The sequence below is a fragment of the Nicotiana attenuata genome, unplaced genomic scaffold (genome assembly GCF_001879085.1).
Source record: "Nicotiana attenuata strain UT unplaced genomic scaffold, NIATTr2, whole genome shotgun sequence".
Classification (NCBI taxonomy): Eukaryota; Viridiplantae; Streptophyta; class Magnoliopsida; order Solanales; family Solanaceae; genus Nicotiana; species Nicotiana attenuata.
This window is the reverse complement of record NW_017670779.1, coordinates 146,314-218,402: the sequence shown is the minus strand read 5'-3', so window position 1 is coordinate 218,402 and position 72,089 is coordinate 146,314. Positions and strand designations below refer to the sequence as shown.

At 39.1% G+C, this 72,089-nt stretch overlaps 3 protein-coding genes across 3 annotated transcripts; 1 reads left to right on the top strand and 2 right to left on the bottom strand.

Annotated features, from left to right (window-relative positions):
• The first annotated feature begins 52,438 nt into the window (after nucleotides 1-52,438).
• Nucleotides 52,439-59,222, top strand: LOC109243253 (primary amine oxidase-like). The gene is made up of 5 exons (XM_019410166.1): nucleotides 52,439-53,150; nucleotides 54,033-54,709; nucleotides 55,954-56,067; nucleotides 57,401-57,948; nucleotides 58,752-59,222. The coding sequence occupies exons 1-5, from the start codon at nucleotides 52,529-52,531 to the stop codon at nucleotides 58,960-58,962; spliced, it is 2,172 nt and encodes a 723-aa protein (XP_019265711.1). The 5' UTR covers nucleotides 52,439-52,528; the 3' UTR covers nucleotides 58,963-59,222.
• A 5,910-nt stretch (nucleotides 59,223-65,132) lies between these two features.
• On the bottom strand, nucleotides 65,133-65,894 carry LOC109243247 (cytochrome P450 76C1-like). Its single transcript, XM_019410158.1, has one exon. The coding sequence runs from the start codon at nucleotides 65,774-65,776 to the stop codon at nucleotides 65,186-65,188; it is 591 nt and encodes a 196-aa protein (XP_019265703.1). The 5' UTR covers nucleotides 65,777-65,894; the 3' UTR covers nucleotides 65,133-65,185.
• Nucleotides 65,895-66,008: 114 nt separating this feature from the next.
• Nucleotides 66,009-66,947, bottom strand: LOC109243246 (premnaspirodiene oxygenase-like). The gene is made up of 2 exons (XM_019410157.1): nucleotides 66,405-66,947; nucleotides 66,009-66,226 (listed from the first exon to the last, which is right to left on the bottom strand). Exons 1-2 carry the CDS (start codon nucleotides 66,934-66,936, stop codon nucleotides 66,207-66,209), a joined length of 552 nt encoding a protein of 183 aa, XP_019265702.1. The 5' UTR covers nucleotides 66,937-66,947; the 3' UTR covers nucleotides 66,009-66,206.
• Nucleotides 66,948-72,089: the final 5,142 nt, after the last annotated feature.

Here is a 72,089-nt window from a genome sequence, read left to right as displayed (position 1 = left end):
AGACTGAGATATGATATGAATGCATGAATGCGACTGAGTACGATATATCAATGACAGCAAGAAACGACCACTATGGGTCCTAACATTATCTGCATAAATCCTAAACATGATATTTAGCATGATGTACAGCTCAATTATTTTATCACATGGTGGAAAACACAAATATCAACAAAGTGGGCCACTAAATAGTGCCCTGGAAATAACAGAGTCACAACTCACAAGGTGCACGCCCACACGCCCGTCACCTAGCATGTGTGTCACCTCAACACCAATCACAAAACACATAATTCGGGGTTTTATTCCCTCAGCACTAAGTTTAGAAGAGTTACTTATCTTAAACCATCCAATTCCGATGTCGAGCAAGTCATTTGATGCTCCACGAATGCCATCACGCGTGTAGCTACCTCCGAACGGCTCAGCACTAGCCAAAAGCAACTCAAATACATCAGATAAAACCCAAGGAAGCAATTACAAAAGATACAGATCGAATCCGAAGTCAAACACCAAATCCGGCTGAAAATCACACCCGGGCCCATGCCTCGAAACTCGACAAAACTTACAAAATCCGACAACCCATTCAATTACGAATCCAACCGTACTAGTTTCACTCAAATCTGACTCCAAATCGGTGTTCAAAACTCAAAAATTCATGTTATGCAACTTTAGGGAAAATCCCCCAGTTTCCTCTTTCAATTCATCAGCCAAAAGCTAAAATCGAAGATAGATTCATAAAATATAACCAAGACCGAGTGTAGAACACTTACCCCAATCCTTGTGATGAAAATTGCTCCAAAATCGCCCCAATCCTCAATTGGAAATATAAAATGAAGCCAAAATCGCGAACCCTTGTATTTAACATTTTGTCCAGCACTTCCGCATCTGCGGACACATAACCGCATCTGCGGTGCCACTTCAGCGACATAACCTCCGTTTCTGCGGAAACCACTTAAATCTACATCTCCGCACCTGCGCTCCTTATCCGCTTCTACGACATCGCAGGTGCAGAAAAGACCTCGCACCTGCGGTCTTCTCCAATCCAACACACGTCCGCACCTACGTCCAACCCACCGCACCTACGGCAATACCCTCGCAGGTGCGATTACACCATAACAGGCCAACTTCAGCAAATTCTCCAAACTTCAAACTTGATTCGTTAACCACTAGAAACACACCCCGAAACACACCCGAGGCCCCCGGGACCTGAACCAAACATGCCAACAAGTCATATAACTCCATACGAACTTAGTCGAACCTTCGAATCACTCAAAACAACATCAAAACGATGAATCACACCTCAATTCGGAATCATTGAACTTTGAAACTTCAACTTCCACAACCGAGGCCGAAACCCATCATATCATGTCCGATTGACCTCAAATTTTACACACAGGTCATATTTAACATTACGGACCTGCTCCAACTACCGAAATCGGAATCCAACGTCGATATCAAAAAGTCAACTCCCGGTCAAACCTTCCAAAATTCCAACTTTCGCCATTTCAAGCCAAATTCCACTACGGACTTCCAAATCACGATCCGGACGCGCTCCTAAGTCCAAAATGACCCAACAGAGCTAACGGAACCATCAGAAATCCAATCCGAGGTCAAATACTAAAAAGTCACAACTTGGTCAAACCTTTCAAATTTAAAGCTTCTAGCTGAGGATCATTCTTCCAAATCAATTCCGGGTAACCTGAAAACCAAAACCGACAATTCACATAAGTCATAATACATCATACGAAGCTACTTGTGCCCTCAAATAGTCGAGCAAAGTGCAATTGCTCAAAACGACCGGTTGGGTCGTTACATCCTCCACCACTTGAATATACGTTCGTCCTCGAACGTGCCCAGAGTTGTTCCAAAAGCCAACAAATCACTGTATAACCTTACCATGCACATACCCGGGGATAATCCCACGTCACCCTATCCCATATAAGCCTGACACTACGACATAACTGAAGATCATTACTTCAACCTTAGTCCGTAAACCACAAAATCCAATTTCCGACATTCGGAATTTACTACAAGACCCGAACTTCATAACTACCCACTGTATAAGTCCGAACAAGCTGTATCAAGCCATAACCACAACCCAAGATGCAATCACATGATATACCACATAATTCAAACACACATAGCGACAATTTCTAATCACAGTAGCTGTTCAAAAACAACCCAATACCGATAATAAACCTCTTATCTCACAAAGCCTCATTCTAGCACCTTCATATACTGCCAATGATGAAAGAAACACGCCGAAACTCATAACCACTCATCCGATCAACAAGTTGTGGAACTCCCTCTCCTTCAATAGGAACGTTAGCAACTTTCTAAGCCGACTTTTGATATTATTCTTCCAACCACGTTGTAATCAATTCCGATAGTATTCATTCTAGGTCCAATGACCCCATCTCATCCAACACGACCACTCTAGCGACATGACACATCAATACAATATGAAGCCATAACCCGTGCAATCCATGCGCTAATAAGAAACAGTCCAAATGTACTCAAACATGGAAAATGACATCCAATAAGAGAACCATCTCACAAGCTCAATGGGTATCACCACAATGCAATACTAAGAACCTATCACACACCACAGAACCAAAACACACGAATCTCACGAATGGATCATACCTCAATGCAACTCCGCTATAATGCATGACCCCATCAAAACGTTGCTCCATATTATACACCTCGAGCCGCCTTGCTCAGAATCATTAACCCCGCAAAATTCGACATCAAGCACCCAAAGTGCATTACCATAACCACGGAGAGCAAATAACATAATGCCACCATCCGAAAAGAACATAGCCAACGCACAATCAATCACGCAATACCTAAACACTCATTTGGCTCGAATTTCCGCTATGAAATCCCAATAGAACCGCACCATGTGTGCATATAACCAACGATTCACAACTCCTTGTCATAGAAGGGTAACTCATATATTATTTCAGAACATGAATAAGCTCAACAACAACTGAATGGCACATCCCACAACAATAGCAGTTCGGAGTCGACAAATCCGACTCGGTGAAGAATACACATCCATTTTGTCCTACCAATGAACCCCAAATCAACTCTAGTCACCCACAATAGATAAATAACCCTCCGAAAGTCCACAATGACTGAATCACAACACATACTATCTTCTGCCCAACCTTGGCTACATTTTCACAGTTCACAACCACGAAATAATCCACTCATGAGAACTCACAGTCTCCAAATCTGTGAAACACACAAATAACCATATCTGATCTGAACTCTATCACCTGAATTCTTAACACTTCTCAAATTACACGGTCATCCCACGAGGAATACTTCTATAATTTTTCTGTGCCACAAAGCGAAATTCGAACACCAACAATTGATCAAACAAGAGAATGTCGCAATACTAATGACATATCCATAAATCAAACACATTGCCCCTTCTGAAATGTATACTCTCCTCACACCATACCAAATAGTAATGCCATTTACCTATTTATCTGAAACCGTCCATGCAGCCTAAGAATGACCTTTCTTTCAAAACTGAACCGTGACCTTGCACATGCCAAATCTCGATCCTACACAACACACCGCATATACCATGCCATCCTATAATAGATACGAGAACTTCATAATCAACTCCGAGTCACAAGCAACTCCATACTTAATTAGCTAAGAACTTTCCATTTGATCCCATCCAGGAGGAAATGACTATACATCACATGCTCCTCGCGCCAGTAGGAGATATACATCTCTAACTGTGGTAGAAACCATCAAGAGCTCTCCGAATCCCATCTGCACAAAACCAAACCGTCGGGACTGACTCCTTCTAACTCAACCAAGCTACGCAAGCCATCAAAACCCAAGAGCATTGCCACAAAATACATGTAGAAACCCACCACATCATAAGCACCCAAAGAACAGATTATATCCATTATCATGCCGATCCAACCTACTACCAAATTGTCTTAATTCTCTGAGTTCCTTCCGAATTACCTTCAAATTGATACTTTTCCTTGCTAGTACACTACTATCCTTAACTAAAACTTGACCCGCAAACTTTAGCATAAAACCACACCGCCCTAAGGCTCATAAACCGTTGTATTCCTTCTTAAGCACCCCCAAAAGTACCACAATCGAGATACCCGCTCTGAAGAGACCTTCTGCGAATCTAAAGCCATTACCTTCGCCTTCCTGATGCTGATAGGTAGAATCCATAATGATACAGAAATGCCACAAGTCATGACATCCTCCAATATAAATCTCAGTTTCTAGCCGAATACATATCCCGGAGATTCCCAATTGCCACGTATAAATCTTGAATTCAATAGAACCATTCTCGAGAGTCATCCTATGCTCAAATCTCAATTAGACTGACCAAACGGACAGGACGACCTGTGTCCCATTAGCACTCCAACACCTAAGGAAGTGACCCCACCTTAATGCAACAAAATAAATTCCTACTACATGCACATCACATCCTTCACCAATAACAACTCAAATCGTTTCGTGATTCTCATATACTCATAAAGCCTAATACAACTCGTACCCAGAAATTCCTTTACTCAAGTCATCCTCGATCTTACCCTCTGCAGAACATAACTCATTTAGAAATATACCTCAACCAAAACCAATACAACACATAACCGTGAAATCAACTTATCAATAGCGAACTCCCCCACTTGGCTCAAAGCCATATATTAAAACACACCATAACTCCCATGGCACACTTTATTACAGCCATAATACTGCAGTGATATTCAACTAAATCCTGCCTAAGCTCGTATAACACAAACCATCTAGCATCTCAAATCATCTACAAATCACGCATTCGCCCTTGTAATAGTCAACCCAACTCTCATAAGCGATCCAAACTCAAAATTGCAGCACATATAATTCACTGGTAAAAGAGAACTCGCTACAAAACAACATAGGGATCACGCAACCTCAGGATACCCCGCAGGAGATAGCCCACTTGCTTTGCCTCAAACTGACCTCTCTCTATACCTTTCCACAGTCATAAACAGTACGCAATCGCTTAATCTCCCTGAGTCTGAACTCATATCATGACATGAAATCTACTTTACTCCTCAACTATTCAACATGAAAAGACCCTTCAACACACCCATAACTCGAGATTATACATCAAATCAAGATGGAAATGCGGCACCAAATAGTTCTTTCTACCCTTCAAGCAGACCCTTCTCGTCACATTCAACCATATGAACACATCTCGCAATCACATCATACTCATCATGTAGCCATCCAGCCACAAATTCTACTAATAGGTGTCACACCTCCTTTTTTTACCACCCCGAGGGGGTATATGAGAGTTTTTCCAATTAAAGTGACATTATTCGAAATGGGATTATTTTATTTAATCTAAGTCGCCACTTGGAATAAATTATTTTGGTGTCCCAAGTCACCAGTTTATTTTAAATCCCAAATCGAGGAAGTTTTGACTTTATTTTTATAAGTCTGCGAACCAGAAATTCTAAGTAAGGAATTCTGTTAACCCGGGAGAAGGTGTTAGGCATTCCCGGGTTCTGTGGTTCTAGCACGGTCGGTTAGCCATTTATACTTGGCTTAAATTGTTCAACTACTCATTTTAGGACCTATGTGCATTTACCTCTTTAACCGCTTTTAATCATTTGATTTATTCGTAATTAAAGAATCGAGTTACTCGTACATATACTCTTTTCTTTTGGTGCGTCAAAAATCTTGTCACGCGAATGTGTCCACAATTAATAACGCTTTATTTATTTTATTAAGAAAAGTTTGGTTGAAGTTGCGCGAACGCATCCCTCGAGTTACTTTTTTAGAATTAAATTCGTAATTATATTACGCGAACGTATACATAATCACAATACTAGTCTAAATCGAGCCTAAAGAAAACTACGAGTGTTGAAGATTACTTTACTACTAGGTTGATATTCTATATGAGGGCCATAGGTTATATAATGAAAGATGGCACGCCTCAAACTATTTAAAGAATCACTTAATTAGAACTAAGGATATTCTCATTTACAACTAACTTGGACTCAAACCATTGATTATGGGTAAAGAAATGTAAATAGGCCTAAGATAATTCGGACAAAGAACTGGGCCAATAGCAGGCCCAGTATGTTATTAAACAGGCGTAAAAGAATAAGTGAAGATGTCACCAATTGGTCTCCAAAATTAGGCCCAGGCGCAGGACCATAGGAGAAACTGCACGGCAGGGGTCCGGTTTTGGCCAAGAGCTATGATTTGGGCCATCAGCAGGCTCAATTGTTCCAATGATCAAGTTTTAAACATTAAAAAAAACTACTGAAGTCACAACAAAACTTTCCTTTAATTTAGAGCAGAATTTAACAGGAAAGCAACAATCAAAGCCCAAATATGATTGGGCTCCGAATGAACCCAAAAGCATGCGAGGCCCAGATCTGGTTACTCTAGGCCCCTTGATGGACACGGCTTGCTGATGAGGCCAAGATCAAACACACATATTTTGCAAAATAGGCTCTTAATGATAAGGCCATGGCTGGAATTCATACTCCTTGATTCACAACTAACAACAAGAAAACTATATGAAGTCCTGGGAAGTTAAACTTACATAAACAATCAGATTATAGGTTTCTTACTCAACTAAAGATTATAACTAATCTATTTGAACATGCTACCAGTATTCATAAACAAGTTAAATCCTGGATTCGTTTATAAATTACATGACATTACCTATATAACAAATAAACATAAATTTATAAAAAAGGTCCAGTTCATTACAAGTTCCAGAATAAGAAAAGGATACAAAGTAGAAGTGACTACATCAACAACTTAAGCTAAATTAGTATAGAAAGAAAAGAGGAAATATTTTGAGCTACTACTGCTCTCAGCTTCAAACGAGCCAAAGTTGTTTGCCATTTTACTATAGGGTCGAATCCCTGTCATACTTCTACTAATTTCTGAAAGAAACAACAAAAAAATAAAGCAAAAAAAACGGAATATACATTGTTATGGGATGAATCTGACCAACTTGTGGTCAGATTCACATCCCTAATATCATTTTTGAACACAAAATTACTACAATCAGCCCTATAGTTTATGAGAATCTGGGCAGATTTAAGAACATCTTTATACTAATGAAGTTCATACGTGACACAAGAAAGCTGCTAAAGAAACTGAACACACACTATAGGCATAAAGAAATTCAGATTTGAGCAAACAAATTCATTTTATAACAAGGGTGTGATTACATACCTAGAAATGATCCAAAACAACAGCATCAAAAGAAAGCCAAATAAAGGTCAATAAACTGGCTGAACTTCAAGAAGAAATGAGCAGCAGCAATAAACCAATACAGCAACAGCAAACCAAATAGACCAGATATTCAAACCAGCTCCAAACCAACTTTAAAACCAGAAATTTCAGCTGAAGAACCCAGGAAAGATCCTCTACTTCAAATCATGTTTTTCAGCTTGTAAAAACCAAGAATGAGAAGTTTTGAATGTTTTTTCTAAAGCTTCTGAAATCTGAACTTTTTCAGAGAAAAGGGAATTTTATGCAGTGAAATGATGCTCCAAATCTGTGTGAATGAATGAGGGAAAGTTCCCTTTTATAGAATGCACAAAAAGGCATATTCTAACCTATTTTTTCTGAAAATCAGAATAGTACAACATCTTTTACAGCTGTCTGTCCTTTTCCTTATCCAATATCAGCATTTTAGGCTAAGGACAGGGAAAGCTGTGAAAAGTGTAGAAGATTCTGATATTTAGCCTATGTGAAAGTCCATTTTTACCCTTTAAATTACTGCCTATTTCAACTTTGCCCTAGGTTCTGATTTTAAATCAATTACAACCACTTTAGGCTTTCAGCCGGGTGATTAAATTGCCTAAGGGTATTGCATTTCAATTTCTGAAATTAAACTAAGATTTGAATGGCTGTTCAGAGGCTCAAGTCTAAGCTTAACATCAATTAAACCTAAGTAATCAAAACATGTAGGCAATAAAACTCAGATTCAAAAAGCTTACACAAAATTAACCTAATTTTAACTAAGTCCAAGCCGAATCAGGCTAAAGCTGAATTAGGCAATCAATTATCGTGAATTCTATCCTAATTAAACCAAGGTATGCTAAAAACAAACTCGCGAGAAGAATAATCATGAGAGGAAAGGAAAAAAAGCAGAAACAAAACAAACAAAATTATCAGAAACTAAACATGCAAATAAATCCCTAACGATGAAATCTAAACAATGAAACTATCAAACAGAAGAAAGGAGAAAATAACTTAAATCATGCGGCTAATCAAAGGTAATTAACAGGAATAAAAAGGAGGAATGACCAAAATCAGAAGAAAACCAAAGAAATGGTTACAAGGAATTACCCATCACTTGATTCTTCCAATAATGAAACTGAAATGCCTTCGAATTCTGAACCAAATTCTCGGGGTACGAATGAACTTCAGACAACCATGAATTAGCTGCTCTTATTAAGGGCAATGAATTCATGGAAGTCTTGGGTTCAAAAGCCCCAAAAACTTCCAGAAATGTGGAAGCGACAGAAAGCTAAGGTTCTTGAGAACTTAGATTTAAAATTCGAGGAATTTCGGGCTGCTTCGAAGAGGGCTAATGGTGGTTTAGGGTTCAGAGGGGTGCAAGGATTATAGGGTATTAATTTGGGGTGATTTGGGTAAACTAGGGTTTTGGGGATTCCGATCTTAGATCTAAGATTCGAGGAATTTGGGAAGGATTTAAGGGAGATGGTTTGGAGATTCGGAAAGAGGAGGTGACGGGGGTTCTGGGGTGTAAATTTGGAGTGGATTGGAGGTGGTCCGCCGCCGTGAGGTGATTTCCGGCCGGCGGACCACGGCGGAGGCGGCGGAGTAAATGGGGGCGGCTAGGGTTTGTTCTAACGAGAGAGAGGATAGACTGAGTGAGGGGCCTTTTGGGGGTTGGGGTTCTCGTTAGGACAGTTATGTATTAAACGACTGCCTAGTTCCGAGCCGTTGGATCAAAAGAATCCAATGGCTGTGATTGAAAGGCACAGAAACGGCGTCGTTTTGGGAGGTAGGGAAGCTAGGCCGGGCATATTGATTAATTGGGCTGGACCTGGGCTAATTTTAGAATGGGTTTGAGCCTAAATCAGTCTAAATTCTGAATTTACACCCTCTTTCAATTAAACCTTTATTCTTTTTTCTTCTCTTTTTCTTCCCTTTTTTAATTAAAAATCCTACATTTAAAATCCTAAATTAGTCTAAAATTGGAAAATTCAACTAATAAAATCACTTAATCCTAAATTAAAAGAGAAAAATGAATAATCTAAAAATTAAAAAGGTAAAAATGTAAAATGGGCCATTTTTTTTATTTTCATTTTTAATAAAACAAATAGTTAACTAATTAATCCTAAAAAAGTAAAAACAAAACTTAAATGCAATGCATGGTATTTTTGGCATTTTTCATGATTTTGATAAAAATAAAAAATGCAAACAATCAATAAAAATCCCACAAAAATTCATATAAAATGGCAAATAATTGAAAAAAAATCTATTTTCTTGGATATTATAGGAGTAATTCGTGTAGGGCAAAAATCACATGCTCGCAGCTGCCCCTCTTTGCTCGAAGACATGAAGGGTTTTCGGGCAAAGATAAAATGAGCAATTACGAGGGATTTTTGCCCATTTGAAACTCCATGAGAAGCATCTTTTGAAAGAGTGTGACCGAATCCTTGACTACAAAGGAATCAGGTCAGTGTAGTTCTGGAAGTTTTGGTAGCTGCGACTACCGGGAAACTGTGATTTCACTGCTGTTGCTGCTTTTTCTGCTTGCTATGCTCCTTATTACACCAAAATGAAAGATGAAAAGCTAAACTAGCTAAGCCTATCAACTACGAGTTACAAGATTCCTATCTATAAACCTTCTAAAGCTTGATCTTGAGTCTTGGATGATTCTTCCTGCAGACTCTGATCTGAATCTCGATGCTAGTTAGTTGCAATTGCTAATTCATTCTTCTTCCACTTTTCGGATCAAGGTGGGACATACAAAAGCTTGTGACTTCAATCACGTCCTGAGCAGTCCGCATCTTTTCTCCGCTTCTGCACTTTGAGTTCAACTTCTTTTCTTGTTTCTTCCTCTCTTTTTTTATTTGGGTTGAGACTTCTTCTTTTGGTCATCTCAAACCTTGTGCCTCACGGTGGAAACCTGTTCAGGCACCAAAATAAACAAACGAACGAAATTTTTTGCCCCAGTTTTCACTAAGAAAATTTCGTGAGTTATTTGTAACAAAATCTAAACTATTTCTTTATTGAAAGCAATAAAATCAAGATTGTGCATCCTTGGGAAAAAGAGATCAGGGAGTGGAGGCCCTTTGTCTAAACTAAAAGCAACTAGGGAGTGGAGACCCTATGTGTAAACTAAAATCAACTAGGGAGTGGAGACCCTATGCTGGAAAAGCAGACTAGGGAGTGGAGACCCTATGTTGGAAAAGTGACTAGGGAGTGGAGACCCTATGTCTAAAGTAAATTCAACTAGGGAGTGGAGACCCTATGTTGGAAAAGTGACTAGGGAGTGGAGACCCTATATCTAAAATAAACTCAACTAGGAGTGGAGACCCTATATATAAATTCAACTAGGGAGTGGAGACCCTATGTTGGAAAAGTGACTAGGGAGTGGAGACCGTATGTCTAAAATAAATTCAACTAGGGAGTGGAGACCCTATGTTGGAAAAGTGACAAGGGAGTGGAGACCCTATGTCTAAAATAAATTCAACTAGGGAGTGGAGACCCTATGTTGGAAAAGTGACTAGGGAGTGGAGACCCTATGTCTAAAATAAATTTAACTAGGGAGTGGAGACCCTATGTTGGAAAAGTTACTAGGGAGTGGAGACCCTATGTCTAACGTAAATTCAACTAGGGAGTGGAGACCCTATGTTGGAAAAGCAGACTAGGGAGTGGAGACCCTATGTCTAAAATAAATTCAACTAGGGAGTGGAGACCCTATGTTGGAAAAGCGACTAGGGAGTGGAGACCCTATGTCTAAAATAAATTCAACTAGGGAGTGGAGACCCTATGTTGGAAAAGCAGACTAGGGAGTGGAGACCCTATGTCTAAAATAAATTCAACTAGGGAGTGGAGACCCTATGTTGGCAAAACGGACTAGGGAGTGGAGACCCTATGTCTGAAACAAACATAGCTAGAGATTGGGGACCCTAGGCTACCATGATTTTGGATTTTTCTTTTTTTTTTTTTATTTATCTATTTCATGGAATGAGTGAATGCAGGAAATAATTTTGGAGGGGACTTCCCTTTTTGGATTGTTGCTGCGAAGCTGTTTTTAGCTCTTGTGTATTTTCTTTTGGTTGCACCTGCTTCTTGCAAGGTTGCTTTGAATTACACCTGTTTCCTGTTTTTAAACAAAGAACAATTGTTAGTTTGAAACGGTGGTTGGTTTTGTGGCCTTGATTGTTTTGATCTCGGCCCAACTCTTTTGATGAAGACCTCTACTGCTTGCTGGCTTTTTGTAGATCGATCTCTCTTCTCAAACCAGGGATTTTGACTTTCCAAAGGGGCTTTAGCCTTTTTATCTTATTTTTCCTTTAAGGGCACTTGGCTTTGGATTTCTTTCCTTCTCAATAATTTTAACTCTGAAGCATCGGCCATCATGGCCAGTCGAGATCGACTTGATGCACCTGCTGAGGCTGGGTGCCTTTCCTTGAATTTGGCTTTTGTTAAGCAGAACCCTGTAAAACCAATCTTGCCATCTTTTCTTTGTATTAGTTTCGGAGAGGGATGAAACCGAAAGGGATTCAAAAAAGTAAACAAAGGACAGGACAATGAATTTAACAAGAAGTATCCCTTTCGGGGGAAGAAACAAGGACTTATCTGGAGTACATGCAGACTTTAATAGACATGACATGCTTCTTGGACTGGATACCCGATCTACGCAGCCATCCAATCTCTCGTAAACCCATCATAACTCGTATCTCAAAACCGAGCAACCTTGCCAGGACTCTATCAGTGCCAATGGTTGTAAGGAATTCCTTCTTTTCGGTCAATGGTGCCCTTTGCAGATTTTCGCCAATTAACCTCTCTCATTTCTCTTACCGTCGCCTAATAGTGCTCTTTGCGAGTTTTCACTAACAAGACTCTCTCATTTTCAATTTCTCTGCTCACTATCGCCTTACGGTGCCCGTGTGGGTTTTCACCAATAAGACTCTCTCATTTTATTTCTCTCATTTTGGTTGTATCGGATCCAAGTAGCCGCATTATTCGATCCTTGAACATTCTCACCGATTGATCGGAAGGACTTGAACGGGATTTTGGGGTAAAAAGAATTTGGATTGAATTACATCTTTGGAACCATTCAGGCGGGATCATTGCCGAACCATTATAACATCTGCCCCAGTTTCACTTTTGGGGAAATTTGTGTTTTTGTTTTGGTGTGACTGAACCCCAGAGAGAGGCTGCCTACGTATCCTTTCGGAATCAAGTCGAACGTAGTTCAGAGAAACTTTGTTTTTGATATTGGTGATTTTTTTACAAACATTTTCGGGTTCCAAACAGGGTAATCAAAGAAAGGTAACCGTCTCAAAGGGTTAGCAAAGGGTTGAAGTGTTTGGGGTAGCGAGAATGAAAGCCTTCGTCATCCCAATCGGATAATATCGGTGCCGCAGAAGGTTAAACGTAATACCTTTTGACCGCGTCTGCATTTACAGCTGTTTCAGGATCATTTCCTTCAATGTCTCCCAAGTACAATGCCCATTTCGGCAACAATTTTCTTATAATGTATTGACCTTTCCAGTTTGGAGCGAACTTTCCCTTTACTTCCTTGTGATGAGGAAGAATACGTCTCAAAACGAGTTGCCCCACTTCAAGATTCCTAGGCCTCACTTTCTTGTTGTAGGCACGGGCCATTCTTTGTTGATACAACTGCCAGTGGCAAACTGCGGTCATCCGTTTTTCATCAATCAAGGTTAACTGTTCTAGACGGGTCTTGACCCACTCACTATCCTCAATCTCAACTTCAACGATGATTCGGAGAGAAGGGATTTCAACTTCTGCGGGTATTACGGCTTCAGTGCCATAAACCAGTAGATAAGGTGTTGCTCCGACTGACGTGCGCACAGTTGTGCGATACCCCAACAATGCAAACGGCAACTTTTCATGCCATTGCTTGGAACTTTGGTTTATCTTTCTAAGAATCTTCTTGATGTTCTTGTTTGCTGCTTCAACAGCACCATTAGCTTTGGGCCGATAAGGGGTAGAATTCCAATGCGTGATCTTAAATTGTTCACATATCTCCCTCATCAAGTGACTATTCAAGTTTGCAGCATTGTCTGTAATGATAGTTGTAGGTATACCAAAACGGCAGATGATGTTGGAGTGCACAAAGTCTACCACTGCTTTCTTGGTGACGGCTTTGAGAGTGACTGCTTCAACCCATTTTGTGAAGTAGTCGATAGCAACCAATATGAATCTATGCCCATTTGAAGCTTTTGGCTCGATTGGCCCAATGACATCCATACCCCAAGCAACGAAAGGCCATGGTGCCGACATAGGATGCAGTTCTGAAGGTGGTGCATGAATCAGGTCACCGTGTACCTGACACTGATGACACTTTCGAACAAAGCTGAAGCAATCCTTTTCCATGGTGATCCAGTAATACCCTGCTCGAAGGATTTTCTTTGCAAGGACGTATCCATTCATATGAGGTCCACACACCCCTGCGTGTACTTCATTCATGATTCTTCCGGCCTCTTGGTCATCCACACATCTCAAAAGGTTCAGATCTGGAGTCCTTTTATACAAGACTTCTCCGCTCAAGAAGAAGCCACTGACAAGCCTTCTAATGGTTCTCTTTTGGTCTCCACTGGCTTGCTCGGGATATTCCTTTGTTTTTAAGAATCTCTTGATATCTTGATACAATGGCTGAACATTTGGTTCCACCTCAACCGTATTGCAATAGCCATGCCTTTCTCGGATTTGGATTTCCAACGGGTCAATGTGGACATCGCCTGGATACGGCAACATCGAGGCCAAGGTAGCGAGTGCATCGGCTAACTCATTGTGAAACTGGGGAATGTACCTGAACTCGATGGATTTGAACCGCTTGCTATGATCTTCCACATGCTGCCTGTATGGAATAAGCTTGACATCCCGAGTTTCCCATTCACCCTGAGCTTGTCAGATAATCAAGTCCGAATCTCCCATGATTAACAATTTTTCCACATCTTGGTCTATTGCCATGTTCATACCCATGATGCAGGCTTCATACTCGGCAGTGTTGTTTGTGCAGAAAAACCGAAGCCGGGTTGTGGCCGGATAATGCTGACCAGTGGGTGAAATCAAAATTGCCCCGATCCCAACACCTTTTGCGTTCACCGCTCCATCGAAGAACATTTTCCAAGCATTGACGTCTTCTGAAATTACCTCGACTGAATTCACTTCCTCGTCCGGAAAGTAAGTACTCAAAGGCTGATATTCATCATGAACAGGGTTTTCAGCTAGGTGATCCGCTAGAGCTTGAGCTTTCATTGTCGTGCGGGTGACATAGACTATGTCGAACTCGATGAGCAGGATTTGCCATTTTGCCAACCTCCATGTGGGCATCGGCTTCTGGAATATGTACTTTAAAGGATCCAATCTGGTGATGAGATAGGTGGTGTAGGCTAACAGGTAATGCCTAAGCTTCTGATCGACCCAAGTTAGGGCGCAGCAAGTCCTTTCCAACAAGGTATATTTGGCTTCATAACTAGTGAACTTTTTGCTCAAATAGTATATTGCCTCTCATTCCTCCCGGTCACATCATGTTGCCCGAGGACACATCCGAAGGAATTCCCCAAGACTGTCAAATACAAAAAACAAAGGCCTCCCAGGTTTGGGTGGGACCAAGACTGGCGGATTCGACAGATATTCTTTGATTTTGTCGAAGGCTTCTTGACACTCATCTGTCCATTTAATTGTTGCATCTTTCTTCAACAGCTTGAATATAGGCTCACATGTGGAAGTCAACTGGGCGATGAACCTGCTGATGTAATTCAACCTTCCCAACAGACTCATCACCTCTTGTTCTCGGAGGAGGCAGATCCCGAATAGACTTTATCTTTGTTGGATCTAGCTCGATGCCCCTCCGACTGACTATGAATCCCAAAAGTTTCCCAGACGGAACTCCAAATGCACATTTGGCTGGATTTAGCTTCAAGTCATACTTACGCAGACGCTCAAAGAACTTTCTCAGGTCCCGAACATGGTCATCTTGCATTCTGGATTTAATGGTCACATCGTCCACATACACCTCGATCTCTTGGTGCATCATGTCATGAAAGATGGTGGTCATAGCTCTCATGTACATTGCCACGTCGTTCTTCAAACCAAAATGCATGACCCTATAACAGTAGGTGCCCCAGGGTGTGGTGAAGGCTGTCTTTTCTGCATCTTCTTCATCCATCAAGACCTGATGATATCCATCATAACAATCCACGAAAGAATGTATCTCATGTTTGGCACAGTTGTCAACGAGGATGTGGATGTTTGGCAAAGGGAAGTTGTCCTTGGGACTTGCTTTGTTCAGATCCCGATAATCAACACACACTCGGGCTTCCCGTCTTTCTTTGGCACTGGGACCACATTAGCCAACCATGTGGTGTATCGGACCACTCGGATCACACCTGCTTTTAACTGTTTGGTGACCTCTATCTTTGATCTTGTCACTGACGTCAGTTTTGAACTTTCTTTATTTTTGCTGGACAGGGGGACAATCGGGGTAAGTTGGCAATTTGTGCACCACTAGATCAACACTTAGTCCTGGCATATCATCGTAGGACCAGGCAAACACATCTTTGAATTCAAACAACAGTTGGATCAGTGCATCCCTAGTTCTTTCATCTGTGTGAATGCTTATCATGGTTTCTTGGACCTTTTCTGAGCTACCCAAATTAACTGGCTCGGTTTCACTTAGATTTGGCTTAGGCTTATTCTCAAATTGTTCTAATTCTCGATTTATTCCCCTAAAAGCCTCATCTTCATCGTATTCGGGTTCTTGATTCATTATTTCACAATTATACACCGTGTTAGGATCTGGGCATGAAGTCTGCAAGCATGTCATGTTATTTAAGTCCGCATTATTAGAACTGAAAGAAGAAATAAGAAAAGTAACAAAAATCAGAAAGAATAAAGAAAGAGATTCATAGACGATGAAATATTGATTTCATTTCATTGAATTTGAAGATAGTAGGGTTTACATTGGAATTTTAAAGACAATAAACTAAAAGAAACATCCGAGTTACACCCTGGAACAACTCGAGATGTAGAAAAGGTGGAAAGACTGGACTACTGAGATTCCCGCCTGACTGGGAATGGAGTAGCCTTCCAGTTTTGCAGCTTGGCATTAAGCCCCATATATTGCACCTCAGCGGTGCTCGAGCCTTCTCCCGGTTTGACCATGTGGGTTTCATACAACATCTGCCTCATGGCTCCACATATGTCTTCAATTTCCTCGGCCGTGAAGGCCTCATCTTCCTCTTCTATGTATTTGGGCTTGGCGAACGTTTTGAAAAGATGTGGGATTGGCTGAGTCAAGACCCAACCATTGCTTTTTCGCTCATTTGCCCATGTCACATCAGCTGGTGTGGCGTGAAAACCCACACCGAAGAACTTCTCGTTAGCAGCCAGAGTGATAGGTTCTGTGATACCTTGCAATGATGTCCCGAGCCCCTTCCTAGGCTTATAACCATGCATGATCATTTCATTAGCGACCATAATTGATGCATTTGAGAGAAAGGGTTGAGGACATGGGCTTCCTTCTTCACATTGATCCGCGACCACAACCTCAAAAGCTTGATAGACTACATGCTCGCTACCTTCCCTAGCTTCGAGACATGGGACTGACGAGTCCCTATAAATTGATTGCTCGTCCTCTCCATGGACCACGATCTCCTGATCTTCGTGTTCAAATTTTACCATTTGGTGGAGAGTAGAAGGTACGGCCCCTGCCGCATGAATCCAAGGCCTTCCTAAGAGAAAATTATAAGAAGAGTCCATGTCTAGACCTGAAATGTCACCTCGAAATCCACAGGACCGATAGTCAAAATTAAATCGATCTTCCCTATTGTGTCTCTCTTGATGCCATCAAAGGCACGCACACAAACATTGTTAGGCCTGATTCTCTCAGTCCTAACCTCCATTGTTTGCAAAGTTGAGAGAGGGCAGATGTCAACTCCAGATCCGCCATCCAACATGACTCTTTTTACATAGTACCCCTCACACTTAACTGTCAAATGAAGGGATTTGTTATGGGCGGCCCCTTCCGGGGGAAAATCATTTTTGCTAAATGAAATCTAGTTGACTTCGAAGAATCTTTCCGCCACCCTTTCTAGTTGTTCGACGGTGGTCTCAATCGGAACATAAGCTTCATTGAGGGTCTTTATCAACACTTTCTGATGCTCAGTTGAGCTTACCAGTAGAGACAAGAGTGATACCTGAGAGGGAGACTTTCGTAGTTGGTCAATTATCTCGTAGTCCGCAGTTTTCATTTTTCGGAAGAATTCCTCGGCCTCTTCAACACAGACGGGCTTCTTGAGCGGGAAACGCTTCTTTTTGGCTTTGTTCAAATCCTCCAAGTTGAGGTATTTCTCGGCTGGGTTAGTTTCATTTTCTTCCCCTATGACCTTTTTTCTCTTGTATGTCACTACCGCTTTTTTGTCATTCCATGGGATGGTAGTGGTCATACATCTTAGATCCCTTGTTCAGCTCAAACCTTTTTGGAGGACTTAATGTCAATTGTTCTTTCCTGTGAGCCCGGGGGACATAAAGGATGCCATCTTTAGGGGGTACTGCCCCTGTTTTGGTTTCCACTGTCTTTTCTGCACTTTAAGGGGTGGATTTACTCTTTTTCTCCCCCTCGTCTTGCTTCGCAACCGCCTGGCTTCTTCTCAACATCAGCGATGGCAATGATGGCTTTCAAAGCAGGGTCAAACTCCTTATCCTTCCAAATCATCCCAATAACCGGCCCGTTGTTGTGAGCCGACAATGAGTTATTGGTCAGATTAGAGATATCTTCATCTTTCAGCACTATCCGATTTTGCTCTATTAGATTTTCAACCGCCCTTTTGAGAGTCCGATAGTCTTTGGTGTCATGCCTTTCCGCTCCTGAATGGTAAGCACATCGAGCACCGTGTCGGTAGGAGGGCGACTCTGGGTTTTGCCTGGTTTGGGGTACGGGTTACAACAAACCCATTTAGACCAGTTTAGGGAAAAGGCTAGAGTATGACTCTCCAATAGGCGTGAAGTTGTTTCTTCTGGGTGGCTCCCGGGCACGGGCATTGTATGGGAAATTATTTTGTGGGGGTCGGGGATTATATGGAGCTTGGTGAGGAGGGTTATTTCTATGAAGTGGAGCTCGGTTTTGGTTAACTGTTGTTGTGGCCGAGCGTATGGCTGGGCATTCATCACCACGTAAGGCTGGGGAGCCATAGCATAAGCTACATCCTGGTGAGGAAAATAATGTTGTGGGGTGCTTGAGGAAGTAACCTCTGGGTGGATGGGGGTTTCTCAGACTTGAAGCCGCCATCGCCACTTCTTATTTCTTCTTTCTGTTTGCTACACCTCCTGAACCGCTTTGGATTGCTTGGGACATAGCTCTTATGGCAGATTGGCTCAATATGCGACCTATTTTCAGACCATTCTCGACCATCTCACCAATCTTGATAGCCTCAGCAAACGGCTTTCCCATTGTAGACATCATATTCTGAAAATAGTCATCCTCTTGGGCTTGTAGAAAAACACTGACCATCTCGGTCTCATCCATCGGGGGCTTGACCCTGGCCGCTTGTTCGCGCCATTTAACAGCATATTCTCGGAAACTTTTCGATGACTCCTTTTTGAGATTTGACAGGGAATTTCTATCGGGAGCTATGTCTATGTTGTAGTGAAACTGCTTGACAAAATCTCGAGCCAAATCATCCCGTATGTGCCAGCGAGATATGTCTTGATCCATGTACCACTCGGATGCAATGCCCACTAGACTCTCTCTAAAATAAGCCATTAGCAGCTCTTCTTTTCCACCTGCCCCTCTCAGTTGATTGCAATACCTCTTGAGGTGGGCTATGGGGTCCCCGTGCCCGTCATACTTTTTGAACTTGGGAGTCTTAAAACCAAGGGGCAGGTGAACATGTAGGAACATACACAAATCAACGTAGGATACGCTCTTCTGGCCACTTAAACCTTGTATATTCTTAAGGCTCTGTTCCATGCTCCTCATTTTCTGAGTGATTTCCTCCTGCTCGGGGTTCTTTGTAGCTTTCTCCTGTCCCACGGTAAACTTATACCGGGGTTTTTGAGGGTAAGATGGGTCGTGTCTGGTGGAAAGGATGGTACTTGGAAGGTAAAAGACGATGGATCAAAGCTTGGCCTGGGCAAAGTGGGTTGTGCCGTGGCCGAGGATGGTGGTGCAGTGAATATGTTGGAGGCCACACCCGAAATCAATGCCTGGGGGCGAACCTCAGAAGGCGTTCTGGTAAAGTGGGCTGAGATGGTAGGATATCCGAGTGGAGTGTTTGGGTAATTTATTGGGACGTTGGAAATTCCACTTGCCCTGGGAAGTAGCTTAGGGAAACCAGGTATTGCACTCGGCGGCTCTCTACCGTTGGACCAGGCGTCCCACATTTCCAACATGCGGAGATGCAGTACCCTATTTTCCTCAACAGCCACTGACTCTGATGTTGGGATGGCCGATATCGGGCTATCCTCTAGGATAGGGATTGTTGGTAGATGACTTTTTGACGACATTTCGACACTTCCCTTGGATCTTGTAAAGTAAGGGTGTGAAGCTAGATTACCACAAAACCAACCACCTTAATACAGAACCTACTCAATAGCAAACACAACAAACCGGTTAGTTTGAGACAATTAGCACACAGGGAATCGCACGTTGGGAGTGTGATGCACCTATACAGTTAAATGTCTTTCTACATGTTTTGCAACGGTTGCGTGTCTCATCCCGGCACTTTTCACCTTCTGCTTTCTTTTGCACTTTATCATTGTTTCCTCTCTCATTCGTGTTTTCTCTCTTTTCTTGTTTCTCTCTTTTTTTTAGGTTTTCTCTCTTTCTTTTATTTGAACTATTTAAAACCATGACCGGATCCAATTGGGATTGCCTACGTATCACAACGTCGTGTGAATCAGATCATCACGTAGTTCAAGGGATAAATGTGAAATAAATAAACACTTTTGGTCTTTTTTTTTGAATTTTCATTAAAACAAAACTTCTAATTTTCTATTACAAAGACTTGATACTACATACTTGAGAATTTAAAAAAAAAAAAACTAAGACATACTCAAAACATACTCTAGGAATGGAAATACAGACTCGAAACGAGAAAACAATCAAGAGTACATAAGTGTCTCCAATCCTGCCCTAGGGACGTCAGTTGGTCTTGCCACGGGCCTACGTGCCATGTCATCCTGGAGGCGATAGAGATCATCCATTATCTGGCGAACGAAGATCATTACTGTGGCGAAGAACATGGATCTGGTCATGTCCTCGCACTCGTTGCACTTCATCACAATGTAATTGGCGATTCTTCTAACCCTTTCCCCGATGATGCCCTTTTCTTGCAACAAACGCCCAATCTGCTGAGATCTAGCCTCCAAAACCTGGGAGGCCGTATGATTTTGTTCTTGCAAATGTTGTAGGTCTTCCTCCAGTTGTGCCATCGAAGCGTAGCAATGTTCTCTCTCGGCTTTGAAACTCTTGGCTTGTTTAGTCATTTCACCCTCAAGGCTATTAATCTCCTTTTTCCAACCCATGACCCCTCTTTCATATCTTTCTTTCAATTGTCGAACGAAAGTTGCCCGTTCTTCTGCATTTTTGGCCAACTTTGTTCGGGCTTGTACTAGCTCAGACTTAGCTTTTTGCAAATCATCCTCGTAGTCACGTACTTTCTACGTAAGGCTGTAGATGAGGTTTTCATCTTTTCTGCTTCTGCCCCGGTTCTCAGTTGCCATCCTCATTTTCCGGGCTTGGGTCCGGAGAGCTTCATTTTCTTGGGCCAACCTTTTTCTTTCACCTTCGGCCTCTCGTGCATGTAGATCGTTATTGAATGCGACATTCCTCAACTCTTCTTGCAAAGCGTGAATGGTGGCTTAATATTTTTTCTCCTTCTCTCCCAGGCCAACCTTTCCCGGACTTTATCATCAAAAGCTTGAGCATGGGGTCTTTTGGCGGGCCTTTCAGGCACGGGCTCGGGCTCTGGCTCATCATTCACATAAAACCTTCTTTCAAACCACGCAGCATAATTTGGGTCAACTTCTCCCTTGGCCATATCTGGTACTTGGGTGTCGCCTTTTAGATATCGACAACCATTCCAATCCCGTTGGACTAAAGCCTCGGGTAGTGTTGCTTTTGGGTGTAGCTCAATGACTTGGGTACTCAAATCTGCATCTTCGGGTATCACTTGATATCTTCCCAGTTGTCTTAGAACTCATTGTGGTCCATATGGTTGGGTACTCCTTAGACCCATCATCATCAAGTAGCCTTTTGAAGCTGTCATGTATGTGATTTCCGCTACCGAAAGCCATCCTATGGTCCATTCAATTTGACTTGCTTTCAGATTTCTTAAGTGGGAGACCTAGGCCTCAAATCCTTCTGGCGATTTGTAGTCTTTGACCCTTTCCTCATTATTCTTGATGAAATTGTTCCCGTCCGAACCATAACTCATGAACTTGGGGTGATGATGGAGGTGTTCAATCAACCACATTTGAAGAAGAATATTGCAACCCTCAAAGAATTGAGCCTCGGATTTGCACAAGGTTAATGCTCGGTAAATGTCCGCCAGCACTAACGGAACAAGTGTGTGGTCTTCCTTGGTAGTGAGGATTTGTGCAATTCTGGACATACGAGTGTCTATTGTCCCCTCCGCATTTGGAAAGACCATGATCCCCAAAAATGCCACGATGAAAGCGAACTGGCGATGAATTTGCCAGGTGCTCTTATCTTGTTTGTTATTCAATCCTTTTTCATGTGTTTCAAACCTAGCATAGTGCCTGAACCTGAAGTACAAGAAGTAGAAAGAACAACATCCTTTGCTCACATGGGCCTTCTTCATTTGTTTACTAATATTCAGAAGATCGAAGAACTTGTGCACAGAGGGTGCCCTTGGGAATATGAGTTGCTGCTTTCTCAAATCTTGGCCAAAGTCAATATACCTGGCCATTTCTTCCAGAGTAGGGGTGAGCTCGAAATCCGAGAAACGGAATACATTATGGACGGGATCCCAAAAGGTCACCAAGGCTTTGATCAAATCTTCCCGGGGTTCGACGTTCATGATGTCTATAATGCAACCCAACTGCTTTTTTACCCAATCCTTGCCGTCATTGTCTAAATCATTCCACCACATGCGAAGCTGCCGCTGAGCCTACTCTATGACTAACTGTGACGGGTTCTGTCCAGCATTCATTTGTGACGGGTTCTGGATAGTAGTCATTTTACCTGTGGAGGGTTAAGGTTAGGGTTGACTCTTGTGGACTCTTTTGGCAAAACAAGTTTTAATTTCTAAAAGAAAATCAACGGACAATGACCCCCCCCCCCCTTTATGCTATTTTAGCAAAAATGGTCGTCTTTGTAAACGTGGCCCCTTCACAATTCCAAACAAATTTTGAGGCCGGGGGAAGGTTTTTTATGGGAAAAGACATTTTTCTGACAGACTTGCCCGTTTTTTAGGAGAATAGCCTTTCGACAATTAAAAGATAACCTAAGGCTATCCCGATAAGAACGGCTTAAGATACCACCGAAGCTGGGTCGGCTTATTCTTTTGACCAAAGCCCTAAACTAAAAAAATGAGGTCGAACCTTATGTGGGTTGCCTACGTATCCCACATCCGGTAAGAATCAGACCTGCATAGTTCGGTACAATTAAACATGATTTTTGAAATACATTTTCCCTTTTTTTTCAAAAATTTTGGCAGAGTTTCGAGACATTTTCAAATACCGGGATTTTTTAGAACCGGGTGAATTCTATATCCTACCTCACTCTTGGTTTTTCTCTTTGATTTTCTTCCTAGCCAGTCAACACACAAGCCGAAACAAATAAATATTCACATAGCACTTAGGATGCATCAGGATGGTCTTTATTTTGGGTACACCTGTCCTAGACGGACCCAACCCCTGTGTTGAGTCCCCAAGGTCAAATGTACATGATGCCATTAAACGTTCCTACTAGAGATCCGGCATGAGGTTATGTCATTCTAAGTTTAAACCTGGGGTTGTGTTCTAGACCTGGCTTACCCGAGCGAACAAACTCGAGTCGAGGAGGGGGCAACGTACTGGGAGCACGAAAGTCTGCACGGCCTTGTTGCTTGCCCAGCCCCGTTCTATTTGGTATAACTCTAACAGAAAAAGTGGGCGACGCAAACGTGTGCGCCATTTTCATAAGACTCAGGGAGAAGAGGGTTTCGTAATAGTTTAATATACAATTCAAACAATATCAAAGCGGTAAAAATCAGCATTTAGCATATTAGGCACACAAAAATACAGTAATATCAACAATAAAGCCAAATAAAAATCACATTAATAAGCTCGAATTCTTGAACCCTGAACCGAAGTTCTGTGTTCTTATCCCCAGTGGAGTCGCCAGAGCTGTCACACCTCCTTTTTTACCACCCCGAGGGGGTATATGGGAGTTTTTCTAATTAAAGTGACATTATTCGAAATGGGATTATTTTATTTAATCAGAGTCGCCACTTGGAATAAATTATTTTGGTGTCCCAAGTCACCAGCTTATTTTAAATCCCAAATCGAGGAAGTTTCGACTTTATTTTTATAAGTATGCGAACCAGAAATTCTAAGTAAGGAATTCTGTTAACCCAGGAGAAGGTGTTAGGCATTCTCGGGTTTCGTGGTTCTAGCACGGTCGCTTAGCCATTTATGCTTGGCTTAAATTGTTCAACTACTCATTTTAGGACCTATGTGCATTACCTCTTTAACCGCTTTTAATCACTTGATTTATTCGTTATTAAAGAATCGAGTTACGCGTACGTATACTCTTTTCTTTTGGCGCGTCAAAAATCATGTCACGCAAACGTGTCCACAATTAATAACGCTTTATTTATTTTATTATGAAAAGTTTGGTTGAAGTTGCGCGAACGCATCCCTCGAGTTACTTTTTTAGAATTAAATTCGCAATTATGTTACGCGAACATATACATAATCGCAATACTACACTAAATCGAGCCTAAAGCAAACTACGAGTGTTGAAGATTATTTTAATACTAGGTTGATATTCCATATGAGGGCCATAGGTTATTTAATGAAAGATGGCACGCCTCAAACTATTTAAAGAATCACTTAATTAGGCCTAAGGATATTCTCATTTACAACTAACTTGGACTCAAACCATTGATTATGGGTAAAGAAATGTAAACAGGCCTAAGATAATTCGGACAAAGAACTGGGCCAATAGCAGGCCCAGTATGTTATTAAACAGGCGTAAAAGAATAAGTGGAGATGTCACCAATTGGGCTCCAAAATTGGGCCCAGGCGCAGGACCATAGGAGAAACTGCACAGCAGGGGTCCGGTTTTGGCCAAGAGCTATGATTTGGGCCATCAGCAGGCCCAATTGTTTCAATGATCAAGTTTTAAACATTAAAAAAAATTATTGAAGTCACAACAAAACTTTCCTTTAATTTAGAGCAGAATTTAACAGGAAAGAAACATTCAAAGCCCAAATACGATTGGGCTCCGAATGAACCCAAAAGCATGCGAGGCCCAAATCTGGTTACTCTAGGCCCCTTGATGGACACGGCTTGCTGAGGCCAAGATCAAACACACATATTTTGAAAAATAGGCTCTTAATGATAAGGCCATGGCTGGAATTCATACTCCTTGATTCACAACTAATAACAAGAAAACTATATGAAGTCCTGGGAAGTTAAACTTACATAAACGATCAGATTATAGGTTTCTTACTCAAATAAAGATTATAACTAATCTATTTGAACATGCTACCAGTATTCATAAACAAGTTAAATCCTGGATTCCTCTATAAATTACATGCCATTACCTATATAACTAATAAACATAAATTTATAAAAAAAGGTTCAGTTCATTACAAGTTCCAAAATAAGAAAAGGATACAAAGTAGAAGTGACTACATCAACAACTTAAGCTAAATTAGTATAGAAAGAAAAGAGGAAATATTCTAAGCTACTACTGCTCTCAGCTTCAAACGAGCCAAAGTTATTTGCCATTTTACTATAGGGTCGAATCCTTGCCATGCTTCTACTAATTTCTGATAGAAACAACAAAACAAAAAAAGCAAAACAAACAGAATATACATTGTTATGGGATGAATCTGACCAACTGGTGGTCAGATTCACATCCCTAATGTCATTTTTGAACACAAAATTACTACAATCAGCCCTATAGTTTATGAGAATCTGGGCAGATTTAAGAACATCTTTATACTAATGAAGTTCATACGAGACACAAGAAAGCTGCTAAAGAAACAGAACACACACTAGCTTCTACCATTGAATCATGCAGTCATACACACATAGACATGAAGAAATTTAGATTTGAGCAAACAAATTCATTTTATAACAAGGGTGTGATTACATTCCTAGAAATGATCCAAAACAACAGCAACAAAATAAAGCCAAATAAAGGTCAATAAACTAGCTGAACTTCAAGAAGAAATGAGCAGCAGCAATAAACCAATATAGTAACAGCAAACCAAATAGACCAGATATTCAGACCAGCTCCAAACCAACTTTCAAATCAGAAATTTCAGCTAAAGAACCCAGGAAAGATCCTCTACTTCAAATCATGTTTTTCAGCTTGTAAAAACTAAGAATGAGAAGTTTTGAATGTTTTTTCTAAAGCTTCTGAAATGTGAACTTTTTCAGAGAAAAGGGAATTTTTATGCAGTGAAATGATGCTCCAAATCTGTGTGAATGAATGAGAGAATGTTCCCTTTTATAGAATGCACAAAAAGGCATCAAAAAGGCATATTCTAACCTAATTTTTCTAAAAATCAGAATAGTACAGCATCTTTTACAGTTGTCTGTCCTTTTCCTTATCCAATATCAGCTTTTTAGGCCAAGGACAGGGACAGCTGTGAAAAGTCTAGAAGATTCTAATATTTAGCCTATGTGAAAGTCCATTTTTACCCTTTAAATTACTGCCTATTTCAACTTTATCCTAGGTTCTGATTTTAAATCAATTACAACCGTTTTAGGCTTTTAGCCAGGTGATTAAATTGCCTAAGGGTATTGCATTTCTATTTCTAAAATTAAACTAAGGTTTAAATAGCTGTTCAGAGGCTCAAGTCTAAGATTAACATCAATTAAACCTAAGTAATCAAAACATGTAGGCAATCAAACTCAGATTCAAAAAGCTTACTCAAATTTAACCTAATTTTAACTAAGTCCAAGCCGAATCAGGCAAAAGCTGAATTAGGCAATCAATTATCGTGAATTCTATCCTAATTAAACCAAGGTATACTGAAAACAAACTCGCAAGAAGAATAATCATGAGAGGAAAGGAAAAAAAGAAGAAACAAAACAAACAAAATTATCAGAAACTAAACATGCAAATTTAATCCCTAACGATGAAATCTAAACAATGAAACTATCAAACAGAAGAAAGGAGAAAATAACCTAAATCATGCGGCTAATCAAAGGTAATTAACAGGGAAAAAAAGGAGGAATGACCAAAATCAGAAGAAAACCAAAGAAATGGTTACAAGGAATTACCTATCACTTGATTCTTCCAATAATGAAACTGAAATACCTTCGAATTCTGAACCAAATTCTCAGGGTACGAATGAACTTCAGACAACTATGAATTAACTGCTCTTATTAAGGGCAATGAATTCATGGAAGTCTTGGGTTCAAAAGCCCCAAAAACTTCCAGAAATGTGGAAGCGACAGAAAGCTAGGGTTCTTGAGAACTTAGATTTAAAATTCGAGGAATTTCGGGCTGATTCGAAGGGGGCTAATGGTGGTTTAGGGTTCAGAGGGGTGCAAGGATTATAGGGTATTAATTTGGGGTGATTTGGGTAAACTGGGGTTTTGGGGATTCCGATCTTAGATCTAAGATTCGAGGAATTTGGGAAGGATTTAAGGGAGATGGTTTGGAGATTCGGAAAGAGGAGGTGACGGGGGTTCTGGGTTGTAAATTTGGAGTGGATTGGAGGTGCCGTGAGGTGATTTCCAGTTGGCGGACCACGGCGGAGGCGGCGGAGTAAATGGGGGCGGCTAGGGTTTGTTCTAACGAGAGAGAGGAGAGACTAAGTGAGGGGCCTTTTAGGGGGTAGGGGGTCTCGTTAGGACAGTTATGTATTAAACGACTGCCTAGTTCCGAGCCATTGGATCAAAAGAATCCAACGACTGTGATTGAAAGGCATAGAAACGGCGTCGTTTTGGGAGGTAGGGAAGCTGGACCGGGTATATTGATTAATTGGGCTGGACCTGGGCTAATTTTAGAATGGGTTAGAGCCTAAATCAGTCTAAATTCCGAATTTACACCCTCTTTCAATTAAACCTTTATTCCTTTTTCTTCTCTTTTTCTTCGTTTTTTTAATTAAAAATACTACATTTAAAATCCTAAATTAGTCTAAAATTGCAAAATTAAACTAATAAAATCACTTAATCTTAAATTAAAAGAGAAGAATTAATAATCTAAAAATTAAAAAGGTAAAAATATAAAATGGGCCATTTTTTTGATTTTTTCATTTTTAATGAAATAAATAGTTAACTAGTTAATCCTAAAAATGTAAAAACAAAACCTAAATGCAATGCATGGTATTTTTGGCATTTTTCATGATTTTGATAAAAATTAAAATGCAAACAATCAATAAAAATCCCACAAAAATTCATGTAAAATTGAAAATAATTGAAAAAAAAAATCTATTTTCTTGGATTTTATAGGAGTAATTCGTGTAGGGCAAAAATCACATGCTCACAATAGGAACACTACCGGACATATAAATCCAAAAGCACGTGCTCACACATTCAACACCTCTGTGCTCAAACCACAATCAAAACCCGGCCCCAAGTCCTCCAGACTCGCCCATCATCAGCATACCGAAATCACATCTCGCACCTCTTCCATGGAAACAAGCCATCGATGTACAGTTGATATCGAGCGCTCACATGCATTACGAATGCGTGGAAGGTATTCAAGAGATACGCTTCAAGCTGAATCAATGCCGCAGGATAAGCAACGAAAGATGGGAAGTATATCCTAAATGTCATGTAGCCTCTCGAAGGTAGATATGGACGTCATCATACCGATCCGCAAGACTCTACTAGACAGTTGCTCATGACTTGTAGAACCTATGAACCTAGAGCTCTGATACCAATCTGTCACGACCCAAAATCCACCAGTCGTGATGGCACCTAACCCAACCCGCTAGGTAAGCCAATTAACAATTATCCAATTCCATTTAACTTAATAAAATAATAAAACAACAGAATTATCTAAATCTTATATATTTCCCTAGGACTGGTAGTACAAATCATGAGCTTCTAAGAATAGAAAATGTTATGAAGAAAATACATCTTCTGTTTGAAAAGTACATAAACAGAATTTTATAATCTAGGCTACCGTGAACAAGAGGCAGCACACAGCAGGAACGCAGGTATGCCTTCAAATCCATCAACCGTTGATCGCAGCATCATCAGCATCCGGGATTTGCACGCAATGTGCAGGAAGTGCAGTATGAGTACAACCAACCCCATGTACCCAAAAAGTAGCAAACCCTAACCTCAGGTTGAAAGCAGTGACGAGCTGGTACATAGGTCGGGTCCAACAAAAATAACCAACAGTAGTTCATACAGTGTACAGCCAATAAATAAAGAAATAGCTCAGAAATAAGGTTCTCAGTCTTTTTCATAGTTTTCTGAAAATAGTTCCACTTTTCAAGTATACCAATGAAAGCCAAAATCCTCTACCGAAATCGTGAAAAATATGAGTAAGTTTTGAAAACTGTAACTTTTTCCTGAAAATCCTTTCCGCAATAGGTAAACACGTTTCATTTCCCTTTTCAAATAACAAGTGTGAAATACCTCTCTATAACCACTTATCAATGTATATAAAAGTCATGAATGATGTGAGACCGTACAGCATGAGGAAAAATGTGTCTCTATGAATGTATGCCATATATGCATGCCAATGCCATGTACCTTAGAGATGAATCATGTACTCACACTCTCAGAGTACTCAACCTCACTGTATTACACCTTTCACTCATCATAATCAACCACTCGGTACTGTATATGGCCCATACGGCCCAGGAAAGATCCATCCCGGAATATATACATCACTGACTATAAGTCACCCAGTACCGAGGAACAGGACAATCCAGCCTCATGGAGAAGATCCATACCAAGCGAAAATCCATCCCTGAATATAATCAACTGCGCTCACTGGGGGTGTGTAGACTCCGGAGGGGCTCCTACAGCCCAAGCGTTATAATCTGCACGGACAACTCACGTGCTATAGCATCAATATCAGAATCCGCATGGACAACACACGTTCCATAGTCTCAACATCTCACAATTAGGCCCTCAGCCTCACTCAGTTATCACTCTCCAGTCTCACCCACGAGCTCACAATGTCATGAAAACTGACCCGGAACAATAATATGATGTCCCAATGATATGATGTATCAATAAGCAACAAGTGAGACTGAGATATGATATGAATGAATGAATGAATGCGACTGAGTACGATATATCAATGAAATCAATGAGATGACAGCAAAAAATGACCACTATGGGTCCCAACAATATATGCATAAAACCTAAACATGATATTTAGCATGATGTACAGCTCAATTATTTTATCACATGGTGGAAAACACAAATATCAATAAAGTGGGCCACTAAACAGTGCCCTGGAAATAACAGAGTCAAAACTCACAGGGTGCACGCCCACACGCCCGTCACCTAGCATATGTGTCACCTCAACACCAATCACATAACACATAATTCGGGGTTTTATACCCTCAGCACTAAGTTTAGAAGAGTTACTTATCTTAAACCGGCCAATTCTAACGCCGATCAAGCCAAGCGATGCTCCAAGAATGCCATCACACGCGTAGCGACCTCCGAACGGCTCAACACAATCTAAAAGCAACTCAAATACATCAGATAAAACTCAAGGAAACAATTACAAATGGTACAGATCGAATCCGAAGTAAAATACCAAATCCGGCCAAAACTCACACCCGGACCCACGCCTCGAAACTCGACAAAACTTACAAAATCCGACAACCCATTCAATTGCGAATCCAACCATACTAGTTTCACTCAAATCCGACTCCAAATCGGTGTTCGAAACTCAAAAATTCATATTAAGCAACTTTAGGCCAAAACCCCCAATTTCCTCTTTCAATTCATCAAACAAAAGCTAAAATTGAAGATAGATTCATGAAATATAACCCAGACCGAGTGTAGAACACTTACCCCAATCTTGTGATGAAAATTGCTCCAAAATCGCCCCAATCCGCAATTGGAAATGTAAAAATGAAGCCAAAATCGCGAACCCTTGTATTTAACATTCTGTCTAGCACTTCCGCATCTGCGGACACATAAGCGCATTTGCGGTGTCGCTTTTGCGACATAACCTCCGCTTCTGCTGAAACCACTTAAATCTGCTTCTCGGCACCTGCGCTCCTTATCCGCTTCTGCGACCTCGCAGGTGCGAAAAAGACCTCGCACCTGTGGTCTGCCCCAATTCAACACACGTTTTCACCTGCGTCCAACCCACCGCACCTGCGTCATCACAACTGCGGCAATACCTTCACAGATGTGATTACACCGGCAACAGGCCAACTTTAGCAAATTCTCCAAACTTCAAACTTGATCCGTTAACCACCCGAAACATACCTGGGGACCCCGGGACCTGAACCAAACATGCCAACAAGTCATATAACTCCATACGAACTTAGTCAAACCTTCAAATCACTCAAAACAACATCAAAACGACGAATCACACCTCAATTCGGAATCATTGAACTTTGAAACTTCAACTTCCACAACCGATGCCGAAACCTATCAAATCACTTCTGATTGACCTCAAATTTTGCACACAGGTCATATTTGACATTACGGACCTGCTCCATTTTTCGGAATCGGAATCGGAACACGACCCCCGATATCAAAAAGTCCACTCCCGGTCAAACCTTCCAAAATTTTAACTTTCGCCATTTCAAGCCAAATTCCACTACGGACTTCCAAATCATGATCCGGACGCGCTCCTAAGTCCAAAATCACCCAACGGAGCTAACGGAAACATCAGAAATCCAATCTGAGGTCAAATACTAAAAAGTCAAAACTTGGTCAAACCTTTCAAATTTAAAGCTTCTAGGTGAGGATCATTCTTCCAAATCAATTCCGGATAACCTGAAAACCAAAACCGACGATTCACATAAGTCATAATACATCATACGGAGCTACTCGTGCCCTCAAAAAACCGAGCGAAGTGCAATTTCTCAATATGACTGGTCTGGTCGTTACAAAATACCTTTCTCAAAAATTTGGCTAGAAAGTAAAGATGCACGGTAATTTTTAACTTTATTGTTTCTTCCTTTTTCTCTCTTGTTTATTCAGATTATCACATCTTTCTTCTTTTTGATAGGGTTTCCCATTCATGGTATTAGTCCCGCGTCTATTCCCTCTACCATACTTTCTGTGAGTCTTGCTCAGGAGAGAATTTTAAGTGCTTCTTCTAAAAGAAAAGCTGATGGAGCCCGTGACTCTGAGGGTGAAGAAGAGCCAGAGGAGGGTTCTATAGTGCGTAGACCTCGAGTCAGGAGACGCGTAATTTTTGATGAAGATGACACTCCTTCTCATGACCTTCCATCGAGCGTAGTCCCCTTTAGACTTTTGGATGAGCCAGAAAAAGCCCCCTTGATGTTTTCTGATGATGTTGTTGACCCTCCCCCAAGTTCTATTGATAATTTGTTTGCTCAAGGATTTGGGGGTAATGAAGTTCCCCGGCGTGTTTACGAAGAATTGCCCCTTGCTACTCTTTCAACTTCGATTACTCCTCCTGTGTCTTTACCTGTTGCTCCTCCTACTGCTCCTCCCGTGGCTGCGTCCACCTCATCTGCTATTCCCGTAGTTGTTTCCCATGTGGAGGCTAGGCCCTACAGCAGTGGGTTGACAATGAAAAGAGTTGTTGTGGAAGTCCCTGAAGGTGGGAGTTTACTAAATAAATCGGGTCAAGCGGATGTGTGGTTAAAGCCCTTCATTGGACCTGTAGAGAAGAAGAAGAAGTTAGAAAGCCATAGCTCGCTGACTTGGATGAATGAAATCATTCATTCTTCTTTGAAGGTATAGTCTTAATTATACTTCCTTTCCTTTTCTCTTTCTTATTCATGAACCTTTCTATATTTCCGCAGGTCAACTTGATTGGTACTAAACTTATGAAAAGGATTTCTCAAGAAGAGCAGCAAGTGGTAGACTTTCGTACCGAAGCTGATAACTGGAAAGGTCAATACGAAGGTCTTCAATTGGAGAAAGAAGTTCTGGCGGAAGAAAAGAACGCCTTAGAGCAACAAATGAAGATGGTTGCTGCTGAGTTAGCGATTGAAAAGACTTCTTCCATCCAAGTTGGTAAATACAAGGACATACTTGAGTCCTCCTTTGCTGAACAGCTTTCCAAGGCGACTGAAGAGATAAGGAGTTTAAAGGAACTCCTTAATCAAAAAGAGGTGTATGTGGGAGAACTTGTTCAAACACTTACACAAGCTCAAGAAGATCTCTGTGCCTCTACTGATAGGATTAAGTTCTTGGAAAATCGGGTTTATTATCCCGTGACTAATAGAATATCGGGTTTATTATCCTGTGACTAATTTTTGGCCTTAACCTAAAAACTCGTAGGATCTTGGAGCGCATCTTGAGTCCTTCTTGTGAGTTTACACCTTCTCAAGGTTGCTTCAAGGTTTTTGATTCAGGCTTGACTTTTGACTCCTAGGCTTGAGTTTTGACTCTTAGCTTCTTTGCCTATAGGTCTAGTATGAAATATAGAACACTGGATTGCTCCATCTTTTTGGTCCATTACCTGAAAAGGAAAATACACACAGGACTCGGAGATATAGATTTTAGATGATGACTGCTAAACCCTTTATTTCCATTAGAAAAGTTGCAACCTAGACTGGGTATAATTCAGTTATCCGCGTGTCTGTCACGACCCAAATCCTCCCTCCGTGAACCGTCGTATGGCACCTAGTCTCTACGACTAGGTAAGCCTAACGTTTGCGGAAAAAGGAACGAAAACATAAAAGATATCAAGTAATAAGTAAATTTAAACAAGGAAATGAGATGTCGCTCCGCATATACAATAATCACTTCCGAACAGTACATAAACTCTCGTAGAACCCGGAATGTCATAAGTCATAAGTCACAAGCTAAAGAAAGAAACAGTACTCCCATACTCCAGAATCTAATAAAAGAAGAAAATACAAGAAAGGTCGACATGGGGTAGAATAGATAGGGACTTCGAGGTCTGCGGACGCGGCAGATTTACCTTGATATCTCTACAGCTGGCTCGCCTCACCGGTAATGTGGCTGATAAGCGGTACCTGGATCTGCACACAAAATATGTACAGGAAAGGACATGAGTACACCACAACGGTACCCAGTAAGTGCCAAGCCTAACCTCTGTCGAGTAGTGACGAGATCAGGTCAGGGCCCTACTGGTATAAATATAACGAAATAAGACAGAAGAATATTACACTAAAATAAATACGAAAATCTAACAGGAATAGAACTCAATGGAAGCTAACAGCTCAGAACACAGTAATAGCAACAGGGGGATCTCCCGGGATACCGTCTCGTAGTCCCAAACATAAATGTGTAGGGGGATCTCCCGGAATACCGTCCCATAGTCCCAAAGTAAATATGCAGTGCTGGGGGATCTCTTGGAATACCGTTCCGTAGTCCCAAAGTAAATATGCAGTACAGGGGGATTTCCCGGAATACCGTTCTGTAGTCCCAAATTAAATATGCAGCTCAATCAATACAAACAATAGTTTCACAAGGAAATCTATAGGTTATACTAAGTTCATATCAAGAAACACAGGAAATTATCACTAAACATGCTGCACAGAGTTCAAATAAATAATTAAAACACGTAGGCATGCTTTTTGAATCTAAACAAGGTTATTACATATACTAGTGTAATTTTAACAAGGAAAGACAGGTTAGGACTTAGTGAAAAATGGAGTTTTACAATAAATAGCCCGTGTACGTACTCGTCACCTCGCGTACACGGTGCTCATATATCAAACAATACCAAATCCTAAGGGGAGGTCCCCCACACAAGGTTAGGCAAGCCACTTACCTCGATCCGAGCTCAAATCAATCCGAAATAATGCTCTTTTCATGAATATCCGGCTATGGATGGACCAAATCTAGCCAAATCAATTACATAACGTAAATATAGCTACAAACAACTAATTTAGCTAATGAAATCAAAGCTAAGGCAAGAAATGGAAAAACGCCCAAAAAGCCTCCCCAGGCCCACGTCTCGGAATCGGGTAAAAGTCACAAATTATGAACACCCATTCACTCACGAGTCTAACCATACTAAATTCACTCAAATCCGATACCAAAATCTCGATGAAAACCCCAAAATTCGTCCTAAGAACTTTTCTCAATTTTACCCTTTTTTTCACCCCAAGTCCGAAATTAAATGAAGAAATCAAGCATAGATTAGTGGGATATAATCATAAAGGAGTTAGGAATCATTATCCAAAAACTTCCTCCGAAAATCTCTCCAAATTTCGCCTTCTACCGAACTCTCAATCAAATTTTTGTGTTATTAACTCAAACCCTCGTTTTTGAACTTTAAATTTTGCCCATTGATTTCCTTAATCGCGATCGCGGAAACACCCTTGCGATCGCGAAGAACAACTTCGCTGCCTCATAAATTTACCCTACGCGAACGTATAAAACCCCACACGAACGCATTGTTTTGACTCTCACACTTACGCGATCGCGGACCATACAACGCGTTCGCGATGAACAAAATGCGTGGCCCTGGCTTAGGACCACTTAACAATACGCGAACGCGACCTAGCTCACGCGTTCGCGATGCATACCCTGATGAACTTACGTGATCGCGTCCTTGTCTTAGCGAACGTGAAGAACAAACTTAGTTGGTCTCCTAGATGCTCTATACGATCGCGATGAAGGATTTTCTGCAACAAAAACAGCAGAAATTTGCTACTTCTCTAAGTCCAAAAATGACCCGTTGAGCATCCGAAACACACCCGAGGATCCCGGGACGTCAACCAAACATACCAATCAATCCTAAAACACCATACAAACTTAGTCGAACCCTCAAATCACTTCAAACAATGCTAAAAACATAAATCACCCTCCAATCCAAACTTAATGAACTAGAAACTTCCAAATTTGACAACCGATGCCGAAACCAACCAAACCAAGTCCGATTGACCCCAAATTTTTCACACAAGTCATAATTCACACTACTGACCTATTCCTACTTCCGGAATTGGATTGCAACCCTGATATCAAAAATTCCACTACCGGTCCGAATCTCCATAAAATTCGACTTTCGCCATTTCAAGCCTAAATAAGCTACGGACCTCCAAAACAAAAGCCAGACACGCCCCTAAGCCCAAAATCACCCAACGGAGCTAAAAGAATTGACGAAACTCCATTCCGGAGTCGTCCTCACACAGTTCTGACTAAGGTCCAAATCTTAAGACTTAAGCTCCCATTTAGGGACTAAGTGTCCCAGAACACTCTGAAACTCAAAACAAATCATCCCGGCAAGTCACAATAGCAGAAATAGATACGGCGGAAGCAGTAAATAGGGTATCGGGGCTCTAACTCTCAAAATGACCGGCCGAGTTATTATAGTGTCCTTCGGGTCTAATATCATCATTTGTACGGGCTAGATTTTTGCCTATCATCTAAAATTGTTAGTAAAATTCAAAAGAACAAAATAAAATTATATCTGAATGATACCTGACCATGGATACTTCTTCTATTTAGATGCTGTCACACCCCTTTTTTTAAACCTCACTAACCCTCTTATAAATATAAAAAGATTTATAAGCTCCAAAAAGGGTTTCAATTATGAAAAGTGACAAAATTGTGTTCAAAAGGTTTTTCAGAGTCGCCACCTGGCATTGGTTCGATGTGCCAGGTCACCGTTTTTTAAAAATGATTTTTCCTTTTAAAACACTTTAGACCCCAAAACTAAGTCTGCACCAGAGATTCAGGTAAGGGGGTTCATTTGACTCGGGGAGAAGATGTTAAGCACTCCCCAAGTCCCGTGAAAGTCACGGTTGCGTACATGATAAGTCGGCTTTTAAAGAATACTTAGATCGAGGTGGAAACACACAAAAGCAAAACTAAACACGAAGGAGGCTCGAGGTCGTCCCTACCTAAAAAAGAAAATAGAAAAAGAAAAGTAAAGTAAAATCCTAAATACAATACATATTATGCTTTTCCACGAGGTCCGCCACGGCCTTCAAATACACGATACTACGGGGCATACCCCAGATAAAAATATATACAAAGTCTACGGGGCATTCCCCTGAATATGAACCAACTAAAAGGAACGACCTCTCGCCTTGAATAAGATAAAAGAGAAAGAACTAGAGTTTGCCTACCCGAGTGATAACGGCCTAAAACATGCTGCTAGCGGACAAACTAAATAAAAATTAATTTTATGCTCATTTCCTTTTAATTTATTTAAACCCAACCCCATGACCCATTTCAAGCAGTCTATCCAAACTATCCACACACACACAAAGACAAAGAAACATCAGACAAAGTAACTATCTGAAAGACAATTTACCGTGAAAATGGTAATAACAATTGAATTTGATTATAGGACTCTAAAAATACGTGATCTATTTTTATGCCGGTTGTTAAGCAGTTGATGCTATGTTATGAGATTTAGAAATGAGATAAGAGTTAGGAATAAGGTGATAATCAAACCGATAGGTTAACAATCGGGGCCTCGAGTTTGTCGATTTGGGGCCTCGAGGTCGATTCCGGTGCTCGGCTGGGAGCTATCGAAGGCAGTTGAAGAGCGACTAACAGTTATAATAAAATCAACGAAGGCTCTTTATGGCCAATGATAAGCAATAACTGATGAACAATAATGAAGATAATAAATGGGAGCAATAATATCAAGAGAATGTTCTTGTGTATTTAGTGTGGAGCCACCGATGTTTATAAAATGGCAAAGATCCCCTTTATATAGGAAGGGAAATCCCAACATAGTACAAATAGAATTAATTACAAAGATATGGAGATGGGACAGCTAGTTGACGCCCTGATTCGAGTTTGGGCTAGCCTGACAGACTTTGTCGGCTCTAGCTGCACGCCTTGGGAACTCCCCATCTCCACCAAAGACGAGGTCAACATTTTCCCAAGGTCGAGCATCGACGAACCTCGAGGGAGGAAACTCGACTGTAGACTTGTAGCCTCGAGCCTTCGAGATGATCTTCTGAGGTGCCTCGATGACGAGGAATTGGACCCTCCGATTTTACCGTATACAGATAGTCCCCGCGTTTCTTGGCGAGGAGCGATAAGAAATGATTTTGACATCCATTTCTTCGGACTTCCTGTGACGATGTCATACTGATGACATCCATTTCTTGTCCTGAATCTTCTTTGAATTTCTACTTGATCTTTGAATCATGAAACTGGAAAAATGGACCCTGTTCTTTAGGCGGGTTCATGATGCTTCTCTGACTTGAACTTGGAAATTAAAAGTTGACCCTGTTCTTCAGGCGATCCCCTGATGCCTCTTGAATTTGAGAATCGAAAGTAACTCTGAAATGAATTCCCTTCTCTCCAGGTGGGCGCCTGCCACTAACTTGAAACTTGAAATGGATTCCCTCGTTCTCCAGGTAGGCGCCTGCCACTAACTTGAAACTTGAAATGGATTCCCTCGTTCTCCAGGTAGGCGCCTGCAGCTAACTTGAAACTTGAAATGGATTCCCTCGTTCTCCAGGTGGGCGCCTGCGACTAACTTGAAACTTGAAATGGGTTCCCTCATTCTCCAGGTGGGCGCCTACGACTTGCTTGAAACGTGAAATGGATTCCCTCGTTCTCCAGGTGGGCGCCTGCTGCTGACTTGAAACTAGAAATGACTTTGAAAAGAATTCTCTCGTTCTCTAGGTGGGCGTCTGCCACTAACTTGAAACTTGAAATGGATTCCCTCGTTCTCCAGGTGGGCGCCTGCAATTGCAACGAAACAGACAAAACAAGGAAAATCTCCTGCCCCAGTTTGTACCAGGAACATTTGTGAGTGTTAGTTAAATCCCATTTTCAGGAGGGTCCTGAAAACTTAAAACTAAATCCTTGAAAATTTGCGATTAAATCCCATTATGCAGGAGGGTCCTGTAAATTTTAAGAACTAAATCCCATTATCCAGGAGGGGTCCTGAGAACTTAAATCAAATCCCATTATCCAGGAGGGTCCTGAAAACTTAAATCAAATCCCATTATCCAGGAGGGTCCTGATAACTTAAAACCTAAATCCCATTATCCAGGAGGGTCGTGAAACTTAAAACCTAAATCCCATTATCCAAAAGGGTCCTGAAAAGCCGAAAATGAACTTACCTGAGCCATGCTCTCTTCCTGGAGGATCCCTGCAGAATGAACAGAATTTCTCGCCCCTGAACCATGCTTTCTTCATGGGAGGGTTCCTACAGAACGAATAAATTTTCTTGCCCCTGTTTCAGACAAATAATATCTTGTTAGTTTGAAAACGTGGTGGTTAGTTTGTGGCATCATTACTGAGTGTCTGCTTCTGCCATTGCCATGCTTCATTCTGATTAGCTGCTTCGGGCCAGCAAGGAATTATTTGACCTTTTGATCGAAACTGGACCACAAAATCTCTGAATGACCTGAAGCTCTTACACTCACTTGTTGCATTGTGTTTTCATTTTGAAAGTTGCTGAATCTTTGTATTTTCTCAAAATTCAAGAATCACCTTATCACCTGAACCTCAGTTACCACCATACTGCTCATTCTAAACCATGTCAATTGTGATGTGCCTGGCCGAACTCCGCTTTGTGCAATTTAAAAGCTGGTAGTAGGCTTTGGAATCCTTTCCTGCTTGTTCAACAAGGCTGACTCAAAAGAGACTCATAAAGATAGACTCAAAGAGCACATTGAAGTGATTTTTGGCAAAGGGAACAAAGGAAAATTTTGAACAAAGATGACTATGTGAGTAATAATGGGAAAAAGGACTTATCTGAGTAAAGCGGCTGGCTCCAATGATCGTGACATGCATTTTGGATTGATCAACCTAATCCATCCTACCAATCATATTTTCAGTTCATGTCATGTCTTCATATTTCAAAATCGGGCTTTCAATGATCCAATTTCCCTGTAAAGTCACGAGCCTCATTCGACTTGTAGTGCCCCGAAGGGTTTTCACCAACAAGCCTCTCTCATTTGTTCATCTCTCAGCTTACCATCGCCTTACGGTGCCCGTGAGGATTTTCACCAGTAAGACTCTCTCATTTCAAATTTTCTCTCAGCTCACCATCGCCTTACGGTGCCTGTAAGGGTTTTCACCAATAAGACTCTCACATTTTATTCCATTTTCCTTTGTGCCCATGAACAAAGTGTTACCCATGATGTAAATCATACCTCTATCTTGCTTGACTTGGCATTCTCAAAGATTGATCGGAAGGTCTTTTTTGGACCGCAATGTAGGCTTTTGGACAAGGCTAGAAAGAAAGGGTGGCATGAAGGCTCAAAATAATTTAAGATAAAAAAGAGTTCAAAATTACAACTTTTGGAATCAGATCTTTTGCAAAACCAAAACTTCTAACCCAGTTTCCTTGGGTTTGGGGAATTTTGGATTTTTATTTTGAGGGGACCGAACCGTAAGGCTGCCTACGTTTCCTTAAAAGGAATCAGGTCAAACGTAGTTCAAATAAAAGTTGTTTGGTTTTAGCTTTTTTCCTTTTTTCTTTTCTTTTCTTTTTTTCTTTTTTTTTCTTTTCTTTTTTTCTTCTTTTTCCTTCTTTTTTTCCTCTTTTTTTTCTTTCGTATTCTTTTCTTCTCTTTCTTCTTTTTTTTTTCCTCTTGTTTTCCAATTCTACTCCTGAAAAAGAGGGGTATGAAAGAAAATAAATAAGGCTCAAAAGGGGTAACAAAGGATAAAAGTGTTTGGGTAGCAGAATGATAACTGTGATTTTGACACGTTTTATGCCCATACTTGCCTATGCTTTATGTATGATTTGCCATAAAATATACCCAGAATGCTTATAAGTTGCGCTTGATCGCAGGTTTGAGCAACAAGGTGACGAAAGTCAAAAATCGGCTCGAAACGGAGTGAAACCTGCTCAAGTGTTAAAGATCAGCAAAGCAGGGATATCCAGAACTTGGTGCGGACCGCACCATCATGTCATGCGGCCGCACCACTGAAGTTCAGAGAGTGGCATCCTCAGTTCCAACTAATGCGGGCGCGCTACAAGTTCATGTAGTCCGCGCCACAAAAGTCCAGAGAATGGCGTCCTCATTTCCAACCAATGCGGCCGCGCTACAAGTTCACGCGGTCCGCGCCACAAAAGTTCAGAGACCATCACAAGCCACTCATGCGGCCGCACTACAAGCTCACGCGGTCCGCGCCAGTCATCATGCGGCCGTACTTCATCATTGTGCGGTCCGCGTCAACATCTTCAGAAAGCAAGTCTCAGAAGTAAAGCAACCCAGTGTGGCCGCGTGTCATCATCGTGCGGACCGCACAGACCCCGCAGGGGTATTTTTGTCCTGTTTTTCTTAACTTAGTATAAATAGAATATTTGCCATTTTTTAGGGTACGGATTAGATACAGAACAGTTGCTGCACTCGTGAGACAAAAGTGTTCGCCTATTTTAGGCATTTTTCATCTTGTTTAACGTGGATTATTGTAGATTTTCCTTCTAGCTAATTAATATGTTCATTTTATCTATTTCTCCTTCAATTTCTGTTATTATTATGGCTAGCTAAACCCATAAGCTAGGGTTGTGGCTCAACCCTAGTGTGGATAATTAATGGGTATGATTGTTTAATGCTTGAATGATGTTGGGTGTTTGATATTTGGGTTATTTTTATGTTTTCACTTGGATTTGGTGGTTGCAAACACTAAGTCTAGCTTTGTGAGTTTTGACCCTTCTTGAGAAAGAGTGTCTAAGACTCCAAAATTGACCCAACAAGGAATTGGGATGGACCTATGAGAATAGTAGTCCCAATTAACGGGTAAAAACTCGAGAGAGCAATTACCCAACTTGAACCCTAAGTTGCTTGGTTTGTCAGCCTACTCAATTGGTCTCGAGAGAGTCAATTGGGCAAAATCATTCTCTCTACCGAGAGGTGTGAGAGTGAGTGCTATCGTGCAACGGTTATATCATAAGCCCCATAATCATCATTCTCGTATTAGTAATCTCTACCCGTTAGTTGACCACCTAGGTAAATGTCACGACCCTAGTGTCGTTCTCTATCTTGCATACAACCGAGACTTGATATCTTAGCATAATCTAGTTATAATTAGTAGTTGTTAAATTGTAGTTGATAATCACAAAGAAAAAACCCAAAAATGATAGAAGATCAATTAGAAGCAAACTCGCATTTCTAGGCTAAACAAATATCCAACTCCCTTCCTAGCTCCCTGTGGAAATTGACCCCGATACCACTATTGGGTAAAAGTATTAGCGCCCACTCTTCCTAAGGTTGAGTCTGCTGCGACCTAATCAGAAATTTAGACATTTGATTGGGAATTTGAAGGGGCAATTGAGGTCCGATTTTGATATTCTTGGTATGTATAGACTCGTGTGAGGACGAGGTTTCTATTTATGTAACTTTTGTCGGATTCCGAGACATGGGCATCGGACCCGGTCGTGATGGAGCCTCTCGTGAAGACAAGGCCAACCGACACAATTCCCCAAGTCAACCATTTTCCATTAAAAGTTGTTTTTATACCATTTATAAACTGTTAATCTCATAATGAACGTTTAAAAGAAAAATGCAAAATAATTACATAAGCCCGACATCGGGGTGTCACTAGTCATGAGCATCTACCAAGGTCTGAATACAACAAAAACAGTAAAATGTACTAAGTACAGTAATGAAAATGAGAGGAAGGAAGCGGTGCTGCGAATGTCGTGCAGCCACCTTGCTAACTCTAATGACTCCGCGTTTGAGCAACCAACACCCGCTACCGGGTTCCGAAATACCTGAATCTGCACACGAGGTGCAGGGAGTAATATGAGTATTCCAACCGAGTAAGTAATAAGAGTAAATAAAGACTGAGCAGTAGGAAACAATGAATCCACATTTATGTTAAACTCAATAAGCACACAGGCTGCTAATCAGAATACGAGTCAATCGCCTCTTTTAAAATCCAGCTTTTGGTAAAAATCATTTAAAATGCCTTCCGACAGATTCAGTAGGGGTTCAATACCATTTTTAATAAAAGAGCTGAAAACCATAATCGGCTTCACGAGAGGGGCCATCACGATAGGGTCCGGTTTGGGGTCGTGACAGTGTGTTTCCTAGGGGTGATGTGTGATCTTCTCAATAGCCTTTGCATAAGCAGAATTGGGGCATTACACCTGAAAAATTCAAGATTTGATATGAACATAGCATTCATCCCTTTTTCGTACAAAGAAAACTTGTGAGTTTAAAACATGGTGGTTAGTTTTTGGCCTTGACTACGAGGGCGATTTCTCTTGCACTTGTCACGATCAACTTGGACTTCAACTTGGAAGACAGTGCTTGTTATCGGCCGACCGCTTTTTCGGACAACCCTTATCACCAGAAATATTCCTGGTTCGTTCAAGTCCAATGTCTTATTCCCGATGCATTGCGCTCGTGTTCTAATATTCACCAAATCTTTGCATTTTACATCAATCCTAAAAAACATCTATTATCACCAACTCAGTGCACACACTATTCTCCTGTGTCTTATGCCAATTTGATGTGTTTGTCAGACTCTGCTTTGTGATTAAAAAGCTGGTAGCATATTTTGAAGTCATTTTTCACTTGTTTCGACACAAATAGACTCAAAAAGGACTCCAACAAAACAAGAGGAACAAAGTAAGGAGAAAAACGAGAGGAGATGGTGTCTAACAAGAAAAAAGAAATTTACCCAGGAAAGAACAAAGTGGAAACTAATCTGATTTGAAGGCCATCTCCACTGACCATGACATGCATTTTGGATTAAGCGCCCTGATCTGTCAAGAGAGTTTATTTTCAACTCTTGTTATGCCTTTAAGCTATGAAACTGGGCTTCAACACTCCAATTGTCCTATCTAATCCACAATCCTCAGTTGACTTGTAGTGCCCTGAAGGGTTTTCACCATCAAGCCTCTCTCATTTTGATCTTTTTTTCAACTCACTGTTGCCTTACGGTGCCCATGAGGGTTTTCACCGATAAGACTCTCTCATTTTATCGTTTTCTCTCTTTGTGCTGAGAACAAGGTATTACCCATGATACAAGACGATCATACTTTTACCACACACTTGATTTGGAATCCTTAAAGATTGGTGAAGGTCATTCTTTGGACCGTAATGTAGGCTTTTGGACAGGTTTGGAAAGAAATTATGGCATGAAGGCGCAAAATAATTTAAGATGAAAGGGTTCAAAATTACAACTTTTGGAATCAGATCTTTTGGCAAACAAATTAAAACTTCTGCCCCAGTTTCTTGGAGTCAGGGATTCTTTTTTTTTTTGCGATGGAATTTCTAAGAAAATCTGCCGCACTCTTGACTTCGTGGGATTATGAAATATTTTATTTGGTGTGACCGAACCGTAAGGCTGCCTACGTATCTTGTGGTGACAAGAATTAGGTCAAACGTAGTTCCAACACAAAGTTGGTTTATTTTGTTGTTTTTCTTTTCTTTTCTTTCTTTTTCTTTTTCTTTTTTTTTCTTCTCTTTTTTTCTTTTCTTCTTCTTTTTCTCTTTTCTTTTCTTTTTCATCCTTTTCTCTTTTCTTTTTCTTTTCTAGTTCCTAACTCTATTTCTGATTCCAAAAGAGGGGTATGGAACAAAACAAATTAAGGCTCAAAAGGGGTAACAAAAGATAAAAGTATTTGGGTAGCAGAATAAAATGCCTCCGTCATACCAAACTTTAAAAATGCCAAGTACAAACATGATTGAAGATAAGCAAAGAAATCATATACAATATCTATTATGGCATCAACACAAACAAAAAGTGCCAATGGGCAATACCTTTGTCCCAATGAATGACCCTTGCCAGTTCGAAGCAGACTTGACTCAACCTTATCTTGATGTGGACGAATGCATTTCAACACTAATTGATCTACCTCATAATGTTTGAGAGACATTCCCTTGTTGTATGCTCTCATCAACCTCTTGATTTCCCATACTAACTGCCTCAGTTTCACTTAATTCAAGCTTCAGGTTATCTCAGAATGCGTGAATCTTTAATTGTTTCCTCAAATGCATCTTTTTATCATATTCAAAACTATGCTTCATTATTCCATGATTAGACTGGCTTCAAGATCTTGCTAAAAACTCCGCATGCATGTCATGTCATTAGAACTGGCCTGAAGAAAACTATATATAAGAAAAGAACTAAACGAAGACTGCAAATAACAGAAAAACAAAATCTTATTTGACCAAAGGATGGAAGGGTTTGAATATCACAATAAAATCTATCTTAAAGACCCGAAACAACCCTAGATGACAAACTTAGAGATATAAAACTAACTAACAAAACTCTTAGAGATAGGAAAGAGAGGATAAAGGGGTTTGAATCACCAAAACAAACAAGATAAAATCTGGATTACAACCCCGAAATAACCAGATAGCAGAAAAAACATCAAAACAAGCTACCAAGATTCCTTTCTAGTGAGGAGAGAATGACCTTTTAATTGCTAAGATTGACATTTAGCCACAAATTTGCTCATCAGAATCAACAGGGCCTTCTCCAATTTCAAAATCATTAACTTTAGTCAGCAAGTTCCCGAGAGGATTCTCATACTCCCTGTCACCACGCATTATCCCCACAAAGTGTGCATCATTATGTGCAGGTAAAGGATTCTGCGCGATGTTCTGGGTGTCACTATCCTAATCCATAATTATCCCTTCTTGAATCATTCTTTCTATCTCCCTTTTCAAAGCACGACAATGTTCAATGCTATACCTTTGGAAATTAGAGTGGTACATGCACCGTACAACAGGATCAAAACTTTTTGCATATGGGTCCGGAGTATAGCCGAGGAGCGGCTCAATCATGCCAGAATGTTTAACTTTTCAAACAAGCTTGTGTAGGATTCTCCGATTGGCGTGAAACTGCTTCTTTGCCTTTGTTCTCCTCCACGCCCCTCTTTTCTAGGGTTGTTGGATGCTCGAAAATATTGTGAAGGCAGGAATATATTATGCGGTGCTAGCGCTGGCCATAAGGAGTGACCCAGTGGTTGGACAGAGGACCGGACGTTGTTTGGAGGATAATACTGAGGTGGATTATGTGGAGCTCAGGGATAGGTTTGGGGTTGGGGTTGAGGTCGCGGCTGTGTATATTGAGGCGGACCCGTTGGGCCATGTCGTGATCCTGAGACAACCATGGAAACATCATCATGTTCCTTCTGACCCAGCATGCTTCCTGTGTTGTTCTGAATTGCTTGTGTTGTGGCTTATAAAGCAGAATAGCTTATGATCTTGCTTGGCTTCAGCCCATCTTCTACCCTTTCTCCCATTTTTACCACATCATTAAAAGGCTTACCCACAGCCGAGATCAAATGCCCAAAGTAAGTAGGCTCTTGATCCTGGAGAAAGTACTCAACCATCTCGGATTCTTCCATCGGGGGATTGACTCGAGTAGCTTGCTCTCTCCATCTGAGCCCGTATTCCCTAAAGCTTTCATTAGGCCTCTTTTCCATCTTGGTGAGGGACATGCGATCTGGGACAATTTCTATATTGTAATGAAAATGCCAGGAAAAAGCCTGAGCCATATCATCCCATGTGTACCACCTGCTAGCATCTTGGTGGGTGTACCACTCCAGAGCTGCCCCACTCAAACTATGACTAAAATACGCCATCAATAATTTGTCTTTTCCACCGGCGCCTCTCATCTTACTGCAGTAGCCTCTCAAATGGGCCACAGTATCTCCATGTCTGTCGTACAAATCAAACTTTGGCATCTTAAACCCAACAGGCAGTTGGACGTCTGGAAACAAGCATAGTCTTTGTAAGACACGCTCACCTGGCTCCCTATCCCTTGCATGTTTCTTAAAGACTGCTCTAAGATTTTCACTTTAATTTCCTGGATATCTCATCTTGCTCCACTATCTTAGCTGGCTTTTCAGTTTCACGGGAGGCTCAAAATGAGGAGCGTAAGAGTATGGATCCGAGACCTTGAAAGTTTGTTCTGGAGCATAGTGTTGGGCATCGGGGACTTTGAACACAGTCTCGCTAGAGGATCGAGGAAGAATAGGTGGTGGAGGAGCTACAAAAACATGAGTGGTCAAAGGAGCGGGATATGAGGTGCTTTTGGGGTGGAGTTTGAAAAGGTTGCGGGGAGATGTCAGAAGCAGTGGGAATATGGATTTGTGACAATGGCGGAATGGTGATGAGGCTTTCAGTGTAGTTAGTGGGAAATAATGGTGGAGGACGCCCACTAATCCAGGCTTGGTACATTTCGGCCATCTATCCTTTCAACCTTAGGACCTCTTCTTTCAACTCAGATTCTGATTCAACAATCTCCTTAGACGAATCAACAACACCTGTGTCCAAGTCTTTGCTAGCCATGTCTACCTTGCTCTTTGACCTTGTGTTGTACAGATGACTCGCTAGAATGCCACAAAGTAACCACCTTCTGTTTTGATAACAATGGAAGTACCAAAGAGGAGCAAAGCAAAGCCAACATGTTAGCATTAGGGCATTTATCAGATAGAAATATCACATTGCGTGCAATGACCCTAGCAACAATTAACGATTCTAGAATGATTTCGAGGGTCACAAGGTCATTTGGCATTATCCCAATTTTGTTCATTTCAATCGTCTCTTTTCTTTCTTTTCTAGCACTTCTTGGCTTGCTTATTTTCCTTCCTCAGTTTTCTTTCTAATTGTCACTATTTTCTTTCTCTCACCCCTCACGTCCCACAACTTCATTCTCTTTTTTTCCCTTTTATTTCTCTTTTTAATAATGATTCGATTGAACCCTATGTAGGTTGCCTACGTATCATGTTCCACATAAACCAGACCAAGCGTAGTTCTGGGAAAGTAATGGACAAAATAAATTAAAAACAAAAATCTTTTTGGGTTTTTCAGTTATACCCCCTTTTTTTGTTTTCAAATACAAAATGGGAAGTACGATGACAAAAGATTTAACAGACTCAGCCAGACTATGACAAACTCTGACACCGCCTAAAAGACTCAATACTACTGGGTAAGACTAGAAAGTAAAAGAAAACATGAAAACATACTCAAAAATACAGAAAAGTCTCCTCAAGTAGCTCCTGAATGCAGTGGTCCTGACTGGATGGTCCTGGGGCGTCTGTCACGCTCAAGCTCTGGCAAATGGAGCCATACCTGAATGAGAAAAATAAGATAGAGTTAGTAACTCAAGACACTATGGCACCTCCTATTGGACACATGCAAGGCATGATTGGGCTATTTTTGCAAAATGACCTATGCGGCCAAAGATGGATAGAAGTGTAAACTCGACAAGATTGACCTAAGACATGGAAAATGCCTCACTAAGGCTTATATGGATTAAAGCTCTCAATAATCATGGCCCAAATTAATTTGCACAAATGACCCATTTTTGCAAAAACGACCGATATGGCCAGAAGTGGCTAAAGATGCAAACTCAAAAAGGACAGACCTTAAGGTAGTGGGACACTTAATTGCAACTCGGGATTCTGAGGCATGGGTCAATGAACCACTTTTGCGAAAATGACCCCATTTTGGGAGAATGGCCGATGTGGCCAAAAGTGGCTAGACATGCAAATTCAACAGGAATGGACCTTAAAACTGAGAGGACACCTTGTTGTAGACACAAGGCTCTAAGTCATGGAATGACAAGCCACTTTGAGAAAATAGCCCTATTTTTTAAAAAAAGACCAATGTGACCATACGTGGCTAGACATGCAAGATTTGGCTACGACCCCCGAAGCCAAGAACCTAAGACTCACTAGGAAGACCGGTCCCTATATGGGCTGCCTACGTATCCCGCCCCGAAAGACGATAATCAGGTATGCGTAGTTCGGGAAGAAGACATATTTTTCGAAAAATGATGAAACATGTAAAATCTTTTTGGATTTTCTTTTTCTCTTTTTTTTTTGACTTTTTTTGAAAATGATGGGAAACTGCAAAAACTTTTTGGATTTTTCATTTTCATTTTTTTCGGTCTTTTCTTGAAAAAGTTGTGAAAGAAAAATATAACTTGGCCCTACTTGCTTCATCTTTATACTTCACCCTTTTTTTCCCCATTGGTCCGCCAAATGACCTATTTACCCTAAAAGAATGCAACATGTAGCATATAAGGATGGTCAAATGTCTTTTTGGGTCATTGGCCGGTTTTGACATAATTTGGATAGGCTTCCTACCAAGGGACACGGTGCCTGGGACCGAGCCCTGCTACGTTTAAATGATATGATGCAGATAAGCAAGACCTAAAGGCTGACCTAAGTTAGGGGTTCACTAGACAAGGCAATTCGGGGCGGCACGTGGTCGATGGCGGTTGCTCTAGCTGTCCGCCCACTCCATGCTCCCACGCCGCTGCCCTAAAGACACCGGTCACTCACAAAAAGGCCGTGTACGCTCAAACGTACTCAGGAAGACTTGTTGCAGAAAGAAGACCCATGGTTATGCAAATGATGACAGTTTATAAATTAGTAACACATAAGAAAAAGCGATAAACAAATAACCAACAACACAAGAAATAAGACAAGCAAACCAATTAAACAAAGCGAATAAAGAAAACAAACACCTCAACCGAATATCCTAAAAGCCAACAAGATCAAGTACCAGCTTGAACCTGCAACTCCCCAGCAGAGCCGCCAAAGCTGTCACACCCCTTTTTTCAACCTCACTAACCCTCTTAAAATAAATAAAGTTTTGTAAAGCTCAAAAGGGTTTCAATTATGAAAAGTGACAAAAGATTGTGTTCAAAAGATTTTTACAGTCGCCACCTAGCATTTGGTTTCGGTGTTCCAGGTCACCGTTTTTAAAATAACAATTTCCCTTCAAAATACATTTGACTCTTAAACCAGTTTGCACCAGAGATTGTAGATAAGGGGTTCAGTTGACTCGGGGAGAAGGTGTTAGGCATTCCCCAAGTCTCGTAGCTAGTACGGTTGCATACTCGATCTAGTTGGCTTTTAAATATTCAAATTGAAGTAAAAATAAACACATAAAAGGAAAATAAACACAAAAGAGGCCCGAGGCTCGTCCCCACCAAAGAAAGGAAAATAAAATGAAATAAAAAATAAAAATAAATACTACAAATCTATATGCGCCTCCTCAATGCTCGCCAAAGCCTCCAAAATATTTACAAAGTTTTTCGGGGCATTTCCCGAAATAAAATATCTACAAATTCTTCGGGGCATTCCCCGGATAAATCTAACTAAAGGAACGACCTCTCGCCTCGAAACAAATAAAATGTCCTAAAGGTTTGCCTACTCAAATGTGATCGGCCTAAGCATGCTCCTAGCGATGAAGTAATGTAACAAAAGTAATGAAACATTAAAAGCTTAAATTTTCTTAGCCAACTTTGGATCCCGCATTAAACAATTCCACACATACACACACATATATATATCGGACAATTAAAGCAAAATAATAGAAAAACATGGACATGCATAAGCAATTTATATCAAAATAATAAGACAAGCGACTTAAACAGGATATTAGCCCGTCGTGAAATTCATACTCTAAGATGGTTCCTATGGATCTGGGACGGCGAGAAGGAATTCAAAAGAAGAGAAAAGTGAAAAAGGAAATAAGATAAAACTAACTATGGGATTTTCATATCAACTACACCAAAAGTGAACTTATCACTAATGTTACTGGACTTGCTATTGTTCGACACTAATTCATATGAACATCTAACCTCAAGACCATTTTTTTAATAAAAAGTTCTATTCCTGTGAGGATGCCTTTTTCATTTAACAGAGTGTTTTAAATTTGTTAAGACATTAATGAAAAGACAAAACAACTAAATATTCTAAATCCTAAATGGACCCTCAGGTAAGTAAACAGAAAATCACATCTCACTAGAAATAAATGCTAGGAAGAGATCGGAATATTAACAGACTCGGATAAACTCAAAGGCCAATATCATGCTTAATATCACATAACAACACATGGAGATGAATTAACTTAAAATAAGAGAATGATAAGAGTATGGACCTCTGATGCGAGTCTTCTTTTAATAAAGAAGAGAAAAATTTCAGCAGATACAATTGAATCCGACGCCATTAACTTGACTGAGAATGCTCAAAATCTGCGACAGAAACCGCGAACTTCCGACGGAACCCACGAATCCACAACCTTGAATAAGAACTCGAAATTCCACAATGCTTTGCTGCTCAGTAAGGTGATTTGTTTAATGTGGTGCCGCATTTGAAGTCTTCGAGCCATAGATCTGTCGAATTTCCCATATACTAATTAATCCTACTTAAGTAGAAATAATATTTCTACCAAAAATACTACTCCCTCCGTTCCAATTTATGTGAACCTATTTCGTTTTTGGTCCGTTCCAAAAAGAATGACCCCTTTCTAAATTTGGAAACAATTTAGCTTAAAATTCCAGTTCTACCCTTAATAAGAAGCTTTTATAACCACACAAATATTCTGGACTCCATTTTGACTTGTTTAGGACCACAAATTCAAAAAGTCTTCGTTTTTTCTTAAACTCCGTGCCCAGTCAAACATGTTCACATAAATTGGAACGGAGGGAGTAATATTCTTGAAAACAAAGTGGAACTATTTTTGTATTTTCGAATTTTATGTAAGGTAGATAAACTAAGAGTAACTTGATAAAATATCAATTAGGTAAATAAAAGAAAATATTTTTGTAATTTTCGTTTTTGTGATAAAATGAAGTAAAAGAGTCAAAACTAGTTAAAATAGCGATATTAGACCTANCTCTCTCTCTCTCTCTCTCTCTCTATATATATATATATATATATATATATATATATATATATATATATATTGCACATTTATTAAGAAAAATATTTCATGACTTTCGTCATAAGAATATTTATCTAAATAATTTTTATATTTGTTAAGTGCCTTACTTAATTAACATAATACTAATAATTGGAGCAGATACGAATGGTTTGGAAATAAATTATCATTAAGCGTGAAAAAAATTTGCTTGTTAAAATGATTAATATTTAATTTAAGATCGAAGAGAATACCTTTTTTCTGAATTAAGGTATTATTTGTCCTATTTTTCTTTTCCCCTGTGGTGCAAGTTCATGTGGATAGCGAAATCAAAACTAGCGAACTGGGCCTAATTTATATTATCAAATATGTAAGGATTATGACGTTTCTCTAAGATCTTTTCTTACTTTGTCATATTTCAATCTACTTTTCATAACTTTCCCATGAACTTTAATTTTAAAATAACAAAAGAGTTAAATCTTGTACCCTTTTAATTGGAATGTGTTCCTTATTTGCAAAAACAATATTTTCATCTTAGTTCGGATTTACTTAAAAAATTATTCTAATTACCCACAAGCAAAACGAGAAGTTGGATTGGAGATAAATGTAGTAAATAAGTTTCTTTACTAAACAGAATGTGACGATTAATTCTCTCAATCGGAAAAGGAAGTGTTTTACTTTATTCTTTAAGTTGTTCCTAACTTCTGCCCACTTTGCATACCACACTTATTCCAATTAAATACTTTGTCGGCTCTATTATCATACAAAGAAAATTTTGCGATTATTTTTATAATTAATCAGAAGCATCAAGTGACTTTAATACAAAAGAAATTAGGACTGAGAAATGATTTGTTTCTTATTAGTTATTACTAACAGAAAATGTAACGAAATTAGGCTGTTAGCCTTCTATTTCAATATTGTACAGTAACATAAAATAGTAGTGAACGTACACATAAATGATACTCCTATTCATTAATTCATTATTATCAAAACTTCCCTGTCAATAATATTCGTGAAAAGCAACGATCAAACCCAAAATGATGAGTGCGTAGATATACACTACCAACTTGGTAAAGTTTGATACAAAATATACTTTGATGAAGACATGCACTAAACTTTTATCATACAAGCTAAGTTAAGAAGCAATAAATTAAAGATCATAGCATATCACAATGATAGATTCCAAAAAGAAAGAAAAAATTCATAACTTATAAACTAACTTCATCTCTCTTACGTCTAGTTGGCACGTCGCATTCATGCAATAACCACAATATATTTCTATACCTTTTTCTCTGTTTTTTCTGATTTTTCTATTTGTCTGTTTGTACACTACGTCTCTAGCTAGCTTTGTGTATATATTTAACACCATAGCTAGCAACCACATGAACCAGAGTAGCAGAGAAAGTAAACAAAATTAAACATCAGTAGAAATGGAAGGAAGAAACTTCCTTAGATATATTTTCTTTCTCATGAGCATAATCTTACTCTTATTTTTCACCTTTTTAAACTTACCATCTCCTCTTTCTCACACAGCCGAGTTATTGGACTGCACCACTTACTCCCCATGGTGCAGTTCAAGAAAACCTTTTTTTCTCCGAAATCCCAGCAAAGACAAAAAACGCTACGCCGATTTCCCAAAACACCCTTTAGACCCACTAACCATACAAGAAATTCAAAAGGTGAAAAAAACTATTAACTCCCTTGAAGATTTTAAAGTAAAGGGTAGTTATGTACTTCACTCTGTGGTACTTGAAGAGCCAGAGAAAGAAGTGGTGCTGAATTGGAGAAAAGGTCAACGGCTTCCGTCGAGGAAGGCATCGGTCATTGCACGTGCACACGGTGATGTGCACGTGCTCACCGTGGACATTGAGGCGGGTCATGTGACCCGCCATGAAATGGATCATCTTTCGGGTTACCCGATCTTGACGATCGAGGATATGATTACGGCGACAGCTGCCCCACTTGGTAACTCTGATTTTAACCGTACGATTATTCAGCGTGGTGTTGATTTGGCTGATCTTGCTTGTTTGCCTATTTCCACTGGTTGGTATGGTGAGTGTCAATTTTTTTATATTAGAAGTTTGATGGCGAAATTCTTACTGTCGTTGCAATTTAGGTGTTTCGTTTTTGGTTTGAGCATTGAGCATATGATAGGATACAATTTGTCTTATTGCATTCAATAAAATTGGCAAAACGATTGCTTAACCTATTATATTTTTAAAATTATAAATTGAGACTTATTTTTTGTTATAGTTATTGTAAATTTTTACATATAGTAAATTTATACTACACATTAAAAGTAATGAACTCAAATGAAACCGATGTTATAAAGTTGTATTTGCCTCTGGCTGATATACCTCTTTTGATAATAAACTTAGAAAAGTTTAGTATATGGAAGGTTTTCATTTTGGTGAAAGTGTTTCCGATTTTTAAACAACCAAAAATAGAAAATAATACAAACATCTTAATTTTTGGTGAAATTACTAGTGATAAAAATTATACTCACCGTTGTTTCCACTAAATTATATAGTAGTATAATAGTTAATTGACGACGACGACAACAACAACGATCCAGTAAAATTTCACTACTTATTAATAAGGTAATGAATCATGTGTATAGTAATTAATTTTGGTTTGATGATGACATATGTGTAGATACTTATAAAATAGTTGAGTTGATATAAAGATCAGATTTTGGATAAGTTTTTTCCATTATCAGTTGCCTCCCTTTTTGTTTTGTGACATCTGACATTAGATACACTTGTCTGCATACTGCAGTATTTATTATGTCCTTGGTAGGTATGTAATATAAGTATATTAAATATACTCATTATTATTTATATATTGTCTGCTTAATGATGAGACACGTACTTAACGGTTTTAATATATAGAATTGTTCATTGTTAATTAATTTTGCTTTATTTTTATTTTCAGGAAAAGTTGAGGAGAAAAGGAGAGTAATTAAAGTACAGTGCTATACAATGAAGGACACAATTAATTTCTACATGAGACCCATTGAAGGACTAACAGTACTACTCGATTTAGACACCAAACAAGTTATAGAAATTATAGACGAGGGAAAGAACATACCAATACCAAAGGCCGCCGACACAGACTATCGTTTCTCTACTCAAAAAAACACACAAAAGCTAAACTTACTCAAGCCAATATCTATTGAACAACCAAATGGTCCAAGTTTCACTATAGAGGATAACCATATAGTAAAATGGGCAAACTGGGAATTTCACCTCAAACCCGACCCGAGAGCCGGTGTGATTATATCCAGGGTCATGGTCCAAGATCCGGATACGGGGAAAATGAGAAATGTTATGTATAAAGGGTTTACGTCGGAGCTTTTTGTACCGTATATGGATCCTTCGGATGCATGGTATTTTAAGACGTATATGGATGCTGGAGAATACGGGTTCGGGTTACAAGCTATGCCACTTGACCCGTTAAATGATTGCCCACGTAATGCATATTATATGGATGGTGTTTTTGTGGCAGCTGATGGAACGCCATATGTACGTTCGAATATGATTTGTGTATTTGAAAGATATGCTGGTGATATTGGATGGCGACACGCTGAATCTCCCATCACTGGTTTGCCTGTAAGTGATTATAATATTTTTAGTGTAATTTCACGTAATCTAAGGGTGTTAAAATATAAAAGAATAAATATATTAAAAAAATAATAATAAGAGGAATCAACATATAATATGTATTTATAAAAATAAATTTTTTGACCCCGCCACTGCACGTAATGTCATTGGACCTTATAGTACAAGAGTAATAACGTAATAAGATTATTTTTTGTCACACTAAAAAAAATTAATTGCTCAAATTAAAGAATACAAATAACTGATCATGTATTTAATTGCTCAAATTAAAGAATACAAATGACAAGATCAAATTCCCGGCATCAGGTTATGAGTTATGACATCACTGATCATGCCATTGCCAATACTTTGCTACTCCGTTAATTTTACGTTAAAAAAAAATGGCCATGTGAAATTTTTACTATCTATATTTGAAACAAGAAACAGTTACAGTATATTGCTAGTAAACAAATTCAGTATCATAAGTTTAGATCCTTGTGACTTTTTGGCTACTATTATTTAGTTAGATCTCTTATTCTGCGATTAACTATGTCAAAAAACACACCAATTTTATTCCCTTCTTGTTCTTTTATCCTATAATTTCTCGGTAGTACATTAATTCCATGTGGAACCATTTGAAAATTGGATAGCAGGGGTGGAGCCATATATATATAATAGAAGTTATGAATTCAGTAGAATTTAGTGATTTTGACTTAAACCTTATATTTGAATTAAAAATGATTTAATATATATGTCAATAGTCTATTTTAAATCCACAACAAAGAAGTTAGTATAATTTAGAATTTATAAACTTAAAATCTTGAATCCACCCCGATAAGGTGTGGGGACACAGACTAGCTTGCTCTTGTGCCCTTCTGTAACTTCATGACAAGGTACTATCAGGAGCGGATGTTGCTCTAGAACCCAAAACTTTTGACGCGAATCACAAATTTATGTAAAAGACCACTAAAATCGCGATAAATTATAGATATGAACCCATAACTTTAGGATATAATGGGTTCAATACTAAGAATCTTAAAAATTGAACCTATAGAATTTAAATCTTGAATTCGCCTCAGATATTATGCATTTGGTCGATCGTCTCCACATTTAGTGGTTCAGTTGGAACTACTAAAATTTGTCTATACATTATGTGTCAACACTAGTCACTGAACAAGTGTTCTTTCACATTTGTTTTTTTAAATTAAGTTATGTTGACGTTTTCTGATTGTTATTTTTCGTTTGCATGTGGACAGATTCGAGAAGTGAGGCCAAAGGTGACGTTAGTGGTGAGAATGGCAGCGTCAGTGGCAAACTACGATTACATTGTGGATTGGGAGTTCCAGACCGATGGACTTATCCGAGCTAAGGTTAGCACATAATTTTGAATAATTAGTCTAAATAACTGTTCATCCAAACATTTAAATTAAAAATAATCGATGAATATATTACTTACAATTTATGTATAATATGTGTATAATCGTGTGTAGTATATTCTATGTATACTGTTAAAATAAGTAAATAGTAAATCTGCCGACTACTTGTGTAAAATCTTATACTCACTCTACATATCAATAAAACAAAATTAAAATCCTTTCATTTACCGTCCAAAACTCTATCAAGTAACAAGCATAAACTAGATTATCAAAATTTAAAGGTATTCAACTAAATTATTCTTATTGTTTCAAAATGAAAAATTAATAATTCTAGGCCTTGTTATAGTTGCAAAGGCGGAATAAAAAATAAAAGAAACTCTCTTCTTGGTTTCTGGAAGTGATAGATACTTTGGGCCATTTTTTAAAAGCTAAAATGACAGATAAAAGGACCTGAAGGAATAATATTTACTTGATCTACATCTATCTATTAAGCATTTTATTTTTCAATAAAATTATAAACATCTCCTAATATTTGATACTAAAGTAATTTTCTGTATATATGTTAATTGTTATCTTTGTATACCTAATTTAAACAGAAAATAGATTTAATCTTTTATTTTTCAAAAGTAAAGTTAGAATCCGACGAAGAGTTAATGCAGGAAAACCAACCGGTAGAGTATTATTGGTAGCAAACTAGCAATCACATCAATTTAGTTATAAATCGGAAATAACGAATTATAATAAATTGGAAAGTACTTCTTTTTTGTGGTTTTGGTGATTAGTCACATCTCAGTATCAATTCCAAGTTGAACTATTAAGTCATCAAGATTCTTCTTTCCTCATTAAGATTCCTTTGATATTAATTTTGTTCTAACTCATAAATAATGCTCCCTCCGGTCCACAATAAGTAACCAGTTTAAGGAAATACTAAATTTTAGACAAAAATAGTTAGTGTGACTAAACTACCCTTAATTAAATATTGTAGCATAGTTATAGTAGTACTTCTCTTCTCAAATGTGAGGAGTAAATGACTTTTTAGGGATACGTACATAAGGGTAATTTTGAAAAAACAAATTGAATTTTTTCTTGATTATATAAATGGACACTTATTTTGACCAAAATAAAAAAACAAACTGGTCACTTATTGTGGACCGGAGGGAATACTATTACTAGTGCCTTATCATAAATTGCATAAGTAGTAATTTTTTGGTGATTAGTCACATGTCAATATCAATTCCAAGTTGAATATCAAGATTCTTCTTCCCTCATTAAGATTCCTTTGATATTAATTCTAACTATTTTTCAAATCTTGTTATACTTGTCATAGGTGGGACTAAGTGGAATATTGATGGTGAAAGGCTCTCCATATGTGAACATGAATCAAGTGAACCAAAATGAGTATCTGTATGGCACTCTCTTATCAGAAAACATAATTGGTGTAATTCATGATCACTACATAACTTTCCATCTTGACATGGATATCGATGGATCGAACAATTCTTTCGTGAAGGTGAATCTCCAGAAAGCAACAACTTCTGCAGGCGAATCGCCACGAAAAAGTTACTTAAAAGCTGTTAGAAATGTGGCTAAAACTGAAAAAGATGCACAAATTAAGCTCAAGTTATATGATCCATCAGAATTTCATGTAATTAATCCGAATAAGAAGTCAAGAGTTGGAAATCCTGCTGGTTATAAAATTGTTCCTGGTGGTACTGCTGCTAGTTTGCTTGATCTTGATGATCCACCACAGAAGAGAGGTGCTTTCACTAATAACCAAATTTGGGTCACTCCTTATAATGAATCTGAGCAATGGGCTGCTGGCTTGTTTGTTTACCAAAGTCAAGGTGATGATACTCTTGCTGTTTGGTCTAACAGGTAATACACACTATTCCCTCTTATGCATTGATAGTTCGGTCACCTAAAAGATAATTACAGGTTCCCGTCTATAAAAGTGGGATAGTGACCTGAAAAATAAGCCATGCCACAACAAGTTACAATACACTAATAGTGTAAAAGTTCCGGAGTAAACAGGGCGGACCTAGAGCATTGAATACGGGTTAACCCAGTAACTCTTGCGTAAACCCTGTATTTAAATTAAGAAATTCATTAAATATTTGTAAATATTTAACTGTGAGCCCAATTATTATTGCATACTAATTTGAAATTACGGTAGGAACCCATAAGTCTCAAATCCTAGATCCGCCTCTGGAGTAAACATAAAGCATGACAAAATCCAAAGTCTGAACGATACTTTTACTAGTGGTGGCAAAATGGTTAAAAGAAATCAGTTATACATCCATATTATCCATTACAAAATGGATTGGATAATGAACTTTTTTAAAAACAGGTCAAATATGGATAAGAACCATATTATCCACTTAGAAAGTGGATAAATAATGGGTTTAATTTTTACATTTTTAAACGCTCAAATTGGGGGTTCTTCAAGTTTGGGAGACTAGGAATTCTCCCAGAAGTAATCATATTCAAGAAGCCATAAATAATGTATATATCTATATTATCCGCCGGTTAACCCGTTTTTAAATATGGGTTGGATCGGATAATTTATTCGTTTTTTTGCATTACCTATTTTCGACCCGTCCATATCCGACCCGCCTGTTTACCACCCCTACTTCTACTAGTTTTACTTGACTTTAACACTCTTTCTTTCTATTTTGCAGAGACAGGCCAATTGAGAATAAAGACATAGTGCTGTGGTATACATTAGGTTTCCATCATATTCCATGTCAAGAGGACTTCCCAATTATGCCAACAGTATCATCAAGTTTTGAGATAAAGCCAGTGAATTTTTTTGAGAGCAATCCAATTCTGAGGATTCCACCTAATTCTCCAAATGACCTGCCAATTTGCAAAGCTGCTGCTTCTGCTTGATGATCAGTTACACACTGAATAGTGTTCTTTCTCTTGTCAAATGTGCATAATATGTAAAAAAGAACGCGATAGACTTGGATTTCGGGTACCTTTGTCTCAAAATTTCATGAATAAAAAGTGAACTAGTTAGTTAATTAGTTGCAACTTCATTTCTGATGATGTTGAAGTAGGCAAATGTTCTGTTTGACAGGGAATTGATGTGTTTGACAGGGAATTGAACACAAACAATGAAACTTTGAAAATTGGGATTGTTACACAAATAGCCGGCCAGATTTACTGTTTACTTTTCTAGCAGGTATACATAGATTATGCTTGATTATACGCAGTTATACACACATTATACATATATTATAATCGGCTGGCTATTTTTTGTTTAAGAGATTAGGTGGACAGCTATTTGGGTTAATTCTTCTTGAAAATTTAAGCTATACGAGACAATTTGTTTATTCATATAAAAATGGCCTAAATATGTCAATTTGCAATAGATACAGGCTAATTTCATATGAAACGGCGGAGTTGAAGCAATTGCAACTTTGAACAAGTGAAGCAACAGTATAGCCATGGTAAATTCCAGAATGGCTATAATAAAATATGAAGTTATCATACTTTGATAACACTATTCTAACTATTACACATATTTTATTTCAAAATACTAGTGTACACTAGTAGTATCACATCACTTATTTTACATTATTGTATTTGATCTTATAAATACAATAACCAGTGGCAAAATCATGTGATGTCTAGCCCCTTCCTTCAGAGTCTATATTGTTATGTCGAGGAAGAGGCAAATCCGAAAATAAAGAAGATAAAGAACACCAAATTTTAACGTGGAAAACCCTTCAAATCGAAGGTAAAAACCACGGGATCACAAAGATCCAAAAAGCTCCACTATAACAATAACAGGGTTACAAAAGTTCTCCAAATTGGCTACACAACAAGGGCCAAACACGGAGCAACAATAGCAACAACTAATCAATTGAAGAAAGAGTATAATCCACAAAACAAAGCTGCTGTTCGAGGCTCGAAATCAGATGCTACGAGCCTCCAAATCCGATCTGCACTATTCAAATCCAAGACCAAGATGTTACGGACACTCAGCCAAAATTTCAGCCCGATCCAACGGTTAACGAATCGGAAAACGTGATTTGAAGTTGGCTGGTCGGAATAAAAATTTGCAGCAAAACAAATACTTTTTTTTTTCTCTCTTCTCTCTTGATGAAAGCTCTCTCAGAACCCACTCTTATGTGCTTAAGTCTTTCAAAGACTTGTATCAATGAGCATAGAATAATTCTCCAAGGTTGTCCTATATATAGATCATGAGTGGTGCTTTCTCTTAAAGCCAAAACCCACTCAAAATAGGAATAAACCGAATCCAATTCCAAATAGGATTGGAAACCAAAAGAGAATAGGATTAGGACATTGGGCCTGTGTCTTCAAGTAAAGGAACTATTGACAGGCTTCATGCCTGCCAATTTTCTACAAAATTCATGTTTATCTGCAACCATCGCCTTTGTCAGCATATCCGAAGGATTTTCATCAGTGTGTATCTTCTCAACCTCAAATAATTTCTCTTCCACGGCCATTCTTATCCAATGATACTTTCTATTTATATATTTGGTCTTAGAATGAAAAGTGGAGTGCTTGGTGAGACAGATAGCACTCTGATTATCACAAAATAAGATGTACCGTGGCTGCTCAAAGCCAAGATCATTAATAAACTCCTTCATCCATAATAGTTCTTTGGCACCTTCTGTGACAGTAATATATTCGGCTTCTGTGGTGGATAGAGCTATGCACTTCTGTAGTCTAGATTGCCAAGAAACAGCTCCCCCTGCAAAAGTGATCAAATAACCGGAAGTGGATCTTGAATTATCAAGATTGCCTCCTAAATCAGAGTCTGTGTAACAAACAAGTTCAGGCTTGCCATTGCCAAAGCACAGCTTCAAATCTGCAGTACATTTTAAATACCTTAATATCCATTTTACTGCATCCCAATGTTCTTTTCCAGGATTGGAAATGAATCTGCTAACAGTGCCAACGGCATGTGCAATATCTGGTCTAGTGCAAACCATAGCATACATCAAGCTACCAACGGCAGAAGAGTAAGGAATACGAGACATCTCCTTTTTCTCTTCATCAGTAGATGGACTCTGACTAATACTCAATTTGAAGTGTTTAGCAAGAGGAGTACTAACCACTTTTGCATCTGTCATATTGAACCTCTTGAGTACCTTCTCAATGTATTGCTTTTGGGACAGAAATAACTCATTTCTATCTCTGTGTCGGTGGATTTGAATGCCCAAGATTTTCTTTGCTGGCCCCAAGTCCTTCATCGCAAACGATTTGCTCAACTGCTTCTTAAGGACTGCAATTCTGGATTTATTCTTTCCAACAATAAGCATGTCATCCACATAAAGCAATAAAATAATAAAATTATCATCAGAGAACTTCTGGAAGAATACACAGTGGTCTGAAGAAGTTTTCTTGTACCCTTGTTCTTCTATGACAGATTCAAACTTCAAATACCATTGCCTTGGAGCTTGTTTCAATCCATACAAGCTCTTTTTCAATTTGCAGACATAATTTTCTTTTCCCTTAGTTACAAAACCCTCAGGTTGCTCCATATAAATCTCCTCATTTAAATCACCATGAAGAAAAGCAGTCTTGACATCCATCTGCTCAACCTCTAAATCTAGACTTGCGGCTAAGCCTAGAACCACACGAATAGAAGACATCTTCACAACAGGAGAGAAAATTTCATCAAAGTCAACTCCCTTCTTTTGGCCAAAACCTTTAACAACTAACCTTGCCTTGTATCTAGGCGCAGAGGTATGGTTATCTTGCTTTATTCTGAATATCCATTTGTTAGATAAAGCTCTCTTACCTTTCGGCAATTTCACTAACTCATATGTGCCATTCTCATGGAGTGACTTCATCTCATCTTCCATCGCTTTGATCCAATGATCTTTGTGATTATCTTGCATGGCTTCATCATAATTCTCAGGTTCTCCCATGTCAGTCAAAAGTACATACTCATTAGGAGGATAGCGCATGGATTTTTGCTTCTCCCTTGTAGATCTTCTAAGAGAGGTTTCAGGAGCATTCATAGTAGTTACCTGTGCAGGAATCGGTTGCTGATCAATCACAACTTATCAACTGAGCATCCATAACATCTATACCATGATGATCATTTTGATCTTGATCACTATCTCCATCATTGTCTTGGGTTCCTTCATGTGCAATAGGTGCCTTAGCAATTGAAACTGGATCAATATCAACTAAGCTCTCATTACTCTGAGAATCTATTCTTCTCAGCTTTGTTAATATCTTTCAATAGTTTGGTCTTCAAAGAATATTGCATCACGACTTCTAATAAGTTTATTATCAATTGGATCATAAAAAACGATACCCAAACTCATCTTGACCATAACCGATAAAGATGCACTGCTTAGTTCTGACATCCAGTTTCGATCTCTCATCTTTAGGAATATGCACACAAGCTTTACACCCAAAAACTCTCAGGTGATCATAAGAAACATTTTTGGCAAACCAAACTCTGTCCGGGACATCACCATCCAAAGCAACAGCAAGAGATAAATTGATAACATAGGCAACAGTGTTAAGTGCTTCCGCCCAAAATGTATTTGGAAGTTTAGCCTCTGAAAGTAAGCATCTAACTCTCTCAACTAGAGTTCTATTCATCCTCTCTGCCAAACCGTTCAATTGAGGAATCTTGGGCGGAGTTTTCTGATGACGAATTCCTTTTTCCTTGCAATAGTTATCAAAGGGACCACAATATTCACCACCATTGTCAGTGCGAATACATTTTAATTTCTTCCCCGTCTGTCTCTCAGCTAAGGCCTGAAATTCCTTAAACACGCCAAGTGCTTGATCTTTAGATTTCAAAGGATACACCCAGAGCTTACGAGAATGATTATCAATGAAGGTCACAAAGTAAAGTGCACCACCTTTTGACTTTACTTTAAAAGGACCACACAAATCAGAGAGTACTAGCTCTAATAAATCGGGCTTTCTTGAGGGAGGATGGCTATGAAAGGAAACCCTTTTATGTTTGCCAGCTAAACAATGTATGCACCTTTGCAACTTTGCTTGTTTTACTCCAGAAAGCAAACTTTTCTTAGCCAAACACGTAATCCCTCTCTCACTCATATGACTCAATCTTCGATGCCACAATTCTGACAAACTATCACTTTCCACCAGATTTATTGAGTCATTAAGAATAAAGAGCCTTGTGTCACATATAATTGACCAGAACTTGACTCCTCGAGCCACTACTAACGAGCCCTTGGTGAGCTTCCATTGGCCGTTAAAGAGAGCATTATGTAACCTTCATCGTCTAATCTTCCTGCAGAGATCAAATTGAAAGGAAAGCTGGAGCATGCGTCACATCTTGAAGAACTAACGTTGAACCATTATTAGTTTTCAAACAAACTGTGCCAACACCAAACACCTTAACTTCACTAGCATTGCCCATCTTTAACACTCCAGAATCAACATGAGTATAAGATGAGAAAAAATCTTTTCTTGGTGTGACATGTGAGGTAGCTCCAGAATCTACTATCCAGCTCATCTCATGGGATACCAAATTGATGAAGTTTTCATCATAAGCAAAAAGAAGGTCATCTTGAACAATAGCAGCAACATTGTTCTCGTTATTTTTAACTTTCTTTCCATCTCTAGTGTCTTGATTCAACTTGCGGCAAAACCTTTTGATGTGTCCTTTCTTGCCACAGTGGTTGCATGTAACATTATAGTATTTGGACCTTGACTTACTTCTACTTTTACCTCTATTCCTTGAGCCTCTTGTTTTATCTCTCCCCCGGTCTTCTGTAACCAAGATATCTGCTTGTGAGGATGAACCCTGCGATTTTCTCCTTACTTCCTCGTTCAACACACCACTCTTGGCATATTCCATGGTCACCTTACCTCCAGGAGCTGAATTTGTCAAAGAAACACGAAGAGTTTCCCAAGAGTCTGACAGAGTATTAAGAAGCCGAAGTCCTTGTATCTCATCATCAAAATTAACCCCCATTCCAGATAGCTGATCAAGGACGCCCTGAAAATCATTTATGTGATCAAGGATAGGGCTGCCTTCCTTATATTTAAAGGTCATCAATTGCTTTAGCAGAAACAATTTGTTGTTCCCGATTTTTGAAGCATAAAGAGTCTCTAGCTTTTCCCACAATAATCTCGCATGTATCTCGTTCACAATACGGTTGCGAACATTATCTTCAACCCATTGCCGTATATATCCACATACTTGTTGGTGCTCGAAATCCCAATCTTCATCGGATATACTCTTGGGTTTATGAGCTGAAAAAACGGGTAGATGCATCTTCTTCACGAACAACAAGTCTTTCATCTTGCTTCTCCAAACATTATAATTTCTCCCATTTAAACATACCATCTTGCTCATATTCGCCTCCATTCCGTAATAACCCGGATAAATAACTAAGGCTCTGATACCACTGTTATGTCGAGGAAGAGGCAAATCCGACAATAAAGAAGATAAAGAACACCAAATTTTAATGTGGAAAACCCTTCAAATCGAAGGTAAAAACCACGGGATCACAAAGATCCAAAAAGCTCCACTATAACAATAAGAGGGTTACAATAGTTCTCCAAATTGGCTACACAACAAGGGCCAAACACGGAGCAACAATAGCAACAAGAGCAACAACTAATCAATTGAAGAAAGAGTATAATCCACAAAACGAAGCTGCTGTTCGAGGCTCGAAATCAGATGCTACGAGCCTCCAAATCCGATCTTCACCGTTCAGATCCAAGACCAAGATGTTATGAACACTCAGCCAAAATTTCAGCCCGATCCAACGGTTAACGAATCAGAAAATGTAATTTGAAGTTGGCTGGTCGGAATAAAAATCTGCAGCAAAACAAATACTTTTTTTTCTCTCTTCTCTCTTGATGAAAGCTCTCTCAAAACCCACTCTTATGTGCATAAGTCTTTCAAAGACTTGTATCAATGAGCATAGAATAATTCTCCAAGGTTGTCCTATATATAGATCATGAGTGGTGCTTTCTCTTAAAGCCAAAACTCACTCAAAATAGGAATAAACCGAATCCAATTCCAAATAGGATTGGAAACCAAAAGAGAATAGGATTAGGCCATTGGGCCTTTGGCTGGACAACATGGGCATGTGCCCAACATATATTACATCTTCCTGATAATTTACTGTTTTTACTGATACAGTTCTAAATTTGGTAACCTGGGCGTAGGGATGGCGAGTAGCCGCTTGTTTTTCTTAATGACAATGCCATGTCCTTCTGAAAGATCAAGCTTTTCCCCCCCGGGGAGTTTCCAATCAAAAGAATGCAACAATGAAGCCAGTACAAACATAAGCATTTTCTCTGCCAAAGGAAGCCCAGCACAAATTCTCCGCCCTGATCCAAATGGAAGGTACTTGAAATTATTGCCTGTATAGTTTAAATTTGTAGATCGACTCAAGAACCTCTCAGGCTGGAATTTAGTTGGATTTTCCCACACTTGAGGATCCATATGAATTGCATAAACATTCAAGAATACTTTAGTTCCCTCAAGTATTGTGTATCCGCCTACTGTTGCAGATTGGCTTGGGCGCTTAGGGAGAAGTAGTGGTAATGCAGGGTGTAGACGTAGCGTTTCCTTTAAAACTGCATCAAGATAGTGTAGTTTTAGCAAATGGGATTCTTCAACAGTGTTATTCATGCCTACCACATGTTTCAATTCTTGTTGCACCTTTGCCATTATCCCTGGATTATTCAGAAGCTCGGTTATTACCCACTCGACCATCGTGATTGTAGTGTCAGTCCCACCTATCACAATGTCCTACAATGCAAAAACATATATGAAGTCAGGGGATAGAATTTGAGGATGTTTGATTCAAATGGCATTCAATATTATTCGAGAATTGATTAGTCATCTTAGTTAATCCTCAACTGATTTCTGTTACAAGTTTAAGGAAGAACAAGACAGGCAATGATATACAAAATATATATAGGGACTGTATAACTTACCACCAATATGGCCTTTATTTTCACCAAGTCCAACGATATTCCAGTGTCTTTCTGCTCCATTAGCTCTAGTAGGATCTGCATAAAATCCTTCTTCTCATTCCCCTGGATTTCGCCCTTTCTTTTGTGCGAAAGCATCTTCATACGTTCGTTTAGGACAGGTTCCAATATACTTTCAACTGACTTCAAAAGAGCCTCCATCTGTTTCTTTATTCCTTGTAAATCAAACCTGGCAAGCATAGGGAAGAAATCAGATATGTTTGGCTCTCCAATCAGTTGAGGAATTTTTGTCACCAATTCCCTAAACTCTGCTCCAACTGTTCCATGCTTCTCCATCTACTCAACAAAATTGCTGCCAAATACCATACTAATGACTACATTAATTTCAGTTACAAAAGCCAATTTACCAATATCAACGGAGTTGCCAATCTTCGTATGCACGCTCCTGATTGCCTTTCTGATCTCATGTTTGCGATGACTATAACAAGCCTCAAAGTTCCTATTACTTAGCATCTCCCTCACGAAGAGTTTGCGTATGTCACGCCAGTAGGAGCCATAGGGAGAAAATACAATGTCTAGTCCACCATATGTGGCCGCCAATCCTGCAATTGGACAGTCACGGTTGGCAAAAATAGAGTCTTGATCACAAACCACTTCTTTGGCTAAGGATGGTGAGTTCAACACAATGCATAGTTTACTTCCTAGCCAAAACTTGTATATTGAACCATACTGTTGAGACAATTCTGTAAGCTGGTTATGCAAATTGGAGCGGAGAAATGTTAAAAATCCCACGATTGGTAGACCACGAGGCCCTGGTGGCAACCTGGATTTTTCGTTCTTTGATATATTTGATGTCCATTTGTACCATAGGATAATCAGGGACAAAATTAAAATGACGAGAGGTGCAAGACCAAGCTCGTTTAACAGTGCTAGAATCATGTTTACGGGGAATATTGTTCGAGCTGTTCTAATACCTCAAAATGAAGTAGTAATTTATAATCTTTATCTCTAAGCATGTGATATATATCTAGTTTTGGGTGAAGTCATGTTCTTGTTTGATGCAATAAAGACATATTTCCAGCTTGTGAGGCCAAAGGGTCTTTGATAGATTTGGAAATCCAGGCGTAGCTAAGTGCTAAAAGAATTCTAGTACTTAGCGTCATGTTATATTTTATGCTGCGGTCACGACAAGTTTTTATATGGACAAGTGTAGGGTCTAAAGTAGATGGAAAATGTATTGTTTCCTTTTCACTATGCCTAAGAAAGGATCTTTATCATAATTTTCGACATTTTAGGTAAGATGGTATCCATTTAAACCACGGCAGTACAGCAATTTCAGAATTATAAAATAATAGCTTGTTTGAACTTCAACATTTTTAGTGATATTTTATCCAGTTAAACACGGTGTTTAACCAAAAAATAGATTTCTCAATCAAAGTTTAAATTTAGAAAAAAACGGGTTACTGATAACCAGGTTTTACTTCACTTTCACAATGATATATAAGGAAAATAATAAGAATGGCAAAGAAAACTTATTAAAAGAAATAAGAAATAAATTGATGGTCAATTTATAAATTAAAGTCAAGGCTGAGAACTTAGATAAAGCAGAGAAGTAAAGAATATATTTCAATAGCGGAATCCGTCCTTACAAATAAAATTATGTGTCCTTATATATGAGTGTACAATCATAATGGTTTTCTCGCATAATTTGGGTTTATTATGGGCACTAATTGAATTGATTTCCCATTACCACAGATTGCTGTAACTAGGATATTTATAGCTATAAATACCTTATAACTATTCCGATTCCCCTTTGACTAGCGTCTGGCGTGTGTATAAATTAAACTCGTACTTTGTCAAATTATATTATAGAAAGATGTCGAACCCACAGAGATTGGTTTATCTATTCTACAGACGTTTCTTGTTTTAATTACTATTTGAGAAAATCAGAAAGAGTTGAGTTGTAAAATAACTAACTAAAAATGCATAAATAGAGCAGTAGAAAATATTTTGTTTTTTCACAAATATAATAAAAGGTGTTGGGATCTTGACTTCACTTAATATTTTTATTATATAGTAGAATTATTATTCTTCAATTTCTATTTCTCAAAAAGGTATAAATGCCTCTCACGATTACAAATATATATTATTACTCAAGTTGAATAATTAATTGCACTCCTCTCGGTTATACAAATTAATCTTCAAAATAGTAATACTAAAGAACCAGAAATATATGATTGAACTAAAATATGCTCTTGATAGTAAGTCCCTTTCAGTTACCCTACTTGTTATAACTTATTATTACACCATTCGCCTCTCTCGATTACAAATAAGTGTAAAATTAATTATAACATAAAAGAGATAGATGTTACTGAATAAATATTAACATTTATCAATACTAAATTTAACTATATTATTTCTTCCGCCTCTATCGATTATAGAATTAATAAACAGTTAATATGTAGTATAAGATAGATAGATGTTAATAAATTAAATAACGTCTAACTGTAAAAGCAGATAAAAGTTAAATAAATTCTAGCTCAAGAATGTGAATTTGAGGAATAATATCTACTATTATATAGAAATATTAAGATCCGTCTTTCTCCCAACACAAGAAAAGTTACTCCATACTGGAATTAGTACTAACAATGGAAATATTCTTGTCCATTAAATAAGAAAATAGAAAGAAATATTCAAGAAGAATAATTCCCCCTATTTAATTAAAAGCAGGAACTAGAGTAATTTCCTACACTGGAATTTATTTAGAAACAACAACTAAACCACTATTGTGATTTAAAAGAAAAGATAACTCGATACTAGTAAAAGAAATAAAACAGAGAAGCTTATTAAGAATTTGGATTCAGACTTCTAGCTCTAAGCTTTCTCTCTACTGTGATGCTCTTATCTAATCGAGCAACATCTTCTTATATAAGAAAGTTTCATGATGACTTCTGGATTTGGTACTAGATTTCCATGGCAAATCTAGATTTTGCATTTGCAGATATGAGAATTCGTCATTCTAAGTTTAGTTGTTTCGTCGATTTCATCATGACAAATCTAGATTTTGCATTTGCATATATGAGAATTTGAATTCTCGATTTGGTGCTAGATTTCAATGGCAAATCAAGATTTTGATTCATTACAGAGATGAGAATTCTGCAATTCTAAGTTTAGATTTCATCATGGCAAATCGAGACATGGTGCATTGTCACGGTAGTGATGAATCGTAGCTCGATTTCACACTTCTCTGTTGTATTTTTCTTCATGTTGCGCACAATAATTCTACTATAATTATTCCTGCAAAATAAAGTTAAGAATATGGAGGAAACATGATAATTTATATGTTTTTATGAGAGAAATTATGTGGTTAAGATCAGGTAAAATGCACTTATCACCCTTCCTTATTTACTTCCGGTTCATGTATCTTCCTTTTTTTTTTAAAGATCTTTTGTTCATTCCGCCCGCGCCTCTTCTTTGGCAACTATTAGGCCCGGTTCTCTTCCCTGTGGGTGTTTCTCCCGTGCCTTTCCACGCTGTGAGCATGTGATTTTTACCTTGCACGAATTACTCCTACAGATTTCTTTAATTTATGACTTTTTTCTTTTAATTGTTTAATTTGTAAGAATTAATTGCACAAATTTCGTGTTTATTTGCATTTTTTACTGTTAAGCATTTTTAGTTGACTATAATTCATTAGAAAATAGTACAAAAAATTCGCATTGCATTTTGCATTTTANATTAATTTCTTTATTATTTTACAATTTTTGTGAATTTTTGTTAAATTTTTGTGTTAATTGGTTGCATTTTTATTCATATGAAAATACAAAAATATGCACTTGCATTTAGGGATTTAATTTCACAATTTTAGTATTAATTAGGTATTAATTAGTTTTAGAAAAAATTGTTTCTTTGCAACTTTCAATTGTTAATTGTTGCATTTATCTTTAAATAGAGTTTTAAATAATTTTAGGAGTTAAATAGTTTAATTAGGTCATTGTTTTGTTTTAGTATTTTATAAAATCAGAAAAAAATATAAAATACAAAAAATACAAGGAAGACAAAAATGAAAAAAAAAGGACAATTAAAATAAAAGAAAGTGGGGCTTGTTAAGAAGACCAAAATTGGGCCAAAATTGGCCTGGCCCAAATCAAAACCCCTTCAGATCTGCCTATTGAGCCCAAGGCCCATCCCATTAACCCGGTCCAGTCCCCTCCCCTATGAAACGACGTCGTTTCGCCTCCAATTAATCTCATCCGTCTATGATTGATGATCTAACGGATGGGAAACCCACAGCTTTTAATATATATATGTCTGAATGCACCCCCCCCCCCCTCGTCCTATCTCCTCCAAAACCCTAGAGACCGTCTCCCTCTGCCTGAGCCGCCGTCTGCCACCGCCGGAAATCGCCTACGGCGGCGGCCGGCGGCCAATCGCCCTCAAATTCACACTAGAGCCCCTTCTCACCCTCCTCGTCACAAATCCACTTCTAGTGTCCCTCAAACCCCACTGTAATTTCCCCAAATCCTGAAACCCTAGCGCCGCCACTCCTCCGCCGTGTCCGGCGGCGCCACCACCCAAACACCACCAAACTAACACCCAAACACCACCCAAACCCCCTCTTCCCAAATCTATAGCTAATAATCATTGAATATGCCCAGAATTCTTCAAATATTAAATCCGAGGCTCGAGTCTTAGGAGTCCAAAATTGGATCTATGCATACAAGGTCACTCTTCTGCATTTCCTCGTTGTTCAAGCCTGTTTTGACACAAAAGAATGACACTCGTTTGTTCTTCACCAAGAACAAACGTTTGACATGGTTTTGGGTCGAATCAGAGTACCAGTTTCGATTTCGAGCCTAGCCGGTGAGTCCCTTTCATTTTTTTTGTTCTCTTTTTCTTCTTTCTTTTGTTTCATTTGTGATTCACTTTCGTTCTTCTTCCCTATTTGGTTAAGATCATTTCCATCGAGATTAGGTCAAGGTCCTGAACCCAGGACCTCTTTTCTTAGTGCTCACTTTCCCTTTAAAATTTGTTATCTGATTTTCTAAGTTTATTTAGTTTTGTTAATAGCATGTTTAAATCTTTGATTTCTTGTTCTGGTCACATAGTTTAATTTGATTAGGTTTATTTTGATAGTTCAATTAGTTCCCTGTTTGTTGGTGATCGTTTGATTAATCAATTTGTTTGGTTCCCTTTAGTTTTCTGAATTTGTCTTGGTGTTACTTTGCCATTTGGGCTTTGAGGTCATTACAGATCACATTCTCAGGGAATCTTGCTTGGCCTGAACTTGAGGCCATATCTTTTAAGACATTGAGCCCATTTAGGATCCAATAACCCGCACCCACTGGACCCAGGTTGGTCTTTAGTGTAAATACAGGGTGCTTCAGGGGTAACTTGGGTAATGTACTGAGAGAATCTCTCAAGTAACTGCCCAAGAGGCTTCCTAGAAACTTCTAGTAGGGGTTTGCTAGTAAATTTTAGGTTTAACTTGGGTGGCAAGTCAAGAATTGAAGGACTAACTAGCTAAAAAGAGAAGTTAAAAGGACTAAAAGGGTAAAAAAAATAAAAGCTGGAGTTTGCCCTAGTAACTTGCTTATAAAGGCATTGTTACTTGGGGTTCAATTCAGAGGGGAGGAGCCTAAAAAACATACTGAAAAGCTTCTGCAAACAGGAGGCAACAAAACTCCAAAAAATCACTATTCTATTGGAATTTGTAGGGTAGTTTGAAAGCTCTCAGTTCTGAAATTAAACTCCAGCTTATCCTATGGTTGAAAATGGCTTGAATTTTCGGGTATTTCTGTAATTGTGGATTTCTGAAGTTCCTGGGGTCATTTCTGGGTTTATTTGAGTTGATTCAAGCTGGTTTTGGGTTTTCACTGGTGATATTCATTTGAAATTGATTACTGGCTGCATAATATCATTTCTGGGTTAGAAAATCATCCAAAGCTGTTGTTGATTGCTGTGTACTGCTGCTGACTTTTTCCTTTTTGTTTGCCTCAAATTCCAGGTACTTATTTTAGCCTCAAATGACTTATGAATGCGAGTCTGATGTATAGTCAAATTGGAAGAAAAATTAAAGTGCAAGCTGTATT

What these genes read in the sequence shown, in the direction of transcription:
- LOC109243253 (XM_019410166.1), top strand. Translation starts at nt 52,529, where the DNA reads ATGGAAGGAAGAAACTTCCTTAGATATATTTTCTTTCTCATGAGCATA. An exon ending in TATTTCCACTGGTTGGTATG is followed by an intron (nt 53,151 to 54,032) that starts GTGAGTGTCAAT and finishes TTTTATTTTCAG; the next exon opens with GAAAAGTTGAGGAGAAAAGG. An exon ending in ATGGACTTATCCGAGCTAAG is followed by an intron (nt 56,068 to 57,400) that starts GTTAGCACATAA and finishes TACTTGTCATAG; the next exon opens with GTGGGACTAAGTGGAATATT.
- LOC109243247 (XM_019410158.1), bottom strand. Translation starts at nt 65,776, where the DNA reads ATGGTCGAGTGGGTAATAACCGAGCTTCTGAATAATCCAGGGATAATG.
- LOC109243246 (XM_019410157.1), bottom strand. Translation starts at nt 66,936, where the DNA reads ATGATTCTAGCACTGTTAAACGAGCTTGGTCTTGCACCTCTCGTCATT. An exon ending in TGGCAACTCCGTTGATATTG is followed by an intron (nt 66,227 to 66,404) that starts GTAAATTGGCTT and finishes TATGCTTGCCAG; the next exon opens with GTTTGATTTACAAGGAATAA.